The 60,948-nt window shown below is 33.3% G+C and overlaps 3 protein-coding genes, 1 non-coding gene and 1 pseudogene across 4 annotated transcripts; 4 read left to right on the forward strand and 1 right to left on the reverse strand.

Annotated features, from left to right (window-relative positions):
• Positions 1–38,923: 38,923 nt before the first annotated feature.
• Positions 38,924–43,161, forward strand: LOC139846602 (PX domain-containing protein EREL1-like). The gene is made up of 4 exons (XM_071836076.1): positions 38,924–39,376; positions 39,678–39,780; positions 41,081–41,179; positions 42,653–43,161. Exons 2-4 carry the CDS (start codon positions 39,679–39,681, stop codon positions 42,854–42,856), a joined length of 405 nt encoding a protein of 134 aa, XP_071692177.1. The 5' UTR covers positions 38,924–39,376; position 39,678; the 3' UTR covers positions 42,857–43,161.
• Positions 43,162–44,432: 1,271 nt separating this feature from the next.
• Positions 44,433–47,281, forward strand: LOC139846601 (PX domain-containing protein EREX-like; annotated as a pseudogene).
• Positions 47,151–54,187, forward strand: LOC139848823 (PX domain-containing protein EREL1-like; the record flags this gene model as incomplete). The annotated part of the gene is made up of 5 exons (XM_071838513.1): positions 47,151–47,431; positions 47,564–47,732; positions 53,378–53,620; positions 53,721–53,927; positions 54,002–54,187. Coding segments are annotated over 5 exons (1,086 nt in total), but the record flags the coding sequence as incomplete, so codon positions are not given.
• A 2,380-nt stretch (positions 54,188–56,567) lies between these two features.
• LOC139848824 (uncharacterized) lies at positions 56,568–59,724 on the forward strand. Its single transcript, XM_071838514.1, has 2 exons — positions 56,568–56,627; positions 57,490–59,724. The coding sequence occupies exons 1-2, from the start codon at positions 56,568–56,570 to the stop codon at positions 59,692–59,694; spliced, it is 2,265 nt and encodes a 754-aa protein (XP_071694615.1). The 3' UTR covers positions 59,695–59,724.
• Positions 59,725–60,493: 769 nt separating this feature from the next.
• Positions 60,494–60,565, reverse strand: TRNAG-UCC (transfer RNA glycine (anticodon UCC)). Its single transcript has one exon. It is a non-coding gene; the product is annotated as a tRNA-Gly (tRNA).
• Positions 60,566–60,948: the final 383 nt, after the last annotated feature.

Raw genomic sequence — 60,948 nt, forward strand, 5'->3', positions numbered from 1 at the left:
CGATTTAGGTGATTAGCATGCTTTTAATAGTTATTTGATTACAAATACAAGAACCATAGTGAAAAGGGAACCCTTGATCTTGTGATTGTGTTTGCGTGTTTATTCAAGAGAACTCTTAGTGAACCTATTAGATAACTTACACACATAATTATTCAATCAGGCCTTAATATCAAAACTTACATCCAATACCGAGGGTAAAATATCTAGATGAACATTTCATCTCTTTGATTTAAATCAAAACTATCTTACTTGCTTTCTTTGCATTTATTTTCATCTTATAAATTTAAAAGACCAAAAATATTGTTTTTACATTTAAACCTTCTCTGATTTGGCTAAATCGTTAAATGGCCACCAAAACATAAAACTTGTACCTTTAAGTTTCATTTACTTAGTTAATCATAATATAGTTTCTAATTCTAGTTTGGCTAATACAACTGTCCTTGAAACGATACACGGAACTAAACCAGTTACTATACCACTACACGATCGGGTACACTGCCCGTTAGTGTGTAGAAATCTTTAATCGGTATTTTTCCATATTATTTTATACGACAATTTATACGAAACTTCTTGCACATCAAGTTTTTGGCGCCGCTGCCGGGGACAGTTTTGTGTCAAAATAGAATTATTAACTGATTTGTGATTAAGTAGTTTCTTAATTATTTTAAATTTTTAATAGTCTTTGATTTTTAAACTTATAGAATCGGTATGTTTAATAATTTTTGTTAGTTGTGTGATTGACAGTTTATAGGTCGCATATGCCACATACCCGAAGTTCAGAATCTCCATTGCTTACACCACTTACAGAACCTGATAGAAAGCTTGGTAGAATTCCAAAAGAAGTACTTGAAATTTTTGAATCTTCATCAAAGCAAGAAACCTTTGATTCAGAATCAAGTACGACCAAGCCTCGATATTCAAACTTTGGTAAACCCATTCAACCCCCAAATTTTGAAATGGAAGGAGAAAGACCGTTGGTACCACGACAATCAATGGCAGCAAAGATGAAAGCAACCTGGACCGGACAAGGTAGTGCTATTACTCCACCTACCGGTGAGGTAACTTTTGAAATAAAAGGACCTATTCTTCAAATGATTAATAACAAGTGTCAATTTGGTGGTGGCCCGAATGAAGATGCAAACGAACATATTCGTCTCTTTCAAGAGATATGTCTTCTTTTTAAACTTAAACCAGAAACTGACCAGGCCATATTATTAAGACTTTTCCCTTGGACACTCCAAGGGGAAGCACGAAGTTGGTTAGATTCATTGGCCGAGGCTACGATAGAAACGTGGGATGGTATGTTGGAAAAATTTCTTAAGAAATATTTTCCAGCATCCAAGTACGCGAGACTCCAACACGAAATTACCCAATTCTGTCAAAAGCCGATGGAAACCCTGTACGAAGCATGGAATCAATTTTCCAAAATGCTAAGAGGTTGTCCAAACCATGGTTTGGATACCTTTCAAAAGGTCCAAATCTTTTACAAAGGTTGTGATGTAGCAACCCGAATTTCAATTGACCAAGCGGCCGGTGGTTCTCTTATGGACAAAACCGAGCAAGAGGCTTATGAAATAATCAAGAAGCTAGCCGATTATTCTCATGAGTGGCATCAAGAATGCCCAATTACTCGTAATGCTCAAGTCCAAAGCGCCGGCGCCTATGATGACCTTAGTTCCCTAAGTGTTAAAATAGACGGTGTTGCTCGAACCATGGATAAAATCACCAAGGAAATTCATAGTATGAAAGTAGGTTGTGAATACTGTGGTGGTCTTCATTTAGGAAAAGATTGTGATGCCGGTTTAACAATGGCTCAAAAAGAAGAAGTGGCTTTCGTAAGCCAAAGAAATAACAATCAATTTCAAGGAAGAGCCCAATTTAACCGGAACTTTAATAACCCCTACAACCCTCAAGGTCAAAATTCCAATTACCAACAAGGGTCAAGTAGTGGGTTCCAACAACAAACTCCGGGTTTTTATCAAAAACCCCAACAGGAAGAAAAAAAGTGGTTGAAAAGGAAGAACGGGAAAAACCCGTAGTGAAACCATATCAACCACCGTTCCCATACCCAAGAAAACAACAACAAGAAAGGCTAGAGGCCGAAAGGTCAAAATTCCTAGATATGTTTAAACAAATTAACATAAATATGCCTTTCATTGATGTAATCTCAGGTATGCCCAAGTATGCTAAGTTCTTAAAAGACTTACTTACTAATCGGAAGAAAATGGAGGAACTTTCATCCGTCACCATGAATGCTAATTGTTCAGCAATTTTGATGAACAAAATACCAAAGAAATTAGCAGATCCTGGAAGTTTTACCATACCATGTCTCCTGGGAGATTTGGAATGCATTAAAGCATTAGCGGATTTAGGGGCTAGCATAAATTTAATGCCTTATTCATTATATGTTAAGCTAAACCCCGGGGTACTAAAACCAACCCGAATGGCAATTCAACTAGCGGACCGCTCTGTTAAATTCCCTCGTGGAATTTTAGAGAATATGTTGGTAAAAGTAGGTACCCTAGTATTTCCAGCTGACTTTGTAATTTTGGACATGGAGGAGGACACACGTGTGCCTCTTATATTAGGTCGACCTTTCCTCAATACCGCTAGAGCTATGATAGATGTTCATGGGCAGAAATTGACCCTTAGTATTGAGGATATGAAGGTTACCTTTTCCGTTGACCATGCCCTACAATACCCCGAGTCTACTGATGATCAATGTTATTATGTGCAAACCATAGACACATATTCGGAGTTGTTGCAGGAATTTCCAGAATTGCAAGGTGCGGGAGAATGCATTTTTGCGGAAGGTGATGAAGAGAATATGTTGGAAGAAGTGGAGATATTGACCACCTTGATGGCTAACGGTTATGAGCCAAATGATGAAGAATACAGAAAGTTGAATTTAGGAAATGAGTACCGATGTAAAACATCGATTGAAGAACCTCCCGTTTTAGAACTCAAGCCACTTCCAAAACACTTGGAATATGCTTACCTACAAGAAGGTTCTACTCTCCCGGTTATCATTTCATCCGAACTCTCTGTAAGTGAGAAGTATAAACTTGTTTCCATGTTAAAAGCCCATAAAACGGCTCTAGCATGGAAAATTCATGGCATCAAGGGTATAAGTCCCTCTTATTGTACACATAAGATATTAATGGAAGATAACTATAAGCCATGTGTACAAAGACAAAGGCGACTCAACCCTAATATGCAAGAAGTTGTTAAAAATGAGATTGTCAAACTCCTAGATGCAGGTCTCATTTATCCAATTTCGGATAGCCCTTGGGTGAGTCCGGTCCAATGCGTGCCCAAAAAGGGTGGCATGACCGTTGTCACAAATGAAGACGACCAATTAATTTCTACCAGGACTATCACGGGTTGGAGGGTATGTATTGATTATAGAAAATTAAATGATGCAACCCGAAAAGACCATTTTCCTCTTCCTTACATTGATCAAATGTTGGAAAGGTTGGCAGGGAAGAACTTTTATTGTTTTCTTGACGGTTTCTCGGGATATTTCCAAATCCCTATAGCACCAGAGGACCAAGAGAAAACGACCTTTACATGCCCTTATGGTACTTTCTCCTATCGACGTATGCCCGTTGGCTTATGCAATGCTCCTGCTACCTTTCAAAGGTGTATGGTAGCTATTTTTCATGATATAATTGAAGACTTTATGGAAGTATTCATGGATGACTTTTCAGTCTTCGGTGATTCTTTTGACTCATGTCTTCATAATCTTGAGCGTATGTTGATTAGGTGTGAAGAATCAAATCTTGTGCTAAACTGGGAAAAATGCCATTTTATGGTAAAAGAGGGCATTGTATTGGGTCATAAAATTTCTTGTGCAGGTCTGGAGGTGGATAGAGCTAAAGTGGAAGTCATAGCCAAATTACCACCACCGTCAAATGTAAAAGGCGTAAGAAGTTTTCTGGGGCACGCCGGTTTTTACCGGCGGTTCATTAAAGATTTTTCCAAAATTGCAACCCCCATGAACAAACTTCTTGAGAAAGACGCTCCATTTGTCTTTACGGACGAGTGTCTTACCACCTTTAACCTACTTAAAGCAAAGCTCACACAATCACCCATTCTCATATCACCGAATTGGTCAATACCATTCGAACTTATGTGTGATGCTAGTGACTTTGCTATTGGTGCCGTCTTGGGGCAAAGAATTGAAAAACATTTCAAGCCCATTTATTATGCTAGCAAGACATTGCAAGGAGCCTAACTTAATTACACTACCACCGAGAAGGAACTCCTGGCAATCGTGTTTTCGTTTGATAAATTCCGATCCTATTTGGTACTAGCAAAGACGGTTGTCTATACAGACCACTCGGCATTGAAGTACTTGCTTGCTAAGCAAGATGCTAAACCCCGGTTAATACGTTGGGTCTTGCTTTTGGAAGAATTCGACATCGATATTAAAGACAAAAAGGGGGCCGAAAACCTAGCTGCCGATCACCTTTCTCGAGTTGAGAACCCGAATCTTGGGGTTCTCCATGAGACTGTTATCCAAGATAACTTTCCAGACGAAAATCTCATGAAGATTGAGAAAATTGATGATCCATGGTGTGTAGACATATCCAACTATCTTGCGGGTGGATTCCTAGAAACCGGTTGGTCACATCAGAAAAGAACGAAATTTTTTAGTGACCTAAAATACTATTTTTGGGAAGACCCTTATCTATTTAGGCGATGTGCGGATGGAATTATTCGTCGGTGTGTTTCGGGAAAAGAATGCACCGAAATTCTGCTTGACTGTCACCTTGGTCCAACAGGTGGGCACTTTGGTCCCCAAATCACGGGGAGGAAAGTTTACGAGGCCGGTTTCTATTGGCCTACAATATTCAAAGATGCCTACACTGTTTGTAAGGCTTGTGACGCGTGCCAACGGGCCGGTCAAATCACTAAACGGGATGAAATGCCTCAACAAAGCATCCAAGTATGCGAGGTGTTCGATGTTTGGGGAATTGACTTTATAGGACCCTTTCCAAAATCTCATTCTTACCTATACATACTTGTTGCCATAGATTATGTTTCCAAATGGGCGGAGGCAAAACCTCTACCAACAAATGATGGCCGAGTTGTGGTAAACTTTTTAATGGAACTTTTCTCTAGGTTTGGCACGCCAAAAGCTCTTATAAGTGACCGGGGCACCCACTTTTGCAATAAGCAATTGGAAAAGGTGTTGAAGAGATATGGAGTAATCCATAAAATTTCAACATCCTATCATCCCCAGACAAGTGGGCAAGTAGAAAACACCAACCGGTCATTAAAATGCATACTTGAAAAGACCGTTGGTGCAAATCCAAAAGAGTGGTCAATCAAGTTAAACGATGCATTGTGGGCCTTTTGCACGGCCTACAAAACACCAATTGGAACAACTCCTTTCCGTATGGTATACGGAAAAGCATGCCATCTCCCGTTGGAGATTGAACACAAAGCGCATTGGGCGCTAAGGGCATGCAATTTGGATTACCAAGAAGCGGGTCGGTTACGTTTGACCCAACTAAACGAATTAGACGAGTTAAGGCTCGAAGCCTATGACAACTCTCTAATTTACAAAGAAAAAACCAAACAATGGCACGACAAAAGATTGAAACATCCAAAAGAATTCATGGAGGGAGATCGTGTCCTTGTTTACAATTCCCGTTTCAAGTTATCACCAGGAAAGCTTAAGTCCCGATTGACGGGACCATTTGTGGTCAGAAAGGTGCACCCTTATGGTACAATTGAAATGATGAACTGGAAGGGTGATACTTTTAAAGTGAATGGCCACCGGGTCAAACACTATGTTGATGGTCCCCTAGAAATTGAGGATGAGGTTAGCCTCAACTTCAAGAACAAAGCATAAATCAAAATGGGGACGAGTTTGGTGAACGACTCATTAAAAAATGGTTCACAATTGTAAATAGGTTTGAAATGTGTGCACGATAAATTTTAGTTTGGTACAAAATGATTTACGTTTGGCCTTTAAACACGCGCGACTCAGAAAAACAGGTCAGTGAGTTTTAGTGCAATGAGACGCCGTCCCATTTTCCTGGACGCCGTCCCCATTTAAAGACCTGGACGCCGTCTCAATTTCCTGGACGCCGTCCCAAAATGAAGAACTGGACGCCGTCCCACTTTCCTGGACGCCGTCCCAAAATGAAGACCTGGACGCCGTCCTCCTTTCTGGACGCCGTCTAGAGTGACTGACTCAGAAAAAAAAATACGTTTTAAATTCCTATCCAACCCATTTCTTAACCACAAAAACACATTTTTATCCATTTCTCTCTGCCAAACACGAAACACTCTCCAAAAACCCTAATTTCTACCTCAATTTCACGTTTTCTTCTTCAAATCCAAACTTCAAATCATGTTTTCTAGGGTATGGATACTCCATTTTTACACTTTTCTTTATCAATTACTTGAATTGTATGTTTATATCTATAAATTGGTGAAGGATAAGTGTGGGGTGTTTGATTTGCATGATTATTGTTAAGATTAACATGACTTAGTAATTTAATTGCCCATAATGTGTTTATTTTGCAAAGATTACATGCTTTTAAGGGTTTGTTCATGATTTTAGGGTTTGTGGAATTTGAATCCGAATTTAGGGTGATTAGTTCATGATGTTGAGTTTGTGTATGATGTTAATGAATCTTGTGAAGTATTTAATTATGTTGGTGATATTGATGTCAAATTGGCCGGGTCATTTTTGAATGTTCTTGAATTTTTTAGCATATTGTTGAATTGTAATGAACTTATGAAGTATGTATGCTTGATTTTCATTTGTATGGGCCTGTTGAAGTAAATTGATGGAATGGAATGCCATAATGTATGATGTTATAATAGGTCATTTGAACTAAAATTGCAAAAAATGTGTTAGGATTTGTAATGAATATCATTAGAATGCAAATTTAAATGGTATGACCTATAACACAACATGCTTGAATCCTTGAGTCATAAGTTGATGCTACATTGTGAAGTTGTGATTTTCATTTTTGAAAAGTTATTAACGGGTTTATGTTGACTATAGTTGACTTTGGTTTAAAATTGTGAACATACGCTTTTGCTTAAATGAGTCATAATACTTATGAACTTGAAATGGAATGATTAAGTTCTCTTGCTACTCGGTTACGTTTTAGCTAACATTAACACAACGGTTTCTATGTTCTTTTGGTCTGGTGTTAATGTTTTGCAGGGACAATCAAGCCGAGGAGGACCGGCAAAGAGAGGAAGGACAGCAGGTTTGGCTCCACCACGATAACCACCACAACAGCAACATCATTCATCATCATCGTCAGGAGAAGAAGAAGAAGAGGAGGATCGAAATGATCCTCGAGTTTGGTTGACACAGGTTCAAAACGACAAAGACTACGCAGAAACATTTGAGACGATAAACCGTAGGCCTATTAATGCCACTTGGTATTTTATCTGGGGCCCATTGGAAGAGGCGGGTATGCGCCGCCATGTTTCTAACTTACTCGACATCCCCTACGGTAGAGTAGTCACCCACGCTTGGGAGCAAGTTTTCAGCATCAACGAACCAATTTATCCGGTGCTGCTTAAAGAATTCTACTCAACTGTGCGATTTAACAATGTCAGCGATTATTTGTCAAATGACTTTCTTAGATTTCGTTTAGGGGGTGAGTACAGGGGTATAAGTAGTTTTGAGCTATGCCGAGTTTTGGGTATTTTTGAGGAACTCATCGATACCCAGTTAGGTGAATACTTGCGGGCCTCTGATTATGTTGGCCGGCATGAATTTAGTGATGTTTCTTATTGGCGAAGGATTTGTAGGCCGAATGCGGCTGCACAGTTTAGATCAAGCAGGCACAGGTACAACGAAATCGCAGCCCGGGATGATAAACTGCTTCATAGACTTATCGCATGCACTTTTAATGCGAGGGTTGAGGGTCACGAGAAAGTGAAAACGTTGGATTTATGAATTATGGACCAAATAAAGCGGGGTTGCTATACCGACATTCCTGGGTTGATCGGTAATTATTTCCTGGCCATTGCTACCGAGACACGGCAACAGAAGCCACTTCTGGGAGGCCACTACATCACCCAACTTGCTCGACATTTTAACATAGATTTCAGCAGATTACAGGAGTGTACGAACGTCATGAAACCATTAAAAAAGGTTTCTTATATTAATGCTGAAATTCTTATGAAAGATAGAAATGGGCATTTGGTACCTTTTGAGGCAGGTGGCGCAAGTGGCAGTGGCGTGCAGCAAGAACAGCAGCAGGAAGAAGAGGCGGAAATGGAGGCACAGACTAACGTTGGTGATCAGGTTCCGTGGCATCCGTCCCAATCAAGTTGGGACAGTTTGGTTGGTAGTGTTAATAACATGAGGTTGAGCCCGAACGAACAAAGGACGCACAACGATCGAATGTGGGATAGTCAGCAGCGAATGGAGCAATGACAGATTGCTCAAGTGCACGATCAGGGATGGATGAGTTATGGTATTGATTGGAATAACCATAACTCAGAGTTGTTTTATTCCAACCCCGAGCAGTACTATGGGACGACACGTCTGACACCCCAATATTACACGGATCCTCAAAACCCACCTCCGCCTCACCCGATTTATGATAATACTGCTGCGTTGTAGGATGCTCGGAACAGATTTGAGCAGGAATATCCACAGGGACGCCCGTACAGAGATGGTTCGGGTAATTATTTTTGGCCGTTTGATAACTAGGCCTGCGTGCCTTTGATCATTTTGTACTTTGTTTTGAGACAATTTAATTTGTGTGGTGTGATTTTAGACAATATTTGGTTTGTAATAACTGGCTAATTGTGTGGATTTATGAACGGTTGTGGTTATAAAAACACCGTTCTTTTTATTATAAATTGTGTGGTTTGTTAATTTGTGCAGCGTGATTGAACTTCAAAGACTGGCATTAAGTTCAGCGACATTTGATATTATGATGTATGTATGATGATAATCGCGGAATGGATGATGCTCTTATGCTGGCAGTAAGTTCAGCGGCATCCGTCTACATGTTCCACGATTTGCAGGTTAAAAATTGAAAATTTCTACAATCACCCTATCGCTTTACCCTCTAAATTTAATCCTTTTTCTGATTTCATGCAATGAGGGCCTTGCATGATCTCAAGTGTGGGGTGGGGAATAGAAATTTATCGAGAACTCGTTTCACTAAAATTAAGGCGTTTATTATTAAAATTTTAAAATTTTCATTCAAGTAGCCTTAAAAACGATTAAAAGTCCAAAAACCATGTTATACGCATTATGATCTTAAAATCTAGAAAATAAATGTTGGTTTACATTTTAAATTATTAATAGTCTTTGAAGTTGCACTATCATTCAATTATTTGAATGAAAATCCTACTAAGTTTAGTAAGCTAACTTGTAGGTCACTTGTACCAAAACGAGTGTAAACCGTGAGAGAGCGGTGATTGTATAGCGTGGTCCGTAACCGGATCTCGCGCCAGATCGAAAACCCTTAGGACGGTCCTTATTGTTTCTCCTAACAAGGACAATGTTGCGTCCGACCACTTGATATGACCAATAGGATGTATCTTTTCCATCCTCAAGGAAGTAAAGTCTTCCGAATGACACACTTACTGATTCAATTCAGAAGATGTAGTCCAGACCAGTTGTAGGGTGACAAAAACTCTTGAAAAGTCATTACTGACATCGACTGGAAATCTATCAGGCCTCAACGTCAAACAGGGAAACTGGTAGTCAAAGTTTATCTCAATGAGGGAGATTAACTAGTAAAACGGGGGGCACCATGTATACACAAAATGTTAGTGGTTTATCAGATCCCCGAAAGGATAACCTCCAGAAAGGTAAAATATTAGCTTTTAAGACTGATAAACCTCAATCTTCATAATTGATTTAACGGATTAGATGATTACCTCATAATTGTCAATGATGTCCGGACGTAATGTGTATCCTCCTAAAGCACATTATTTTCTACCGACATCTCGTAATGTTAGGTACCGTGGGAGGGATTGGCTTGACCAATAGCAGGAAACCCGCACTCATTTTTAAAAATTCAGAAAATCCGATCAAAATCGGAAAACGTGCATAGTATTAAAAACTAGCATGATATTTTCAAAATCATACAACGTTTTCATAAGATCCTGATTTCCCTAGGGTCAAATTTTTCGGATACTTGGCTCTAATCTCCCAAAAATGTGTGTGTGTGTTTCCATTGTGTATATAGCGTGCGTGTGATTTCAATAAAAGTGTGCTATACTTAAAGCGTGTGTTTCCATTGTGTATATAGCGTGAGTTGTGTTTCATATCAACGTGTGTGTTTCGTGTGCTTCGAGTGATTCATGTAGTGTTTGTAATCTATATTGTGTGATTATGTTTGATATTGTTCTACTTTGTAAAGAAAGAATTGCTTGAGGACAAGCAAGGTTTAAGTGTGGGGTGTTTTGATATTGCTCAATAACATCATATATATCTATCGCAATATCGTGTAAAATGCTCTAGAATCGAGGATAATGAAGGCGTTTCTACAAGTGATAATCCAAGATGCGCAAATTTGTATCGGAAGAGTGATTTACAAAGAGTTTTGATGATTTGTGACATTGGTTGATCCCGATACGACTTAAGGTCTATTTAGTACTCTAAAATGGTAAAACAAAGCCTCCAAGGTATTAGGCTTCGTCCAAATAAAAGAGGATTGAAAAGAAAGCGAAACAGTGGATTTCAGCGTATCTGGACGCCGTCCTGGGTTATAGGACGTCGTCCAGCCTCTTGAAACAGGACGCCGTCCTGGATATGAGGACGCCGTCTAGCTCTTAAGGACGGGACGCCGTCCAGCCTTTTTGGACGCCGTCCCGTAGTAGGTTTCAGCCGACTTTTGTGCTTTTTACCTACTTTCTCCACTTTAAAACTACTGTTTTGAGGGACTGTTTCAGAACTTACGAACCAGAGAGTACAGAGACGATTTTGAGGAGCAAAATTGGAGAACTCCAAGCTCTTGGAAGAGGCTCAACATCAAGACATCAAAGATCAAAACCTTCATCATCCAAGAACTCCTTGTTCTTGTAGGTTATTCCTTGTTCTAAAAACAATGATTTCAGTTGTTAATCTGATTGTTATGTTGTCTGTTACCATGATTGTTGGCTAGTTTCTATAATGTTTGTCTAGATTAATAACCAAGGTATTGGATGTAATCTTATTGATTGAATGTATTATGTGTGATAGATTAAAGCTTGAATTAAGAACCATGCTTATTGCTGTTAAAATCATTTGTATCTAGTTAATTGATATGTTGTTGATAAAGAGAACTCTTGTTGATGTATCATATTGATTTACAATCAACTTGTCTTAGATTGATTGTTTACTAAACCGGACCAAGGGGGTAAACTAGATTAAAATGGTTAAACAAAATAGGAATGAATTGTGTAGAGCGAACGCAAAGACAATTGTTATTCAAGTCTTTGATCTAGCTAATCAACTAGTCACAAACGAAAAGGTCTAAGTAATAGGGAACCCTCACTTAGTAATTCTAGTTTGAGTACTCGCTAAAGAGAACTCTTGGCGGGTTGATTTAGGTGATTAGCATGCTTTTAATAGTTATTTGATTACAAATACAAGAACCATAGTGAAAAGGGAACCCTTGATCTTGTGATTGTGTTTGCGTGTTTATTCAAGAGAACTCTTAGTGAACCTATTAGATAACTTACACACATAATTATTCAATCAGGCCTTAATATCAAAACTTACATCCAATACCGAGGGTAAAATATCTAGATGAACATTTCATCTCTTTGATTTAAATCAAAACTATCTTACTTGCTTTCTTTGCATTTATTTTCATCTTATAAATTTAAAAGACCAAAAATATTGTTTTTACATTTAAACCTTCTCTGATTTGGCTAAATCGTTAAATGGCCACCAAAACATAAAACTTGTACCTTTAAGTTTCATTTACTTAGTTAATCATAATATAGTTTCTAATTCTAGTTTGGCTAATACAACTGTCCTTGGAACGATACACGGAACTAAACCAGTTACTATACTACTACACGATCGGGTACACTGCCCGTTAGTGTGTAGAAATCTTTAATCGGTATTTTTCCATATTATTTAATACGACAATTTATACGACACTTCTCGCACATCAATAAGCAGATGATTTCCGACTAGAAATGATAAGCAAAACTTTTGACATGCAGACACGGTCGAAGTCCAGGCTCACTAATGCATCCTAACGACTTATCAGTTAGACACACTAATGCAGACCTGGTTCGCTAAGACCACCGCTCTGATACCAACTGAAAGGACCCGTTCATATACATTATAAACGATTCACAATAGTTGATTACATCGCGAGGTATTTGACCTCTATATGATACATTTTACAAACATCGCATTTGTTTTTAAAAGACAAACTTTCTTTACATCGAAAATTGACAGGCATGCATATCATTTCATAATATCCACTATCCGACTATAACTTGACTTAATAATAATAATCTTTAATGAACTCAATGACTTGAATGCAACGTTCTTCGAAATATGCCATGAAAGACTCCAATTAATATCTTTAAAATGAGCAAATGCACAGCGGAAGATTTCTTTAATACCTGAGAATAAACATGCTTTAAAGTGTCAACCAAAAGGTTGGTGAGTTTATTAGTTTATCATAATCATTCATTTTCATCATTTTAATAGACCACAAGAATTTCATTTCCAGTTCTCATAAATATACGTCCCATGCATAGAGATAAAAATCATTCATATGGATTGAACACCTGGTAACCGACATTCACAATATGCATATAAGAATATCCCCATCATTCCGGGATCCTCCTTCGGACATGATATAAATTTCGAAGTACTAAAGCATCTGATACTTTGGATGGGGCTTGTTGGGCCCAATAGATCTATCTTTAGGATTCGCGTCAATTAGGGTGTCTGTTCCCTAATTCTTAGATTACCAGACTTAATAAAAAGGGGCATATTCGATTTTGATAATTCAACCATAGAATGTAGTTTCACGTACTTGTGTCTATTTTGTAAAACATTTATAAATATTGCGCATGTATTCTCAGCCCAAAAATATAAAGGGTAAAAAGGCAAATGAAACTCACCATACTGTATTTCGTAGTGAAAATACATATAACGTCATTGAACTAGTGCAAGGTTGACTTCGGATTCACGAACCTAAATTAATTATATATAATTATATGTTGGTCAATATTTGTCTAACAATTAGGTCAGGTCATAGTGTACCACAATCCTAATGCTCGAGACTAATATGCAAAAGTCAACAAAAGTCAGTTTGACTCAAAATGATTTCCAAAATTTATACATGATTATAATATATTTTAAATATCGTCGTTTTATATTTTTAAATATTTTTAAAAGATTTATTAGAGTAAATAATATAATTCATTTATTAATAAATAAAATTTTATATTAAAATTTATATAATAAAATATACTTTTATATATATTAAGTAATAAAATTTATAGGGTTCATTTAATATCATAAAGATAATATGATAGGCATTATTAAAGTAATTTATTACACGTAGTAAAATATGTTTGTATTACATATTTATTTGATAAAATAATATCTATAATGTTAGTATGTAAAAGTTGTATTATTTTGTAATAATAATTATTATTATAAAAATATCAATATTTATAATTACTAAGATGATATTATGATAAAACAATAATTCTAATTATGATAACTTTAATATTTACGATAATTTTTAATATTATCTTTAAAATAATAATTCTATTTAAAATGATAATAAAAATGATATTTTATAGTATCAATGACATTTCTATTAAAATGATAATTTTTGTTAAAATGATAGTTTTGATACTAACGATACTTTTAATAATAATAGTAATGATAAAAATAATAAGAACGATAATTTTATCTAAATCAATATCTTATAATATTTTAATTTTATCATGATACTCTTACTCATTATTTCCTAATCGTTTCGTTTAATAGCTTTTAATCGTCTTTTATATCGTGTTCATAATAATGATAATAATAGTAATCAAAATAATTAGGTGTTACTAATATTAGTTTTAATTACAATAATACTAATAATGATAATTACTATGACATTATTAACGATAATGATAATATAATAATAATAATAACAATAACCATTTTTAAATAATGATATATATATTAATAATGATAATAATAATAATGATAATAATAATAATAATAATTAGATAATAATAATAATTAGATAATAATAATAATAATAATAATACTAATTATAACTTTAATGATAATAACAATAGTAATAATAATAAAAATAACAATTTTTAATGATAAATCCTTTTATTGATAAAGATAATAATAATAATAAAAATAATAATAATAATAATAATAATAATAATAATAATAATAATAATAATAATAATAAGATAAAACTAGAACGACGATAATAACGACGATAATAATAATCATTTTTAATAATAATACAAACATTCGATGGACTATAACTTCAAATACGTTCATCGAAATCATTCGATATCTAAATGAAAAGTTCTTAATTTTTCGCTAGCTTTCCAATGACATGCATATCTTATACCTTATCTCAGTCGCATATATAACTAATTCAGGATTCAACATAACCTAACTAAAGGCAATATCAAAAGTACAAACATGCATAATCCTATATACTCGAGCACTAGTCAGGGATACACTATTAGTATGTAAAAGTTAAATTATGAGTACTCACGTATCAATATTGAGATTCAATATTGCAGGAAAGGTACGTAGACGCAACGGAGATGATAAACACTATATTGACCTCACGAGCATACCCATGAACCATACCCAATCACCTCCATAGCTATAACCCATAATTTCTTTAATCCAATCCCACTCGAAAAACAATTTCGAAATCACTCGGACAGCACTCCGACGTAATATTTTATGTATACTAATAATATCTTGAAATAATACGGAGTAAATATATATGTAAATCGATTGAGAGAGTTTAGAGAAAAATATTTTCAAGTTTCTATGAAATAATGAAACCTATTGAATTCTATTTATAATAGATTTTTGAATTATTAAAGTGAATTATTAAAGTATGAATTATTAAAGTGAATTATTAAAGTATGAATTATTAAAGTATGAATTATTAAAGTGAATTATTAAAGTATGAATTATTAAAGTGAATTATTAAAGTTAAAGTAAAAATAAAGTAAAGGTAAAGTTTAAGTATAGTAAAAGTATAAAACTATGTACGTATAATACGTATATAAATATATATAATATTAATTTAAATCGTTATATATATATTTAATAAAATAAAATATAAATATCTTTATCTTTATCATACTGGTTAAGTAATGAGTTGTCAAAAGTGGTTCTAGATATTTATAAAAGTTATATACGTTTTAATAATAAAGTTCTTTTTAAACTGAAAATGTTTTTGTACGTTTGAAACTAAATCAAATAAATATAATAATTTTGTTTTCCAAAACCAAATATATTTTTAAGAATCATTTTGTTTAAAGGTTAAAATAATGGAAATCGTTATATCATAAAACGTTTTAGAAAAGTAGAATCATATATATTCATAATAGGTTTCAAGTTTTTAAATTACAGTCTGTTGGTGAAGCATGGGATAAAGTTCAAAGGTTAAATAAACGTATGAAATCATCTTAATGAAAAATGTCGAGTTACTTAACTTGTCGATATCCAACATCCAAGTTAGTTACACTTCACGTTCTTACTTATAAATCACTTTACCATTTTTCGAATGTTGTCAAAAAGAATAGATTTCTTAAATCACAGTGGACCTCATAACATAGACCCGTAATCATATCACAATGTATCTGATAAATCAATCATTTGATATTATCTTCTAATTCTATCGATAAACATATTGAAACAAATACGTTCATGTAAAGTATTATACGTTTAATACTTTATTAATATTCTCAAGTTATAATATATATATATATATATATATATATATATATATATATATATATATATATATATATATATATATACATATTTATTTATATATAACGGTTCATGAATCGTCGGAATTTGGTCGAGGTTATAATGAATGTATGAACACAATTTAAAATTCTTGAGATTTAACTTAACAAACTTTGCTTATCGTGTCAGAATAATATAAAGATAAAGTTTAAATTTGGTTGGAAATTTCCGGGTTGTCACAGAGAATACATGAAATGAAATGTCTCATTCATAATGATTATAAACTTTTCATATTAATTGATTTCGTTGCGAGGTTTTGACCTCTATATGAGACGTTTTTCAAATACTGCATTCGATTTTTAAAACAACCATAACCTTTATTTTATCGTTAAAGATTTTAAAAATATTACGACGATTATCAAACAATGATAATCTAAAATATAGCGTTATCACATGACCATTACATAATAATTTACAATAATATTACACAACAATATATGTCTTCGAATGCAGTTTTTAAACAATATTATACAAGCATGCCTACTCCAACTCTTGTCCATAAATTAGCATGCAATAGCGGAAGCTCTTAATAATCACCTGAGAATAAACATGCTTAAAACGTCAACAAAAATGTTGGTGAGTTATAGGTTTAACCTATATATTTATCAATTCGTAATAATAGACCACAAGATTTCATATTTCCATTTCTCATAAACAATATGCAATTTGCATAAAAATTATTCATATGATGAACACCTGGTAGCCGACATTAACAAATGCATCTAGAATATCCCCAATATACAGGTACAATCATCTGTATATAAAATCGAAGTACTAAAGCATCCATAACATGGATGGGGTTCATTAGGCCCATAGATCTATCTTCAGGATTCGCGTCAATTTGGGGGTCTGTTCCCAAATTCTTAGGCTACCAAGCTGAAAGGGTGATATCCGGTATAATGATTCAATCGTAGAATATAGTTTCAAGTACTTGTGTCTATTTTGTAAAACATTTATAAAACTGCATGTATTCTCATCCCAGAAATATTAGATTTTAAAAGTGGGACTATAACTCACATTCACAGATTTTTCCTTCGTCGGAAATAAGACTTGGCCACGGGTCGATTCACGAACCTATAACAAATATATACATATATATTAAAGTATGATCGAAATATATTTACAATATGTTTTATTATGTTTTAACGATTTAAGTTTGTTAAGTTAGCAGTCCAACGTTAGTAATCTACAACTAGTTGTCCACAGTTAGATGTACAGAAATAAATCAATATATATTATCTCGAATCAATCCACGACCCAGTGTAAACAAGTCTCAGGCTAGATCACAACTCAAAGTATATATATTATTTTGGAATCAACCTCAACCCTGTATAGCTAACTCAAGCATTACTGCATATAGAGTGTCTATGGTTGTTCCCAAATAATATATATAGATGGGTCGATATGATATGTCAAAACATTGTATACGTGTCTATGGTATCCCAAGATTACATAATATATGTTAGAATACATGTATAATACAATATAAGTTGGTTAAGTTATGATTTGTATAGATTTGTTACAAATTTCACGTAGCTACAACAAGCAAAATTATCCAATCTTGTTTTACCCATAACTTCTTCGTTTTAAATCCGTTTTGAGTGATTCAAGTTGCTATGGTTTCATAATGAACTGAAATTTATGAAACTAAACAGAAAAAGTATAAGTTTATAGTTGGAAATATAGGTTACAAGTCAATATTGTAATAGGTAGTCATTTCAGTCGAAAGAACGACGTCTTGATGACAGTTTTGGAAAACATACTTCCACTTTGAGTTTAACCATGATTTTTGGATATAGTTACATGTTCATAAGAAAAATCATTTTCCCATAAAAACAACTTTTAAATTAAAGTTTATCATATTTTTTAATTATCTATCCCAAATCAGCCCCCGGTTTTACTACGACGGCGTATGTCCAGTTTTTACGGCGTTCTTCGGGTTTCCAGGTTTTAAATCATTAAGTTAGCATATCATATAGATATAGAACATGTGTTTAGTTGATTTTAAAAGTAAAGTTAGAAGGATTAACTTTATTTGCGAACAAGTTTAGAATTAACTAAACTATGTTCTAGTGATTACAAGTTTAAATCTTCGAATATGATAGTTATATATATATATATATATATATATATATATATATATATATATATATATATATATATATATATATATATATATATATAAATCGAATGATGTTACGAACATCATTACTACCTCAAATATAGTAGATAAACCTACTGGAAGTGACAAAAAATGATCTAGCTTCAAAGGATTCTTGGATGGCTTGAAAGTTCTTGAAGTAGAACCATGACACGAAAACAATTTTAAGTAAGATTTCTACTCGAATTAAGATTGTTATAGTTATAGAAATTGAATCAAAGTTTGAATATGAGTATTACCTTGAATTAGAATGATAACCTACTGTAAATAATAGAGGTTTCTTGATCTTAGATGATTAATTGGAATGGATTAGAAAGCTTGGAAGTAGACTTGCAAACTTGAAAGTGTTCTTGAAGTTTTCTTGAGTAGTTGTTTTGTAAGTTGTTTTAAGTATGGATTTATGAGCTAGATTGAGCTAGGTTTTGATGAAGATGATGAAGAACACTTAGAACAATGAGAGAAAACTTGAGAGAGATGAGTTTGATTCAAGAAAATTGAAAAATGAAAGTGTTAGAGTGTGAGCTAGTTCACGTGAATGTTGGTGTCAAATATAAGCTCCATTAGTTTGTAATTTAGCTAGATATTTCATGCTAATTGCCAAATGATAGTTCCCACATGTGTTGCTGACTCACAAGGGCTGCTAAGAGCTGATAATTGGAGTGTATATACCAATAGTAAATACATTTAGAAGTTGTGTATTGTACGAGTACGAATACGGGTGCATACGAGTAGAATTGTTGATGAAAATGAATGAGAATGCAATCGTAAGCATTTTTGTTAAGTAGAAGTACTTTTATATATGTCTTGAAGTCTTTCAAAAGTGTACTAATACATCTTAATATACTACATGTATATACATTTTAACGGAGTCGTTAAGTCATCGTTAGTCGTTACATGTAAGTGTTGTTTTGAAACCTTTAAGTTAACGATCTCATTTAATGTTGTTAACCCAATGTTTATTATATCTAATGAGATGTTAAATTATTACATTATCATGATATTATGATGTATGAATATATCTTAATGTGATATATATACATTAAAATGTTGTTACAACGATAATCGTAACATATATGTCTTGTTTCGAAATTCTTAAGTTAGTAGTCTTGTTTTACATATGTAGTTCATTGTTAACACACTTAATAATATATTTAATTATCATTTTATCATGTTAAACATAGTGTAACAATATCTTAATACGATACATATGTATTTAGTAAGACGTTGTTATAACGATAATCGTTATATATATCGTTTCGAGTTTCTTAACTTAGTAGTCTCATTATTATGTATATAAGTCATTGTTAATATACCTAATGAGATACTTACTTATCATAATATCATGTTAAATATATATATCCATATGTATATATCATCATATGGTTTTTACAAGTTTTTAACGTTCGTGAATCGCCGGTCAATTTGGGTGGTCAATTGTCTACACGAAACCTATTTCAAATAATCAAGTCTTAACAAGTTTGATTACTTAAAATGTTGAAAACATTTAATCATGTAAATATAGTTTTCATTTAATATATAATCATGGGATAATCATGGAAAAGTTCGGGTCACTACATGAAATGCTTTTATAAATGTTTGACAAGATAGACACAAGTAAAACATTCCTCTAATGAATTAGTTGAACGTTATAATTGCCACTAATTGACGTGAATATTTCCCCTGATTATTATAGCTTGGTAACCTAAGAATTAGTTGGACGTTATAATTGTCACTAATTGACGCGAATCCTAAAGGTAGCTACCGGGTTTAACACCCCCACCCAGAATGTTCACTAGACAGTAGAGCTAGTGGGCATGGTGTTTAGTACTTCGAGGTTTATATATTTATACAGACGAGAGGTTCTGTTTTGGGGATATTATTTATGCGCATTAAATGTTAAGGTCGGTTATCAAGCAAAGGTTATATATAGAGAGAATGATTTTATACACAGGTTATGTGTATGTTATTTTGTACACGAGATATGTGTACGGTTATTAAAAATCGCGAGGCAACCTACGTGGGAGAAAAGGATACGAACCTACTCTGCCAAGCATTATGAAAAATGGTTTCGTACAAGAGATAGGTGTACTGTATTTAAATCTTGTGGTCTATCAAAATTACTGAATCTTATGGTTTTACAATAAACTTATGAACTCACCAACCTTTTGGTTGACACTTTTAAACATGTTTATTCTCAAGTATTAAAGAAATCTTCCGCTGTGCATTTGCTCATTTTAAAGATATTACTTGGAGTCATTCAAGGCATATTTTAAAAGACGTTGCATTCGAGTCGTTGAGTTCAACAAGATTATTATTAAGTCATTTATAGTTTGGATATATTATGAAATGGTATACATACATATCAACTTTCGTTGTAATGAAAGTTTGTCTTTTAAAAATGAATGTAATGTTTGTAAAACTTATCATATAGAGGTCAAATACCTCGCAATGTAACCATATGTTATTGTATTCATCCTTATGTATTAGGACGGGTCGTCTCAGACAGTAAGGTCATTAAGTCACTAAATTAGTTGAATTGGCTAATCACAAATTAGAGGTCTTAGGTAACGAAAAATTATGTACCATGTATGTGACGACCCGGAAATTTCTGACCAAATTTACACTTTATCTTTATATGATTCTGACACGATAAGCAAAGTCTGTATGGTTGTGTCTCAAATTTTCGAACTATTTTATGAAATCATTGACTTTAACCGCTCCCGACGATTCACGAACTTTTGGGTGTAAATAAATATGTAAATATATATATAAATATAAGTATATATAGTAATTAGAAATAATAGAAAACAATTTAATCATTTGAAATGAATATGTAAAGAAATATATAAAATAATAATGATGTGATTAAAATAAATCTATATGTAAATATATATGATTTCTATACATAGTAATGTTGTAGGTATATTGTAATATATATATATATATATATATATATATATATATATATATATATATATATATATATATATATATATATAACATTTAATATATATATATATATATATATAATATATGTTATTATATACATGACATAGTTAATAACACATAATATGAAGTTCGATTACTTGTTAAAGATATAATTAAATTTAATTGTTAATAGTTACTTCCTATATTTTTATTAATATTAATATTAATATTAGTAATCTTATTATTATTATTGTTATAAATAAAATTCTAATAATTGTAAGGTATGATTATCAAAACAAAGGTTGAAATTATAATCTAATTATGATTTAAATTTAAAATTATCATTTATTATCATTACTATCATTTTATTATTTTTAAATATCATTAATATTGATACCATTCTTATTATTAGTAATATTATTATTTCTATTATTATTATTAGTAGTATGTTTATTATTATTGATAATACTAAAAGTATTGTCTTTAATAATGTAATTATAATTAATATTATTACTTATTATATTATGTATAAAATAAAACAAATAAGATATCCATAAATATTATCTTATTTTTCTGCTTTTTTATATTTAACCCGTGAAGGAAGCGACTTTTAATTATCACAAGAAAACAATCAAGCAATCGTTTTCCATCATTTGTATCGTTTATATGATGTCGTTTATCTCTGCAAATTGTGTGAAAGAAAGCCCAGAAAGAGATGAAGAACGCGTTTATTTTTATTTTTTTTTATTTTCCTCTGTTCGCGTCACATGTCATCAAGAACTCAAAATCGAATCATTCCTCCAAATCTAAAAATGCAGTAGTCTTAGGAATCATCAAGTCAATCTATCTGAAAAATATCATATTCCAATTCCTAATAACGCGTATGAATTTTTAAAGTCAAAGTTTCATCTTAAAAAGTCAAACGAAGTGTTATTTGCAAAATTTGAAACCGTTTGGATGATTTAAGTTAAATTGAAGATTTATAAAGTTTCTAGGAGTGAATTGAAAACTATTTCATGTTGGAATCGAAGCTTAAAAGTGTCTAATTCCTGGAATCAAGTTTCAAGTTCTTCGTGTTCATTATATCTGCTGCTGCTATTTTTTTTTCTTTTATTTTCGGTTGCTGTTGATTCATAACACACCCACTAAGTGTTTCTATGAGAATTCCAAGTCCTAAATTTAATTGGTTAGCTCATTGATAGCCTAATTTCGTTTTCTGGTCGATTTTAGATTAAAGAAGTTGAAGAAGATGATAAATATATAAATCGGGTTAAAAATAATTAAGTTTGAATATAAGTCAGAAATGTGATGACCCGGAGATTTCCGAACAAATTTAAACTTTAACCTTTATATATATCCGACACGATAAGCAAATCTGTAATGATTGAGTCTCGAAAGTTTTGAAATTATATTCATTTAATTAAATACCCTTTGACCATGCCAAACGATTCACGAACAATTATGTGTAAATAAAGATATATACATATTCATAGGTGTGATTATGAAATTGAAATATATTAATGAAACAGTGAGCGGATTAGTTAATATGAATATAAGCTATGAGATCTATTTAATGAAGTTGGAAATGTTATCAAGATATTGAATGAATAATACTTTATACGAACGTATTTGTTCGATGTAAGTTTATCGACGAGATTAAAAGATAATATCAAATGATTGAATTATCGGATACATTGAACTATGATTATGAGTCTCTGTTATGAGGTCCACTTTGAATTAGGAAACCCTTACTTTTAACGGTATTCGGAATAAATGGTAAAGTGATTTACAAGTAAGAACAAAGTATCACTTATTGGGAGTTAGACAAAAGTTAGTGGAGGATTGAATTTCATAACACTTGGTTGATAACTTGCAACGTATATAGAATGTGATTATGTATATTAGATATATTAGTTAGGTAAAAGATAGTAACCCTTGTTCATTGATTCGATTTATTATTAGATATATTAACTAGAGCGTTTTAGAAATTAAAGTAAATGTTGGCGCATAAATAAGTTATATCAGATTAAGTTTTTGAGCATAACCGTTAGGTGATATAACAATATCTAGTATTCACATGATTTTAATGTTATATATTTTGGTCTTTCAAATATAATTAATTTTGAAAAGTGAAATATTATATTATTAGATAAATATTTCAAACATATTTCTTATGTATAAGTTTATAAATTTTAAATGTACATATATTTTATTTTTAAAACGTTTTGATTCAAACTAATAAGATTAAATATATATTTTGTTATATAACGAGACATCGATTTATAAAATGAAATGACCAAAACACTCAAAAGATTAAGTTACACTTTGAGTGGGTTAGTTTTTAATTAATTTAAGTCTAATTAATAATAAAGGTACATGTCACAAAACGTTTAATTTAAAATAAAATATTTTGATAAACAACGAGTCACTGATTTATAAAAGTAAATGACCACAACGCTCAATTTTATAAGTTACATTTTTTATAAGGTAATTTATTGATGAGTAAGTTAAATTTTTGATAAAGGTACACGTCGCGTAACGTAAAAGGCTAGTTTTCTAAACGTACGAAAGTGCGCCCGAAAAACCGAAAGTGGTACATGAGTCGCGAGACCACGACCGTGTCATTTTTGTAAAAATTATATTTTTACCATGAACGTAAATATAATATAATATTTAATTAATTCTAAAGATTTAATATATTATATATTAATTAATTCATATTATTCACGTAAATGAAAATGAAGAGATTGAGTGTCGGCAACATTTTTTTAATGTGTATGAGCTGTTTTCCTTGTTCATGGCCACATTATAAATCTAATCAATTTCGTACGCGGTTTTCACACACACATAAACATCGAGCATATTACTCCCTCTGCTCTTATTATTATTATTATTATTATTTATATTATTATTATTATTATTATTAACCCTATGATTATTATTAGTAGTATTAGGAGTAAATATTATTAGTATTAAACATAAAATATTACGACGAGGTCATGAGCGGGTCATTTCAAGACAAGTTTTATGAGTAGGATAGAGCTAGGGAAATTATGGGTTATGGCTATGGAGGTGATGGGTATGGTTCATGGGTATGCCCGTGAGGTCAATTTAGTGTTTGTCATCTCCGTTGCGTCTACGTACCTTTTCTACAATATTGAACCTCAATATTGATACGTGAGCACTCATAACTTAACTTTTATTTATCAATAGTGTATCCCTGACTAGTGCTCGAGAAAATAGAATTATGCATGCTTGTATATTTGATATTGCCCCTAAATAGGTTATGTTGAATCTTAAAGGTTGTTATACTAGGGATGAGATAAGATATAAGATATGCATGTCGTTGGAAAGCTAGCGAAAAACTAAGAACTTTTCCTTTAGGTACCGAATGATTTTGACGGATGGATTAGAAGTTATCGTCAAATGAATTTTTGTATTATTATTAAAAATGATTATTATTATCGTCGTTATAATCGTCGTCATAACTATTATCTAATTATTATTATTATTAATATTATCATTATCTATAATAAGTAGTATCATTAAAAATTGTTATTTTATTATTATTACTATCGTTAAAGTTATACTACTATTATCATTAAAATTATTATATTTAATATTAAAAATATCATCTTTACAAAAATCATTATTTTAATAGGAGTATCATTATTAATATAGAATTTCATTAGTAATAAGAATTATCATATTGTTATAATACCATTTTCGTAAATATAAATATTGTTATTATTGTTAGTAGAATAATAATAATTATCAATACAAAATAATACAACTTGCTTATTATTATTATTATCAATGTTATTTTATCAAACAAAACTGTAATACAAATGATATAAATACCTTAATAAAACCTATCATAACGGTTTATGATATTCAATGAACTTTATAAAGTTTATTATCTAAGATATATAAAAGTATATTTTATTATATAAATTTTAATATAAATTTTATTTATTATTTACTCTATTAAATCTTTTAAAAATATTTAAAAATATAAAACGACGATATTTAAAATATATAATAATCATGTATAAATTTTGGAAATCATTTTGAGTTAATTTGACTTTTGTCGACTTTTACATATTAGTCTCGAGCATTAGGATTGTGGTACACTATGACATAACCTAAATTGTTAGACAAATATTGATCAACATATAAATATATATATAATTAATATAGGTTCGTGAATACGAGGCCAACCCTACACTTGCTCAATGATGTTATATGTATTTTTACTACAAAATACAGTATGGTGAGTTTCATTTGCCTTTTTACCCTTTATATTTTTGGGCTGAGAATACATGCGCAACTTTTATAAATATTTTACGAAATAGACACAAGTACGTGAAACTACATTCTATGGTTGAATTATCGAAATCGAATATGCCCCTTTTTATTAAGTCTGGTAATCTAAGAATTAGGGAACAGACACCCTAATTGACGCGAATCCTAAAGATAGATCTATTGGGCCTAACAAACCCCATCCAAAGTACCGGATGCTTTAGTACTTCGAAATTTATATCATGTCCGAAGGAGGATCCCGGAATGATAGGGGATATTCTTATATGTATCTAGTTAATGTCGGTTACCAGGTGTTCACCATATGAATGATTTTTATCTCTAGTACGATGCGAAATGCCTGCTATGAGAATGATATTTATGGAAATGAAAAATGAAATCTTGTGGTCTATTAAAATGATGAAAATGAAATGATTACTATAAACTGATGAACTCACCAACCTTTTGGTTGACACTTGAAAGCATGTTTATTCTCAGGTTTGAAAGAAATCTTCCGCTGTGCATTAGCTCATTTTAAGGACATTACTTGGAGTCATTCATGACATATTTTCAAAGACGTTGCATTCGAGTCGTTGAAGTTCATTAGAGATTATTATTAAATAAATGACAGATTAGGTCATTTATAGTTTGGATATTATGAAATGGTATGCATGTCTGTTAATTTTTGATGTAAATGAAAGTTTGTCTTTTGAAAAGAATGCAATGTTTGTAAAATGTATCATTTAGAGGTCAAGTACCTAGCGATGTAATCATATGTTGTTGTATTCGTCCCTATGGATTGGGTCGGGCCATCTCATGTGGTATCAGAGCGGTGGTCTTAGCGAACCAGGTCTTGCATTAGTGTGTCTAACTGATAGTTGTTAAGATGCATTAGTGAGTCTGGACTTCGGCCGTGTCTGCATGTCAAAAGTTTTGCTTATCATTTCTAGTCGGAAATCATCTATTTACCATCCTTAGGAAATTACCTGCTTATCATTCTTAAGTCTGGATGCGTTTTCCTGCATTTATTGCATAATAGTGTATAGACGAATTCTTATCTTAGCATATCTGTTACTGTGAACTTTGACTGACATCTTTCGAAGATTCCTCCGTAATCTATGGGATTTTGGTACTATATATACATATGTAAATTATGTATAGAAAGATATCAAATCTAACTCCTATAATCTATTCCATACCAAAAAAATCCATTTCCCCGATTATATAAGATGGATTCCGCATCTAGTTCGAACTCCTCAGATTCCGACAGTTATGCCGATAGGGATTTCCACACGAGCTCTGAAAGCAGTGTGACCGGAATGGATCAACCAATTTCCCATTATCTATTTTGGATGAATTGGGGGTGGGTTCGTAATATACTAAATCATTGGAGACAAGAAGAAGGTGATCCCTTCCACCAACCACAATCACCTCTTGACGATGAACCTGAAGCACTTACCGGCGAACCCGTTCGAAACACCATTTTCTCTCTCATCTCCAGAGTATCTCGTAACGATTATATACTATTCCATATTATGAATCTTATTCATCTGCTCGCTCCAACCGCCAATCATCCCGGTGTACTGGCAGAAGTTAACGAACTTCGCGCTCGTTTTACGGCTTTGGAGATTATGGTGCAAGGATTACAAACATCATCAGCAGCACCAGCAGCATAACAGTACCACCAGTAATATCCACATCGCAAGCCTCAATACCATGAGCACCAGCAGCATCACTGGCATCAACAGCAACCACTATCATTGACATCAACAGGATCATTACCACCACCAACAAATACATCCGCATCACACACCTCAATACCCCAATCTGTATATCGGATATCAACGTCACACACATCATAAATACCAAGGAGCACTAACAACAACAAATGATGAAGTATTGATTCATAACCTCATCGGAGAAACATTCTGCGATGATTATGTAATCTCTAAAGACATAGGGATTATATACTTCAGCTTTAACCATAAACCAGATGAGTGGACAGAAGCGATAAGCAGGAAGAGTAGAAACCCTGATAAGAAGAGTGCGTAAAGTACAAGCTAGACTTGTCTTACCAACAGCATCAGCAGTACCAATAGCCTCACCAACACAGTCAATGCTGTCAACATCGTTAGAATCGTCAGCACCTCCAACAAGTTTCGCCAGTTCAAGAATCACTGTGGAAACCATTACGAATTAATAACGAGTAAATTGTATCAACGAGTTATGACGTATTAACTCAGTTCCTCCGAAGAATTTATATGTATATTCTATATATATATAATAAATATTAACCATAACAAATCTTTCTGTACTAAGCTATTATGTATGGAACTTAACTATCCGGTTAATTCATATTACTAACATGCTATGATGTACATTCTTCGTTAACAATTTAATCATTGTTAACCACAATCTCTGCTTCAACTCAATGAATTTTATTTCATAATAAATCAAGTGTATCATTTAATAACATGTTTGATTTTACACTTTCATCTTCGATGCACTCGAAATTTTTTTTTTAGAAAACATCAATCGTACATTGCGAAGTTCGCAAGAATTCTTCAAGCGTCAACATCCTTCACTGAAGAATATCAATAAAAATAAATATTAAAGTATTGATTGCATTAGTGAAATACTCGGTGAAGATTATGTAATCTCTAATGTTTTAGAGATTATTCATTTCTAATTTAAGCCGAAAATCAAATGAGCTTAATATGATTTTAAACTGATTGAATCTGTATTACATCTGAAGAAAATATACTCACATATATTTTTATAAAGACTGTAATGAGAATTCTTGTTCAAAATATTGTTTGTGAAATTTTTTTAACGGGTAGGTAATACCCGAGAGATATATAAAATCACAATTAATATGTTACGTTCTTCAATTCTGATTCAACAATCATCAACTATACCAATATACATTCTTCTATAGAAATCAAAACAATCATATTCATTCGAATCTAATTACATATTCTAATTTTGGGAATTTCAGAATTCAACTCGAGATACAACCGAAATCATCACTCTTAGATCCTTATATTTTTTTTTCAAAGCTATACTTTGACTTTAAAACTGTGATAGAACATCACTTTTAATCGTAACACTCAGAGGAATATGAAAATCATTCGAGATTCAGGAAGATTTCACCATCTGGATATTGACTATGACAATCTGCATTTAAAACCCTTCTAAATTCCAGAAGACACTTCAAATAATGAACAATTGAGATGACGATCCAACCACACATTATCCGAAGTTTTGTACCTGAAAAGCTCTCGAAACCAAAGTCATAGTTTAACCCGTGCCCACGTCAAATTCTTTAGCATTTATTAGCAAAAACAACATTTCGATTCCTTTTCAAAGTAGCCGATTTTGTCACAGCTCCAGCAAGTCAACTTCGACGTTTCAGTCGGACTAGTCTTATTTTAACCCCGATAAATACATTGCCCTTTCGTCATTATTACTGGAAAACCTTTTATATTCCACCATATTACCACCAGCGTTTAATCATCTAAAACACAATTCTTCTGAATACACCTCACATTGAAAATCAGTGATTCAGATATTATAGCATTAAATAAAAATGGTAGATGATCTAAACGGTCAAAATTTTGATGATAGAAGATAGTGAGTTGGTAAAGCTCAGAAAAAGAAAGGAGTTGGTACTGAAAAACGGATTGAGCAAAGTATGAAGGAAGCCGTGGACAAATCACAGAGGCTGAATCTGCCTTCAAAGGATCCAAATGATTCAGTGCCTACTGAACCCGTTAGCAAACACCTTACTTCTTATTCTAAACCTTCACAGACAGATATTCTTCATCATCATCATATCTTAAATATTATAAGATATCTTCGTATCTCCCATTATACATATTCTCCATATTTCTGGAGATATCTTCACCACTATCCTTATCTGAGATCATTTATCTCTCGGCAATATCTGCAACATAAAAGAAACTGTGTTAGTTTCTAAATTCTGAAAAATTCAAATATGAATGTTTTGAAGTAGTGTTGGGAACTGATGCATGGGTTAGTATAATATAATGACACTTGATCAACGTCATTATATTACAGTAATTCATGCTAAGTTTCTAATGGACGTGATGATTCACAGAATATACCGTCATCATGTACCATTTACACGACTCTTACATTCTACTTAATCTCTAAACATATCAAGGAACTATTTCTTGATGACTCGGTCTTTTTCAGGGTATTCTGGTAATTTAACAAATTAGGATTTACCATTGCCCTTTCCTTCTTAGAACAATTACTATATTCCTTCTGAAATCCATACATACGAATTCCGGACCATTACGAGAGCTATTTAATCGCAAGAAGAAGAAACGAAAGGACAAAGCTCCGAAATAGAAATTCGGGGTATAAACCGCAGCAAATAGAAGAGAGCATTAACTATGGATGACGATGACTATAGAAGACAGAAGCAGGGACATCGAAATATAAGGGAAGGTGTAAAATCTAACAACAACCCGGAAATTACAACCCGTATATATCGATGCATATAGCAATGTAAAGACATGAGAGAACTAGAAACACTATAAACCCAAGAGTATAGTAGAAGTAAATAGATTCTTCTGGTGGCAGATTAAAAAGAAGAATGACAGATATGCAAGTTAAGAGGATATCAAGGATCAGGATGGGATGGAGCATATTAACGAATACTTTAAAGTAGGAATTGAGAAAGAAAGAATAGAAGGTGTGAGTTTTAAGGAAATGGAGAGGGTGGATTTATAGGAAAATTTTCGACAGAGCAATCGAAGCAGATTATCGTGTTTAATCAAAGAAGATCTGAATCTCCTTAATTACCGAAGAATCAAATCTTAATATGAAGATTTCTTCTAAATTCCTTAAATTCTGGAAATCAATCTTGACTATGACACCGGTTAAGTCAAACTTACTTTTATTCATTTTCACTCTTAAGTGATAGCTTCATTCGTGCTCTTCACAAAAACAAATCATTTTATCTATATTAATCAATGATGATAAAACCCTAATTATCAGTTCATATACGTCATGAAAACACTCTTACTGTTAGCCATGACAACCTCTATCAAATTTCGGGACGAAATTTCTTTTAACGGGTAGGTACTGTGATGACCCGGAGATTTCCGAACAAATTTAAACTTTAACCTTTATATATATCCGACACGATAAGCAAATCTGTAATGATTGAGTCTCGAAAGTTTTGAAATTATATTCATTTAATTAAATACCCTTTGACCATGCCAAACGATTCACGAACAATTATGTGTAAATAAAGATATATACATATTCATAGGTGTGATTATGAAATTGAAATATATTAATGAAACAGTGAACGGATTAGTTAATATGAATATAAGCTATGAGATCTATTTAATGAAGTTGGAAATGTTATTAAGATATTGAATGAATAATACTTTATACGAACGTATTTGTTCGATGTAAGTTTATCGACGAGATTAAAAGATAATATCAAATGATTGAATTATCGGATACATTGAACTATGATTATGAGTCTCTGTTATGAGGTCCACTTTGAATTAGGAAACCCTTACTTTTAACGGTATTCGGAATAAATGGTAAAGTGATTTACAAGTAAGAACAAAGTATCACTTATTGGGAGTTAGACAAAAGTTAGTGGAGGATTGAATTTCATAACACTTGGTTGATAACTTGCAACGTATATAGAATGTGATTATGTATATTAGATATATTAGTTAGGTAAAAGATAGTAACCCTTGTTCATTGATTCGATTTATTATTAGATATATTAACTAGAGCGTTTTAGAAATTAAAGTAAATGTTGGCGCATAAATAAGTTATATCAGATTAAGTTTTTGAGCATAACCGTTAGGTGATATAACAATATCTAGTATTCACATGATTTTAATGTTATATATTTTGGTCTTTCAAATATAATTAATTTTGAAAAGTGAAATATTATATTATTAGATAAATATTTCAAACATATTTCTTATGTATAAGTTTATAAATTTTAAATGTACATATATTTTATTTTTAAAACGTTTTGATTCAAACTAATAAGATTAAATATATATTTTGTTATATAACGAGACATCGATTTATAAAATGAAATGACCAAAACACTCAAAAGATTAAGTTACACTTTGAGTGGGTTAGTTTTTAATTAATTTAAGTCTAATTAATAATAAAGGTACATGTCACAAAACGTTTAATTTAAAATAAAATATTTTGATAAACAACGAGTCACTGATTTATAAAAGTAAATGACCACAACGCTCAATTTTATAAGTTACATTTTTTATAAGGTAATTTATTGATGAGTAAGTTAAATTTTTGATAAAGGTACACGTCGCGTAACGTAAAAGGCTAGTTTTCTAAACGTACGAAAGTGCGCCCGAAAAACCGAAAGTGGTACATGAGTCGCGAGACCACGACCGTGTCATTTTTGTAAAAATTATATTTTTACCATGAACGTAAATATAATATAATATTTAATTAATTCTAAAGATTTAATATATTATATATTAATTAATTCATATTATTCACGTAAATGAAAATGAAGAGATTGAGTGTCGGCAACATTTTTTTAATGTGTATGAGCTGTTTTCCTTGTTCATGGCCACATTATAAATCTAATCAATTTCGTACGCGGTTTTCACACACACATAAACATCGAGCATATTACTCCCTCTGCTCTTATTATTATTATTATTATTTATATTATTATTATTATTATTATTAACCCTATGATTATTATTAGTAGTATTAGGAGTAAATATTATTAGTATTAAACATAAAATATTACGACGAGGTCATGAGCGGGTCATTTCAAGACAAGTTTTATGAGTAGGATAGAGCTAGGGAAATTATGGGTTATGGCTATGGAGGTGATGGGTATGGTTCATGGGTATGCCCGTGAGGTCAATTTAGTGTTTGTCATCTCCGTTGCGTCTACGTACCTTTCCTACAATATTGAACCTCAATATTGATACGTGAGCACTCATAACTTAACTTTTATTTATCAATAGTGTATCCCTGACTAGTGCTCGAGAAAATAGAATTATGCATGCTTGTATATTTGATATTGCCCCTAAATAGGTTATGTTGAATCTTAAAGGTTGTTATACTAGGGATGAGATAAGATATAAGATATGCATGTCGTTGGAAAGCTAGCGAAAAACTAAGAACTTTTCCTTTAGGTACCGAATGATTTTGACGGATGGATTAGAAGTTATCGTCAAATGAATTTTTGTATTATTATTAAAAATGATTATTATTATCGTCGTTATAATCGTCGTCATAACTATTATCTAATTATTATTATTATTAATATTATCATTATCTATAAGAAGTAGTATCATTAAAAATTGTTATTTTATTATTATTACTATCGTTAAAGTTATACTACTATTATCATTAAAATTATTATATTTAATATTAAAAATATCATCTTTACAAAAATCATTATTTTAATAGGAGTATCATTATTAATATAGAATTTCATTAGAAATAAGAATTATTATATTGTTATAATACCATTTTCGTAAATATAAATATTGTTATTATTGTTAGTAGAATAATAATAATTATCAATACAAAATAATACAACTTGCTTATTATTATTATCAATGTTATTTTATCAAACAAAACTGTAATACAAATGATATAAATACCTTAATAAAACCTATCATAACGGTTTATGATATTCAATGAACTTTATAAAGTTTATTATCTAAGATATATAAAAGTATATTTTATTATATAAATTTTAATATAAATTTTATTTATTATTTACTCTATTAAATCTTTTAAAAATATTTAAAAATATAAAACGACGATATTTAAAATATATAATAATCATGTATAAATTTTGGAAATCATTTTGAGTTAATTTGACTTTTGTCGACTTTTACATATTAGTCTCGAGCATTAGGATTGTGGTACACTATGACATAACCTAAATTGTTAGACAAATATTGATCAACATATAAATATATATATAATTAATATAGGTTCGTGAATACGAGGACAACCCTACACTTGCTCAATGATGTTATATGTATTTTTACTACAAAATACAGTATGGTGAGTTTCATTTGCCTTTTTACCCTTTATATTTTTGGGCTGAGAATACATGCGCAACTTTTATAAATGTTTTACGAAATAGACACAAGTACGTGAAACTACATTCTATGGTTGAATTATCGAAATCGAATATGCCCCTTTTTATTAAGTCTGGTAATCTAAGAATTAGGGAACAGACACCCTAATTGACGCGAATCCTAAAGATAGATCTATTGGGCCTAACAAACCCCATCCAAAGTACCGGATGCTTTAGTACTTCGAAATTTATATCATGTCCGAAGGAGGATCCCGGAATGATAGGGGATATTCTTATATGTATCTAGTTAATGTCGGTTACCAGGTGTTCACCATATGAATGATTTTTATCTCTAGTACGATGCGAAATGCCTGCTATGAGAATGATATTTATGGAAATGAAAAATGAAATCTTGTGGTCTATTAAAATGATGAAAATGAAATGATTACTATAAACTGATGAACTCACCAACCTTTTGGTTGACACTTGAAAGCATGTTTATTCTCAGGTTTGAAAGAAATCTTCCGCTGTGCATTAGCTCATTTTAAGGACATTACTTGGAGTCATTCATGACATATTTTCAAAGACGTTGCATTCGAGTCGTTGAAGTTCATTAGAGATTATTATTAAATAAATGACAGATTAGGTCATTTATAGTTTGGATATTATGAAATGGTATGCATGTCTGTTAATTTTCGATGTAAATGAAAGTTTGTCTTTTGAAAAGAATGCAATGTTTGTAAAATGTATCATTTAGAGGTCAAGTACCTCGCGATGTAATCATATGTTGTTGTATTCGTCCCTATGGATTGGGTCGGGCCATCTCAAGAAAGACAACGAGCAGTTGAGTGGTTTATGTGTGTTTGCGGTTAGCGAGGGGTCATGGTTCGAGCCCGGGCATGGGCTGCTATTTTTTTTGGGAACTCCTTCCTTTGAGGTAGTCTTTAAATATCATTATTATTATTGCTTATTATTATTATTATTATTATTATTATTATTATTATTATTATTATTATTATTATTATTATTATTATTATTATTATTATTATTATTATTATTATTATTATTATTATTATTATTATGATTATTATTGTTATGATTATTATTGTTATTGTTATTAGTATTATAGTTATTATTATTATTATTAATATTACTCACATAAGTAGTAATTAACAATTATTAATATTATTAGGTATTAGTAATATTATGATTATTATTACTACCACCTTACTATTATGTAACATAATTATTAATGTTATTATTAGTATTATTAATAACAATAGAAGTATTATTAAAACTAAGGTTATTATTATAATTATTACTATGAAAATAATACGAACTATTATTAATATTAGTATTAGTATTGGTATAATTGTAGACTTATTAATATTATTAAACAAAAGTATTATTATTAAGATTATCATTAGTAATAAGATTGTTATAGTAATTACTATTATTAAATATTATGTATTATTATCAAAATTATTATTTTCATTATCATTATTAGTAAACTTTTCATTTTACTAAAAACTACTGTTATTATTATTATTATAAGATTTATCATTAAAATCTATCATTAATATTATTATTAATAAAATCATTATTATTATTGTCATTATTATTAACACTAGTATTATTATTAGTATTATTCTAATCACTACTAATATTATTTTGGTATTATTATAATTACTATTTTAATAAACAAATATATATATGTATTATATATATATATATATATATATATATATATATATATATATATATATATATATATATATATATATATATATATATATATAATACATATAACATAACAAAACTAATATTTTTATATACAAAATGAAAAAAAATAAAAATATAAAACATATATATATAGGTATATATATACATATATCCAATATAAAAATAATATAACTAATAAAGTTATAATATAAATAAATTGTTCGATTACGATTATGTGTATTAATATATATACCTGATATAGGTTCGTGAATCCGAGGCCAACCCTGCATTATTCAGTTGTTCAATGTAGTCATATGTATTTTTACTACAAAATACAGTATGATGAGTTTCATTTGCCTTTTTACCCTTTATATTTTTGGACTGAGAATACATGCGCAATTTTTATAAATGCTTTACGAAATAGACACAAGTAATCGAAACTACATTCTATGGTTGAATCGTTATATCGGATATCGCCCTTGTTGAACTTGGTAACCTAAGAATTGGTGTTTATTATAATTGCCACCAATTGACGCGAATCCTAAAGATAGATCTATGGGCTTTGACACGCCCCAGTCAGAGAATTTGAACTGCTTTAGTACTTTGATGTTATATGTTTGGGGATATTCTAGATGCATTTTGTTAATGTCGGTTACCAGGTGTTCAATCCATATGAATGAATTTTAAACACTTGCGAGTGTATGATTATTGAATGAAATCTTGTGGTCTATTAAAATGATGAAATGATTATTTATGATAAACTAATGAACTCACCAACCTTTTGGTTGACACTTTAAAGCATGTTTATTCTCAGGTATGAAAGAAATCTTCCGATGTGCATTTGCTCATTTTAGAGATATTACTTGGAGTCGTTCATGACATATTTCAAAAGACGTTGCATTCGAGTCATTGAGTTCATCAAGATTATTATTAAGTCAGTTATAGTTGGATATATTATGAAATGGTATGCATACCGTCAACTTTCGATGTAATGAAAGTTTGTCTTTTAAAAACGAATGCAATGTTTGTAAAATTGTATCATATAGAGGTCAAGTACCTCGCGATGTAACCAAATGTAATGTATTCGTCCTGATAGATTAGGACGGGTCGTTATAGTGTAATCTAGTTTGGGGTGCTTGTTGAGGGAAATTTCTGGTGAACCGATTAAGTAATTCACGTGAGTTGATAATTAATATGATCTTTATTATTGAACATCCGATATTGAGGATAAAAAGTCTAGATGAATATATTTCTTTGAATTGATTTCAAAACTATCTTTAATTGTTCCGTCTATTATTAATCTGAATATACAAAAACATTTGTTTTTAATTTATATTCATGTCTTGATTTGCCGATCATTAAACGGCAACCCTAAATCTGATATTTGTTTTATTTCATTTTAATAGTCCAATCACATCTTAGTTTATACAATTTTGGATTGCGTTTATACTGTATGATTAAGTACATTTGTCTAATAGTGTTTTGGCCTTTTAACTTGTATTTTTTATTAATAATTAATAAATCAGATTTTACACATCATAGTTTATGATTTTTGTATAGAGGAAGGAGAAACTAAAGTTAAGAAGAAAATGAATAAGAGTTGAAAATGGAAGAGACAATTTGACCCTTACATGTATTGTATGTGATTGAAATTATCGAGAAAAAGTGCTATACCTGGCAAACGGGTCAGGTTAGGTCGGTTGGTAACGAGTCAAAACGGTTTTAGGTTGAAATGGGTTATGGGTCAAGCGGGTAAACATTTTAAACGGGTTCCAACGGGTCAGGTTTGGTCGGTTTGGGTAACATGTCGAAACGGATAATGGGTGAAATGGGTCAAATATGTCAAACGGGTAATATGCTTTTACAATTGGTTTTTTACATTTATTATATTGTTTTAGTTATTAATATTTTTATTTATTATATATAAAAGAAATTATTAATATACATATAATAATTGATATAATCATTAATGCTTTCATAAATAATTGATGGATAAAATTTGTTATGCTCGACCCATTTGACCTGTGTCTATTTATTGAATTTTAGGATTTGATACTCATTTGATCCGTTCTTTATGTTTTGTATAAGGTTCAATAGGTTGGAAAAAAAACTCTTTGGTCCTTTTTTTATGTTTTGGTTTACATTGTCGAACTTAACTTTTTTTCAAGAGCAAATTGACTCGAAAACTTGACCCATTTAACCCAAAATTAAGAGTATGAGTCTCAATTGTCAAGTATAGAAAAAACTAACCATCTCGTTAGATCCGGGGTTCTATTCAAATAATTAAGTTAAATTAATTAAGATTAATTATTATACAAATACAATTTAGTTTCATATGCTTTTTACTTTTTAATTTTATATAAAAATCTTTCATCTTTTATGTTACAGTATTTTAGTTTGAACTAGTTGTGGAGACCTCGCTTCGCGCCGGGGGCTCGTTTTGAATGCGAGTTAAAAAAAGTCTTAATTTATTTTGTAAAAAAGAATTTTTTTCGACATCTAACATTGAAGGGTTGTTCCTTTTGTGAAAGTTGCTTCTTTTAGCGTTCCTTTGTTTTTTTGTTTTTTTTTTTTAAGTTAGTTGATCTATTTTGTAAAAAATAATGTTTTTCGACATCTTTTGGTAGCATTGAAGGGTTGTTCATTTTATGAAAGTTGTCTCTTTATCGTTGAGGAAAAAAAAAGGTAGTTGATTTTTTTTGTAAAAATGAATTTTTTTCGACATCTTTCGGTAATATTGAAGGGTTGGTTCTTTTACGAAAGTTGCTTCTTTTATCGTTGGAGACAAAAAAAAAGGTGAAATGACAAAAATACCCCTGATTACTATTGATGAATAGTGCTACAGGGTTTTGTGTTTTAGATAGTATAGTAATTTTGATAATTTTGTTACCCAAAACTTTATTAGTTAAAGGGTTAAAGCCAAAAATAGGCTACAAACTTACACAAATGTACCGATGTCGCCCACAAACTCATTTCCGTTCTACTGTCGCCTACAAACTTTCAAAAAGTGTACCGATGTAAACAAAAACTTTTAAAAAGTGTACCAATGTAAACAGAAATGACTTGCTACCGACAAAACTGGTTAAAATCAACACGCGTCGTTCGTGGATTGAATCTTAATTCTTAAAAAAAAAAAAAAAAAAAACAAAAAAAATTATTAGGTCAAAATTAATATGTAACAGGTCAAAACTATAAAATGTTGATATTAGCACATTTTTTGAAAGTTTGTAGGCGACAGTAGGACAGAAATGAGTTTGTGGGTGACATCGGTACATTTGTATAAGTTTGTAGCCTATTTTTGACTTTAACCCTTAGTTAATTATTAATTGTATCGTCGTCGTCAACAACTAAGAAAAAGAGAGAAAAAAAAAGACATTGATATCCTTGTTTTGCCTTCGTCTCTAAGCAAAAACTGTATTCTCGAGTTTATTTTTCAGCGAAAAGGAGTGGAAAAGATAGGGGATGAGAGTGTTTTACTATCATTCCTAATCCGTCCAAATATGGACGGAGAGTGTTGTTAACAAAATATAACTGTACAATCATTTTTAATCCTTTACTCTCTTCTCCTTTCCACTTAAAATAAAAAACTCGACAATCACTGTCATTCTTTAATCTATCGATTTAAAAAAAAAAAAACTCGAGAATGTAGCGTAAGCAATATATACAAAATTCCATACATCCTTTTTATTTTAGCATCAAATCTTAATTCAAGCCAGCGGTGGACTTGAATTGAATTCAACTAATGTGGAATACTGACAACAACAGTTTCAATTACACATTTTTAAAATAACAAAACTTCATTCCACTTGTCAACTTCCCACTAATTTTGTATTCTACTTACTACTTTGGTCTCTCCGATCGATCTGGTCAAAAACCCTAATTTACTTGCTTACCCACTTATTCAATACAATCAATCTAATTGTAATTGTTGAAAATATAATTGATCGGAAATGGAACGACGGAGAAGTCCTCCGAAACATAGATACGACGGGACTTCGCCGTTGCCGTTAGTCATGGATTGGAGCCCTCCCCTTAAAAAAATGGGTACTTTAATTGTTTAACCTATTTCTGTTTTATTTTCAGTTTTTTTATTCAATTTAGCTTATCTGAAGAATTGAGTTAACTGATGCTCATTGAAGTCGAATTACATAGTGAATTTTGATTGCATATGAAATTTGTAAGCCTTGGATTTTGATTTCCTTATTGTGCCTTGTGTTTTTTTCTTTCCATGTTTTCCATTTTTAATATGCATTTGTTGAATCTGCATGCGGTTGTTGAAGGTGACCAATTTGTCGTTTGAGATGCAGCATTTTTCCTCTTTCAAATATATAGAAAATTAAATTAAATTAATCTGGTTGTATAGTAAGATGCTGATTAGCAGAGTTTAAGCTTATTTAATGAAGTCATTATCAATTGCGAGTCATATGGAGATGATTGTGTTACATTTATTAATCGAATTTGAATTCCGTATTGTGCAGAATGGGCGTGACACTGTTTGGCCACATGATCCTCGTACAGTACTGCATTATGATCCCAGCCTGGGTTGTTCTTCCAAAATCTAGAGACTCAGACCCCGTTGTGGTACACTTTGATAATATCTCAATTTTTTAATTTCACACAATTAATTTCATGTATTCCTTTATTCTTGAACTGCTCGTAGTTACCTCCTGATCTGAAATTCGATGAATATTTACGTGGTCAAATAGTAAATAGATACAACTTTGGTTAATAACTTTATGTGGGTGTAATGGTGTTGCCAAAGGAATTATTAGAAAATATGCTTACTTTTTGTTTCAGTCATGGCAATTGTGAGGAATTAAGCCTTTTGCTGAAAAGATGAATGATATTTCTGAGCCGAATCAGAAGAAAACAGAAGACATAAGTTTAGTAACTCATTACCAAAGTTCATATAATTTGAATCACAATATTGGTACGATTGTTTTACGAATGGCTCGTGGTCTATCGAGGTGCCCCTCTGACCTTGAGGTCATGGGTTCATGTAAAAAATCTAGTTGGGTGTCAGGGTGTGTGTGTATGCCTTTTTTAAAAAAATATATATAAAAATCGGTACGATTGTTTCGTCTTCCAATGTGGTTACTAAACAGTTGACGTTAAACTATTCGCCACGACGGGTTCTTTGGGTTGGATAAATAGAGAAACTGGCTGTTGGAAAGGATTAGATGTGGATTGACATGCCAACATTTCACCGTTTAGTTTTAAATACAATTAGTGTCGCTAGTATGAGAACAAGAACTATATTATTGAGATAAAACTATATTTTTGTGATGCAAGTATGAAAGTATGAAACCGTGCTTGTGTTTAAGTAGTATGGATTGTAAATTGCCTTTGTATATCGCTGTCTATAACATATCATTACATTCAACATATTTATATTTACTTAGGCACTTTAACTCAGTTTTGTTATCGCACGAAAGTGGAGTTTTAACAAAACATAGCTTCTCCCGGTTTCTGATCTTGAATTTTCTGTTTATATCATAGGTTTCGATTGTTGAGTATCAGTCTGTAAATCAGAAGGAATACAATCATTGAGTCATTTTGAAATGTGTTACAATTTGGGAACCTTGTTTTTAATCTATCAATTCTTCAGACCACGGTTTTGTGCTAAATATTACGATTCTTAATATTATACTGATCCATCACATTAAGCCTTTTGATCTGTTCTGAATCTATCAAGAAACATTTTTAAAGATGACCTGTGAGTTATCAATTTGATCGTCTGTTTCTTGGCACGACTTATTCTTGTGTTTAGTTCTTAACTTGCTTCCTGTTGGAACCTGGATAATTTACATAATGCATATGTTTAATTTGCTGTTTGATTAAGGTATGTTCCATAAATTCCATATTAACATGTTTAGGACAGTTCTACAGGGTTGTGGTTGGTAAGCAATCCCCTGAAGGGGTCACAACAACACGAGCGGTATTAAGAAGATTTAACGATTTTTTAAGGTTACTTGCTGCTGTAAGTACATTAACTTTTCGCATGTCATCTGTGATTGATTAGCAATAAGTAGTTGTTTTTTTAAAAATAATAATATATATACAACAACAACAACAACAACAATACCCAATCCCACAAAAGTGGGGTATGGGAGAGGTGGGTGTAGACAATCATTCCTCGTACCCTAGATTAGAAGGAAGTCACTACTCCACCCGCGGGTATAGAACCCGCGCCTAGATAAGGTCGTCCCTCCTTCTACTCTAGAGCAAAAGAGATTGCTTCCAAACGGACCTCCGGCCAGAAGTGCTCATAAAAACGAAAAGATATGGCAAAAGATACGTACCTGTAAGAGTTACGTGCTCCTAGCAAGAAGCAACCATACACAGTAACCAAAAAAGAGAACACATAAAGCAGTAATGCACAACAGTAGGGCAAATAGCATGGATCATACAGAGCACAAAACCATTTAAAATCAAGTAAACATACAGACAAACAAAATAAATACATATATATATATACACACGCACCACACATGAGCATGGATAAAAAAACTCATGCTTAAACATATATACATATAGATACATTCGTAGATATATATACTTAGGTACAGAAACAAGACAGACAAACATACATACACCAATACATGTTACATAGATACATAGGTACATATATAGGTAACCAACATATGCAGCGGTACATATATATAGTCTAAATACATATAAATAGATACAGGTGCATATATACTATGTGGAGGGTTATATATAGTGTAGCTATAGAATAACTAGTTATAGTTATATATGTAGTTGTATAATAAATGTATAATACACATTGAAAAAAAAAAAAAAAAAAAAAAACAAACCCAATTATTCCAATTCTACTCCTCCACAGGCTCCTATCAGAAGTCATGTCCTCCGTCAGTAGAAGCTCTTTCATGTCCAGCTTCAATCTATCCTCCATCCTACGTCTAGGTCTACCCCTTCTCCTTACGCCGCCAACGGCGAGGGTCTCGACTCTCCTAACCGGGGCTAAAAGTGGGCGCCTCCTAACATGCCCAAACCATCTAAGTCGTCCTTCCCTAAGTTTGTTGATGATGTTCCCAACTTCCAATTTCTCCCTAAAAACTCCATTTGGTATCATATCTAGCATGGTCTTACCACACGTCCATCTAAGCATTCTCATTTCTGCCACCTCTATTCTCCTCTCTTGGGCCTTCGTCATTGGCCAACACTCCGATCCGTACAACATGGCTGGTCTGATTGCCACCTTGAAGAATTTCCCTTTTAGCTTAAAGGGGACCTTCTTGTCGCACAAGAAATATAATAATATATATGTGAGAAGTAATTCAGACCCTTGTCATTTTTGAGAGACGAACCCACGACCTCAGGGTTAGTGGGCTACCTTGAAACCGCTATGACAAAGCCCTGTTAATAATAAATACGTTGGTGTTCGTGTTCTTATTATGGTTCATTTTACCTCTAAACTTAATCTTTGCAGCTTAGGAAGGCATTTCCTAAAAAGAATCTCTCATCAGCACCACCAAAGGGATTATTGCGGCTAAAAAGTCGAACGTTGTTAGAAAAGGTATTACCCGTCTCTGAACTCCTCCTCAAAATTAGTGTACCGGTTAAACGTGGTTTCCCCGTTGAGGTTATCCCGGAAAGCCGAGCATTTTTTCTCCCTAACCAGGTTATCCTGTGACCGTTTTCGACTCTCTCATTGGCCACCCCAAGATGTGCTGTTAGTGAGGTTTGAACCTGAAACCTCTTCACCCATTGAGCTATCTTGTGATGGTTCTTCTTAAAGTTCTTGTGATAATTACAAATATAAGATAAAATGTCCACCCCAATTCTACCTTACTCTAAATTGCTTTCAACTGAACATCTGATTTTTATTATTTAAGGTGCAATAATTACCAACTGATCATGTGATTCTTATTATTTAAGATGCAATAATTACCAAAAAGAAAAAAGTAAAGAAAAGAAAATGCTCGTCTAAACAGATATATCAACTTAGAAATTTAATGGGACATGATTCATATGTTTCTTATTATGCAGCGACGTTGTTCTTTAGAGGAGTGGATGACAAAGTTGTTATCTGACATTGATATATCGCGAAGCATTGTTGTCGCATCATTTCTTGAATTAGAATCTACTGCTCGCGCTGGTATGTAATTACCTGCTTCACCTTGTATAACATTAACTCAAGGTGGCATTTTTGAGACACTTACTTAGGGCCGATTTCGGGTGTGCTTCATCTTGAATGCATCAATATAAAAAAAAATTGAGCTAAAAGCGGAACGTGTCAGTTGAGTTCGTTTTTACCCGTACTAAGATACAAACCTGTTACCCAACGTGCCTGACCTGTACATCTTGCCCCCTTAACATAATAACATGCAAAGGACTTAGCTAAATTTTCTCATTTTGTTCTGGTTCATCATCTGTTGTGTCAGAACTTCAATTTCTGATAGCCTTTCTGAATTCTATGGCAGCATTTCAAGATGGAAACCCACAAATTGGTCAAGTAAGCCGTTTTGTGAGTAACGCTGATTCGACGGCTTTTGGTAATTCACTACTTACACCAAATTATGGTAGTGACACCGCTTATGAGGCTTCAGAAATTGGATCTTCAAGCTTAGGACACGATAATATATCCGAAGTTGGCACAGAAGATTTATTGCTTGACGAAGATTTGACTGGTCCACTCGAAAAACTAGTAAAAAACGGTATGTCTAATATTGACGAGGGCTTAATAATGGGAAATGCTATATTAGAGCAAGTAGAAAATGGCCGGGTTATGAGAAGTGGTGACAGAAATGGGAATGGAGGGGATAATGTTTTTGCAAAAGAACATGGTAAGTTAATTGGGACCCACGAGAAACCTAAAAGTGGGGTTCACGGGATGGATACGAGTTCATTAAGAAAGAGTTCGTTGGCGGATGACTGTTTGGTCTCATCAAGTGATGTAAGCATTGCTTCAATGGTACCGCGGTTACACTTGTGTACTCGCAGGGCTAGAGGTCTCGGGTTCGAGCCTCGTCACCCGCTCTAGGAATTGAAATATATTCCTTGAAGGTGGCCCAAAGGGAAGGTTTTACCGACCCGCTCCGGGACTAAGATCCGGCCCGCCTGCCCCTCGGGATGGTTAAAGGGTCGGATCCTCAGAGTGTGGTTCGGGTTTCCTGCCCGAAAGCGCGCGTGTGTGCAAATGATGACTAGGCTTCGGTCCGGACTGATGCAAGCTTGCCTTTCAAAAAAAAAAAAAAAAAAAAAAGTGATGTAAACCTAGTTCTTCCGTCAGGGCGGGAGCAAAAAATGAATAGGGTTATTATCAGTATGCAGAGGAGACTGGGAACCGCAAAAACAGACATGGAGGATCTAATATTAAGATTGAACTTAGAAATAGCAGTCAAAGATTACCTTACTACCAAGGTATATTAAAAGTTCAATAATTTTGAGGAAATAGAGAAAACGTTCAATGATTTTTCTTGCAGAAACCGAAAGTTTATCGCATTTAACATGATTATATAATACCTCATCTGAAACTTGATGTATATATGTAGGGCAAGGATTTGGAGGAGGAACTTGAGACCACCAAATAGAGAAGTAAAGAAAACCTTCACCAAGCGATTTTGATGGAAAGAGAAAGAGTAACTCAAATGCAGTGGGATATGGAAGAACTTAGACGCAAATCACTACAAATGGAGTTCGAATTGAAGAGTCGACAGGTTTCATGACTCTGTCACTTTTTTTTTATATTTTATGAGATGAAAACGGGTCCAAAATGGATAATTCTTTCAAAATGGGTAGTTATTTGGTCAGTGTTGAATCGGAATGACCCAAATCAATTTCTATCCAACTTTTTTGCTTTTGTAGTATGTAACTCAACGCTAGTATATATATTTCTGTAGGGTTTCTTATTCATTGAAGAAAGCCTTTGGGCGACTTTTGACACATATGATCCTTTTCCTTAAAACTAAAATATTTTACTTGACCTGTCAGAATAAAAAAACACACCCGATTAGACCCATTTATAAGTAACTGGTCAAATTTTCTACATATAGATGTGACTTTCTTGTTCTATGACAACTGACTAGTGAAAATTTCCCAGGATGACAAGCAAGAAACAGAAACACCAAAATTATCTGTGATTGAAGAAAAAGATCAATTACTGCAGGAACTGGATAATACTAAAAACAAATTTGAGCAACTATCGCAAAAACATCAAGAACTAGAAGTTAAAGCTAAAGCAGATGCCAAAATGCTTGTCAAAGAGGTTAAATCCCTTAGAAATACACAAGCAGAATTGAAGCATCAGCTTAATCAGTCACTTGCCGAAAAGTTAGATTCAGAGGTATTTTATTTTATCTCTTCTATTGGACTCCATTTTGGAGTATAAAAAGATAAAGACGTTGCTTTTATTTACGTCATGTTATATACTGTAAAAATTGTATGTTTACACAATTGTGGTGTACAGAACCTACTTCAACTAGAAAAACAGAAGTTTGACAAGGAGGAAGTTGCTTGACTGAATTTGTTGCATGAATGTGATATAGTTCAACGTCGGCTTCGTGAGTGCAGCATGAATCTAGTAAATGTATGCGTGGATAAATTAGTAATTGACTCTCCATCAGTACAAGATGCTTTGGAACTTGTAAAAATATCTGATGATCAAATAGAAGCCCTTTTAGCACAGGTACATTTCGTTATATTAGTTGTGGGATTTATAATCTGGTTTGTTATACGTTAAAGGGAAATTTCTTCAGGCACAAATTTTAACTCAAGATGATAATTTGGATGCTTCAGCTGCTGGTAATATGAACGAAGATGATGATAATAATAATAACATACCATCAAATAATAAACTTGGGAAGATTCTGTCTGAGATACTTGTAGATAATATCACTCTAAGAAGGCAAGTGAGTCTTCTTGTTCATCATGCTCTCAAAACTGGCATCGTAACGGCAAAAGATGTGGAAGTCCCTTTGGAGAATTCTTTAGAAAGCGAGTCATTAGATTTAGATACAAGATGAATGCATGGGCAAAAACTGTACATACATCAATACATACATATAGCTTATGGCTATACTAACATTATGTTACCTTTGTGGGTAATATGAAGACTTAGTTTTGAAAAAGTTCTATCGGCTGGTTATTCAGGTAAGTTCTCTTTTGCGCAATATACCGGATTTTATGGGACTTGATTTGCTATGGTTCTGATGTCAAGATTTGCGCCGAGATTACTCTTAAAGCGTTCTTGATGTTACAAACATATTAAGATAACACGTTACAAACATAGCTACATGTTAACTTCTATCTGTGCATTATATAATTGTATGCTACTCTTCTAGTTTATGTTAGCCTTTAAAGGCTCTTTATATGTTTTGAATTCTAACTCTGATCTATGGGCGTTCTCAAATTCCTCTTCATCCAATAGATGCTACAGATACCGTCATTTGTCTAGTTTTTTTTTTTTTTAACTGCCACTCGCACACTCAACACAATGTTTATTCACGAATATGCCCACAACGAGGCTTGAACCCTAAAGCTCTCTAGTTAAATGGCTCCTCGAATATGCCCATCCATAGCAGCATATCGATTGGGCCCCGAATCTCTCCTCAGGGTTTTTTTTTTAATTTGGCAATAAGTGTAATTTGTCTAGTTTTCCTTTTCGAGTCTTTTGGAATTGACGAAACCATCCATAGTCTGGTGATTGGGACTCTTTCTTCCAAGAGATTTCATGTTCAAACTTCACCCGAAACATATCTTGTGATGACTAAGAAAAATGATCGGAAACTAGTTACGGGATACTCGGATTTCACGAGAAACATATCTTGTCATTTGTCTTGTCCTTTTTGAGTCTTTTAGAATTGACGAAAACCATCTATATCCGAAGCATACAATTCATGCCCGCGAGATTAACCATGTTACGAGAAGCGGTGACAGAAATGGAAATGGACGGGATTACGTTTTTGCGAAAGAACATGGTAAGTTAATTTGGGACCCACGAGAAACCTAAAAATGGGAGTCTCGGGATTGGGACGAGTTCATTAAGAAAGAGTGTGTCATTGGATGTGGAGAATTCTGGTTCGTTGGTGGATGATCGTTTGGTTTCTTCGTGTGATGTAAACTTAGTTCTTCCGTTAGGGGAACAGAAGAAGATGAATAGGGTTCTTATCGGTATGCAAAGGAGACTGGGAACCGCAAAAACAGACATGCAAGATCTAATATCAAGATTGAACCAAGAAATTGCAGTCAAAGATTACCTTACTGCCAAAGTACATTAAAAGTTCAATAATTTTGAGAAAATAGAGAAAAAGTTAAATAATTTTTCTTGCGGGAACTGAAAGTTTATTGCTTTAAACTTGTTTATATGATACTTCACTTGAAACTTTCATGTATATATGTTGGTCAAGGATTTGGAGGAGGAACTTGAGACGACCAAACTGAGAAGTAAAGAAAACCTTCACCAAGCGATTTTGATGGAAAGGGAAAGAGTTAATCAAATGCAGTGGGATATGGAAGAACGTAGGCGCCTAGGCGCACTACAAATGGAGTTCAAATTGAAGTCTCAACAGGTTTCATGACACTCTCACTTTCTTTTATATTTTATGAACTGGGTAATGGGTCCAAAATGGGTAATTCTTTCAAAAAGGGTAGTTTTTTGGTGAGTGTTTATTAGACATATATAAGCCCATGGGCTTTAGGGTTTAGTATTGACTTAGGCTCCAAGTTGTATTAGCCTATATATATTTGATGTAATCTATTGATTGAGATATAATAACACAATACAATTATCCTGGAATTATATGGTATCGAGCTAGGTTAAAACCCGACACAATTCGGGACTCGTATTCCGGCACAATTCCGGCAAGCAAATCCCGGCAATTTCAACTGCCGTGTTTTAACTTTTAAGATCTGCTTCGTTTCACTCAAAATTAAACAACACCACCTATACCACTACAACCTCAACGATAAACCGAACAAAACCCTGAAATTTCATCTCCGCCACGCGCCACCACGCGCCGCCACAGCCGTCGCCGGATTTTGACTGTTTCGTCGATTTTTGCGATTTTTCCTGTGCGTTTCTGTTCACCGCCACCACAGTTAGAATCATTGTTAAATTCCGACCAAAACCCCTTTTTCAATTTACGTTTTTACCGGAAATTTACTGTAGCTCCGCCCTCCGCCGCCGCTACAGTCGCCGGAACCCTAATTTTTTATTATTTTTTTTTTTTTCCTTCTTCCAGATTAAAAAAAAAGAAGAAGAAGGCATCTAGTTTATTTTTCTATTGCAGGATAATAATTCAAATGGCTATGATTGCAGCATTTACAACCGCCGAGAAAACCTCTCATAATTCACACAAGTTTGGTTTTACTCTTTCACCAACTAATTATGGCTATTGGAAGACAATGATTACTCCATTCCTTGTTACAAATAATATGTTCGGTTATGTAGACGGCACAATTCCTTGTCCTTCAAAAGAATTAAAATCAACCGAACCTAATGTAGCTCAAAAGGATAATCCCAATTATCCAATATGGATTGCTAATGATGCGCACGTCCGTATGTTGATAATATCGACGATTTCTGAAGCTTCTTTTCGACATGTACATGGAGAAACTTCTCGTGATGTTTGGCTTTCTCTAGAGAAAGCATATGCACCCAATACTTCCTCTCGAGAATACACATTGAAAACACAACTTTTCAATATTAAGATGAAAGGAGATGAAACCATTGATGCTTATATCAATCGTGTACAGGAGTATGCAGATGCCCTTGCAGCTATTCCCAATTATCCAATATGGATTGCTAATGATGCGCACGTCCGTATGTTGATAATATCGACGATTTCTGAAGCTTCTTTTCGACATGTACATGGAGAAACTTCTCGTGATGTTTGGCTTTCTCTAGAGAAAGCATATGCACCCAATACTTCCTCTCGAGAATACACATTGAAAACACAACTTTTCAATATTAAGATGAAAGGAGATGAAACCATTGATGCTTATATCAATCGTGTACAGGAGTATGCAGATGCCCTTGCAGCTATTGGTGCAACCATGAAAGATAAAGACCTCACCTTGCTTGCAGTTTCTGGTCTCAGAGAGGAGTACAATGGTCTTAAGTCTAACATCGCTACACGTCAGTCTGAGACTACGTTTAGTGAATCTGTTCCATCTGTTACTCAAGCTTTTACCGCCAACACTGGATCCGGAAATTTACTTAACCATTCTTCGTTACCACAATCTCAACTATTGGCCATACAACAACAATTAGCCGCTCTTGGACTTCAAGTCACCCCCACCACACCATCAGATTCTCAGGCTTTCTACGGTGCTCGTCAGCTTAATAACAACAACAACAACAACAACAATCGTGGTAATCGTCGTCGTGGAGCTTCTCGAGGTTATAACAATCGTGGTCGAGGTGACAGTCGTAACTTTAGTTGGGCATCCAACCAAAACACTGTTTACGGTACTTGTTATCGATGTGGGATTGGGCACATTCCATCACAGTGTCCAAATCGTGACCCGTCTACTATTCGTGCTAGGCCAACGGCTAACTTTGCAGATAGTCGCGGCTTTTCTACAGGAGCATCTAACGCTTGGTTTCCAGACACGGGTGCAAACAGCCATGTCACGCCAGATTTAGCAAGCATGGACAGTTCTGAGGCATATCATGGCAATGACGCGCTCCATGTTGGTAATGGTATGGGACTTCCTATCCTTCATATTGGTTCATCTAAAATTTACTCACCGCGTAAAACTTTTTCTATATCCAACATTCTTCATGTTCCTGAAATCAAAAAGAATCTTCTTTCTGTTCAAAAATTTTGTGATGATAATCATGTCTTTTTTAAATTTCACTCTAATTATTTTGTTGTGAAGGACGAGTCTACACGCACTACCCTTCTCACGGGCCCCAGTGAACATGGTCTTTACTCGCTCCACCTTCCACAATTTCAGCCACTCAATAAAGTTGCTTTTTCCGTTGCTCGTACGTCTTCTACAATTTGGTATAGGCGGCTTGGGCATCCACATCAGCGTCTTTTACAGTTTATGCTTTCTAAATTTTGTCTTCCAGTTACAAATAGATCTTTATCAACTTTGTGTAGTTCTTGTCAAATGGGAAAATCATCAAAATTATCTTTACCTGTTTCTACATTTCGAAGTAATAAAATTTTAGATTTGATTTATTGTGATGTTTGGGGTCCTGCACCAGTTTTGTCTTTTGATGGACATCGATATTTCATGTTGTGTGTAGATCATCACTCTCGTTACATGTGGATTTATCCTTTAACTCAAAAATCTGATGTTTATGATACTTTCAAACGTTTTGTAATCATGGTTGAAAGACAATTCAATACTAAAATAAAAAATGTTCAAACTGACTGGGGTGGTGAATTTCGCAATTTGACTTCATTTTTCTCATCTCTTGGCATCATCCATCGTCGTTCTTGTCCTCATACGAGTGAGCAAAACGGATTTGTTGAGCGTCGCAATCGTCATGTTGTTGAAACTGGTCTTACTCTTCTTGCTCAAGGCAATGTTCCTCGCCGTTTTTGGCACTTTGCTTTTGACACAGCTGTTTATCTTATTAATCGCATGCCAACTCGAGTATCCCCAAACAAGTCACCTTTCGAGTTTCTATTCAAGCGTTCCCCTGATTACTCATTCCTTCGTGTTTTCGGATGCCCGTGCTTTCCACATCTTCGTGCATATAATCGTCACAAAATGGATTTTAGATCAACTTCATGTGTCTTTCTTGGTTACAGTCCCATTCATCATGGTTATAGATGCCTTGATCTATCAAGTGAGCGACTCTATATTGCTCGTCATGTCCGCTTTGATGAGGATCACTTTCCATTTGCGGTTGTCTCAAAACCTTCTTCATTACCAAATACATCATGCCCATACACTTCATCGGCACCACCGCACGTGGTTGCTGATACAATTCCATCACAAGAACTATCTGAGCCACCTTGTCCTACTACATCGTCTTCAGAACCTTCACCCACGCCTACACCTACTAATACTCAACACACAACTCCTGAACCAACTCCTACAACAACATCTGGTACCTACCAATCTACTTCCCAATTACAATCACCACCACCACCACCACCTCGTCCACGTCCTTCCAATCTACGTCAAAATCCAAAACAACGTGTACCATACAATCCCTCAGCCAATCATGTCATCACTTCAAAAACTCCAATTACGGAACCCACCTCTTTTACCGTTGCCAACAAATATCCCGAGTGGCGTCAAGCAATGGCCGAAGAATATTCTGCTCTTGTTAAAAATGGCACTTGGACTTTAGTTCCTCGTGTTCCTAATACTAATGTTGTTGATTGTAAGTGGGATTACAGGTTAAAACGGGATCAACATGGCGCTACTACTCGTTACAAAGCGAGATTTGTTGCTAAAGGCTTCCGGCAACAACCAGGGATTGATTTTCAAGAGACATTTAGTCCTGTTGTCAAATCAACAACTATAAGGGTTGTCCTATCCCTTGCAATTACAAATAATTGGCCGCTCAGACAACTTGATGTACAAAATGCGTTTCTCCATGGCAATCTGAAGGAAACGGTTTATATGAAACAACCGCCAGGCTTTATTGACCCACAACGGCCGAATCACGTGTGTCTACTGCATAAGTCGATTTATGGTCTAAAGCAGGCCCCGCGAGCATGGTTTCACCGACTCTCCAAGTCACTTCACGATCTCGGTTTTACAAGCTCAAAAACGGATTCATCTCTTTTTATCTATTCTCGTGATGGCAATGTCATGTACATTCTTGTTTATGTGGATGATATCATTGTTACAGGAAACAACCCTGATGTTATTGAGAGACTTGTTCGACAGCTTGGCTCTACTTTTGCTTTAAAGGATATTGGCCCCCTCAACTATTTTTTAGGTGTTGAAATTGTGCCATTTGGTTCTGACATTATTCTTTCTCAACGGAAGTACATATTGGAGATTTTACAACGAGCTAGCTTCTCTGACTGTAAATCTATGCCAAAATCTATGCCTACTCCTATGGCTACATCTAGCCCGCTTGATCTAGCTGATAGTGCCACTTTCTCGGATCCGGTCAAATATCGACAAGTTGTTGGTGCACTCCAATATGTTACTCTTTCTCGGCCAGATATTGCATATGCAGTCAACAAAGTCTGTCAATTTATGCATGCCCCAACTCAAAACCATTGGTGTGCGGTTAAACGAATATTGAGATATCTTCATGGTACTATAAATCATGGTATGCTTATTCGTCGAGCCTCCGACACTACTCTTCAGGCATTTACAGATAGTCATTGGCAAGGTACTTCATCCACGAAACCATCCTCTCTTGAAGCATTTTCTGATGCTGATTGGGCTAGATGTCCAGATGATAGGAGATCCACGGGGGGGATTTGCTATCTATTTAGGCTCTAATCTCATCTCATGGACTGCCCGTAAACAACGCACTGTTTCTCGTTCTTCTACTGAATCAGAATACAAAGCCATTGCTGACACAGTTGTTGAGCTTACATGGCTTCAAGCTCTTCTTCGTGAACTTGGCATTCGCACATCTTCAACACCTATACTATGGTGCGATAATCTAGGTGCAACCTACTTATCAGCCAATCCTATCTTTCATGCACGGACAAAACACATAGAAGTCGACTTTCACTTTGTTCGTGAAAAGGTTGCTCAAGGAGATTTGAGAGTACAATTCATATCTACGGATGACCAGATTGCAGATATCTTTACAAAGCCATTACCTACCAATCGGTTTCTATTTCTGAGATCCAAGCTACAGGTCGTTCCCCGCCCTTAGCTTGCGGGGGCGTATTAGACATATATAAGCCCATGGGCTTTAGGGTTTAGTATTGACTTAGGCTCCAAGTTGTATTAGCCTATATATATTTGATGTAATCTATTGATTAAGATACAATAACACAATACAATTATCCTGGAATTATAGTGTTGAATGGGTCGGACTGACCTGAAACACTTTCCCATCCAACTTTTTTGATTTTTGTAGTATGTAACTCGACTATAGTATATATATTTCTGTATAATGATCCAGGGTGCTTCATGCATTAAACACAGACTTTGGGGACTTTTGAGCTTTGACCCATATGATCCTTTCTATAAGTAACTGGGTCAAAATTATCTACTTATTGATGTAACTTCCATGTTCTATGACAATTGACTAGTGAAAATTTTCCAGGATGACAAGCAAGAAACAGAAACACCAAAAATATCTATGATTGAAGAAAAAGATCAATTACTACAGGAACTGGATAATACTAAAAGCAAGTTTGAGCAACTATCGCAAAAACATCAAGAACTAGAAGTTAAATCAAAAGCAGATGTCAAAATTCTTGTTAAAGAAGTTAAATCCCTTAGAAGTTCACAAGCTGAATTGAAGCAGCAGCTTAATCAGTCACTTGACGAAAAGTTAGATGCAGAGGTATTTATCTCTTTTTACATTATCATAATTGTTTAATTATTTATATGTAATGTATAAAAATGTACGTTTACAAAATTGTGGTGTACAGAACTGACTCCAACTAGAAAAACGGAAGTTTGAGAAGGAGGAAGTGGCTAGACTGAACTTGTTGCATGAATGTGATATTCTTCAACATCGGCTTCATGAGTGCAGCATGAATCTAGTAAATATAAGTGAGGATAAATTAGTAATTGACTCTTCATCAGTACAAGATGCTTTGGAACTTGTAAAAATATCCGATGGTCGGATAGAAGCTTTATTAGCACAGGTACATTTCAATACCTGATTCACTGTATTAAAAAAAGCTATAGATTAATAATTCAATTTTGTTAATTTCTCCAGGCACAAATATTAGCTCAAGGTGATAATTTGGATACTTCAAATGCTGGTGATATGAACGATGATGATGATAATAACATCCCAACAAATAAAAAACTTAGGAAGATTTTGTCACAGATTCTTGTAGATAACATCACTCTAAGAAGGCGAGTCTTCTTGTTCATCATGCTCTCAAAACAGGCATTGTAACAGCCAACGATTTGGAAGTTCCTTTGAAAAATTCTCTAGAAACTGAGTAATTAGATACAACATGAATGCATAGGTGAAAACTGTACATACATAGATACATAAATATAGCGTATGATGTTCTACTAATATTATGTTACCTTTGTGGGTAATATATGAAGACTTAGTTTTGAAAAAGTTGTATCGGCTGGTTATTCAAGTAAGTTCTTTTTTTTTTTTTTCTCATGAACACCGGATTCTATGGGACTTTGATTTCCTATGGTCCCGATATCAAGATTTTGCACTGAGTTTACTAATCTCGACGTGTTACAAACATAGCTACATGTTAGCTTCTATATGTGCATTTTACAATTATATGCCACTTTTTCTAGTTTATGTTAGCCTTTAAAGGCTCTTTATATGTTTCGAATTTTAACCTCAGATTAATGGGTGTTGTGACTGTTGTAAAATTGTCTTCGTCTAATAGATGCTACAAATAACGTCATTTGTCTAGTTGTCCTTTTTGAGTCTTTTGAAATTGACGAAAACCATCCATAGCCAGCCTAGTGATTGAGGCCCGGAATTTATTCTTAGATTCAAACATTAGTAAAGCATATTTTGAGATGATCAATGGTTGGAAACAATTATGGGATACTTGGATTTCATCCAATAGATGTTGCAATAATTGTAAATCTTTAATCTATCTAGTCTTTTTCGAGTCTTTTGGAAATTACGAAACCATCCATAGTCGGGTGATTGGGGCTCTTTCCTCTCAAGAGATCTCATGTTCAAACTTTACTAGAAACATTTCTTGGTATAACTAAGAAAAATGGTCGGAAAACTTGTTTTGGGATACTATGATTTCATCCAATAGATAATGCAATAAATGTCATTTTTCTCGTCCTTTTTAAGTCTTTTAGAATTGACAAAACTGTCCGGTGATTGGGGCCCTGAATTCAAGCATTACTAAAAGCATATCTTGGGATAATCAGAAAAAAAATCTCGAAAACAGTTATATATGAGATACGTGGATATGTCGCTTATATCTGAGTCCGCTCTTTTACCGGATAGTATGTAGGCAAAAAACCTTATTTGTTCGAATTGACAAGTAACTACATTTTCATCCACTACCATTATTTAGTTTCATGTCGATACCGGTTATTTTCAAACATTATGTAGTCGACTTTCTTTTGAAACAATATTTTATCCATCAACATCTTTCAATATCATGACTACCTTTTTATACGTACTATGTTTTAGTTATCGACATCCATTTTTATTACAGCACGTAACATCCAACAGGAAAATCTTGTAATCGGTTTCCATCCAGTCCACATTTCCATTTAACAATGAACAAATTCTTCATTTTAAAGTCATATTCAACTCACAACTTTCTTAAATTTACACAATCAGCCCCTGTATTAAATCTAACAACAAATGTTCGAAATTTTTTCGTTTTCTACTCCATATATATATATATATATATGATTATGAACCAGGTAAATACATGCGCGATGCAGAGTTGCATAATTTACTACCGACATTCGCTATACATATGTGGAACATACGAGTGATTTTATAAAACTATATAATATTGTAACTTCTTAAAATCTATTTCTACAACTTAATAATTCAATATCACAAAGATTTGGTAAGTTTATGATTTTAATTTTATTACTCCGTATCAAGGTTGGAGATCTCGGATCTCGGGGAGATCTTGTTTGGACATTTTTTGGGAGATCTCGGCATCTCGGAAAAATTTCGAGGAGATCTCGGACGTTAACTTACGTTGACTTTTTAGTTTTTATAATATAAATATATACAAATAAATCAATATATGTATATTTATATACATTTTATAAGATTTTACAAGAAAATCCAAGAAATGGGCGAGAAAATCCGAAAAGTTGTGTGATTTTATAAGAAAATTCGAGAAATGAGCGAGAAAATTTCGAGAAATCATGGCTTTGACCAAGTTTGACCTCGTTGACCGAGAAATCTCAGGAGATGGACATCTAGTCTCGGTGGCATTCCAAAAACGAGATCTCGGGGAGAAATAAGGAGATTTACAACACTGCTCCGTATCTTATTTTGAATCAGACAAAAATATAAAAGGACTTGATATGCGCTAATATGAAAATATAAGGGTGTAAAGTAACAATATTACTTTTAACAACGAGTCAGCTGCAGATAAACGTCGGAAGGCAGTTGATAGGTACACGCAGGACAAACCTTAGCGTACTTTAGCAAATGCAAATACACCTCTGCTAAACTACGCACCTTCCTTCCCCCACCTTCAAGTCTCTTTTTCTTCTCTTATTAGCATATAAAACAGTGATAATAGTTGCACATATATAAGTTTATGCGAGTTTTACATAGGGCGAATGTGCTCAGAAGTTGAAAAATGGCGGTGTCTTCAGCTTCCCTACAGTCAAGTTTATATTCATCCTCTTCTTCTTCCAAGGTGATTTGAATTTATTAAATTTGTTTAATCTGTATCTATATATGTACATACTCGTAGTATAGTCGTATTGTAGTTGTAGTGCTAATTGTGAGATAATAAATTAGGGAAGAGGTTTATTAAGTATTGTTTAAGGCATTGTTAATTTTAATTTACATATTTTTGTTTTGTGATTTTACTTTGAATACAAGCGTTAATTTGTGATTTTGTGGTTTTAAGTTTCAAGTCGTTCGGTTAGTTTGCATTTCAAATACTTTAGCTGAATATGAATTCTTATTTGCTCTCTGAACTGATTTAGGTTAAACCAATTTCATCTAATTTGATTTTAATTTAAGCATTATCTGTATAAAGCCTGAAAATTATATTTATTTGTTTACATAAATGTAATATTTTATTGATTTCGGAATTCAAGTCGGTTTTGATTAATCATCAACAATTCATAACTCAATTCGAAAGCCGATTCATGTCGGCTATAATGAAAATTTTTCACCGGAGGCGAAATTTTTTTAAAACGTAGAGATTTTTTTGGCAAAATATAGAGGTTTTGGGGCAATATATAGAGTTTTATGAGCAAAATTTGGAGGTTCTTGGGCAAATCACGAAGGTTTTGTGGTAAAATATGGAGGTTTTGGGGCAAAATATGAAAGGTTTGGGGCAAAAAAAGATCCACTAGGGGCAAAATCGAAAAAGCAAAAAAAATTGCACTAGAAATTGCAAATTCACTGGGGCGGGCGCTCCACCCTGCCCCTTCATAAGTCCGCCCCTGGCTATAAGAATGTAAATACTATAGGTAGCATTATGGTGTTTGATACGTTTTGAGTTTTTTTTTCGATCGTCTAAAATTTGGTAAATTGCCTTCTTGCAGTTTTGCTTTGTGAGATCTGATAAGTTTAACCAAAGGAATTTAGTTAGCAAAACGAAGGGTCGTTCTCAATCTGCATGCGTAATTAAATCAGTCATAAACAATAACAAATCAAGTATTAATGATGATGAGGCAGTAGAACCCGCACGAATTCTTCTGGAACGACTTTTCGTGCAATCACAAAAACTCGAAGAAAAGATTGGTAAAGATTCAAATGGACATCATGATATTGAGTTAGTACTTAATCTTGGAAAGCTAGAATCAGATCTTCAATCTGCCCTAACCGTTTTAAGAAAGAAAGAAGAAGATCTTGAAGCTGCAGAAAATGACATATTATCAGAATATATTGAATTAAATCAAGCAAAAGAAGAGTTAAGTAAACGAGAAGAAGTTGTTAAGTCTAATCTTTTGAAGCTGGAGGAACTCGAAAATGGGCTAAAACAAGCTAATCTTGATTTAGCTTCTCAAGCAGCCGAAATAAAAAATTTGAAGCTTCAACTTGAAAAGCAAGATAAGGAGGTGACTACAGCCCAGTCAGCAATTCTATTGAAAGAAATCGAACTGAATGTTATGGTTGAAGAATTGCGGATGAAGTCGGAAGTAGCCGAGAATACCGAATCTGAACTTAGGTCAAAGTCAAAGCTTTTGAATGAGACCAAAGAAATTTTGAGTAAACAAACTGTCGAGATTCAAGAATTGAGAGAAACCCTTCAGCAAAAAGACGAAAAGCTGCAAACATTGATGACACGTCTTGGATTTGAAGAAGAAAAAGTAAAAGATTTTGAGTCGAATTTGGAGAAACAGACTATGGATTGGCTTGTGGCACAAGAAGAAATGAAAACGTTAACAGAAGAGGCATCTAAACACACGGTTGAAGTTAATGTGTTTTTGGAAGAATTTACTAATGTGAAGAAGTTACTTGATGACGTAAGGTCAGAGTTAATATCGTCACAAAAATCTCTCACTTTATCCAGGAAAAAAATGGAAGATCAACAAGAGATTTTAGAAAAAGATCTATCGAAACTTGAACAGCATCGGGAAAGCGTCTTTTTGTACGCAAAAAGTCTTAAAAATGCAGAAGTCGAAGTTGAAAGTGAAAGAATTAAACTCGGACTCGCAGAGGCACGTAATCAAGAGCTTGAACGGGACTTGTCTATGGACAAAGACCTAATTTCGGAGTTACAAAACTGCTTAAATGAGGAAAAACTTTCTTTAAAACAGGCAACTGAAGAACTTTTGGTTGTGAGAGATGAATTAGACCGGAAAACATTAGAATACGGGTCGATGCAAAATGTTCTAGAGTCGAAAGAGTCTGAACTAGTGGAAGCAAAATTGGAGATTCAGCGTTTAAAATCTGAGCAGTCGTTTCTTGACGTTATGTTGAAGGAGAAAGAATCTGAACTATTTGATGCACAAAAAATGTTAAGTGAAGTGAATCAAGAAATATTGAATCTTAAAACGATTTTGATTAATCGAGAAAGTGAGCTTACTGAAGCAACTATGATGTTAAATGAGAGAGATGAACAGGTTGAAACGATCCAACACGACCTAAACGAGACAAATTTGAAGTATTCTGAAACCACGAGTGTTGTAGAAAGTATCGTTGAGCTTACAAACAAAATTGTGAGTTCTATTAAAAAGGATGACTACATTTCATCAAAAGAGAAACAGCTCGAAACCGAATTAGATGTGATCAGGGAAACGTTACGGTCACGGGAGAGGGAAGTTTTGCAGACTCAAAGAGCTCTTACAATCAAAGAAAACGAGCTTAAAATAGTTTCGGAAAAACTAAACGAACAAGAAAAGGAGATGAACGAAATGAAGTACGAATTAACTCACGATGCGGATGATTTAAAGAAGCTTTATGCAGCGGCACAAGATCAAATCAGTGAGGAAAATATCGGCGAATTGGCAATTGAAAAACTGGAACTAGAAGCTGCTCAACTTGAAGTACAAGCAGCGACGAGCGCTCTTCAGACAATTACGGATATGAGTAGAGAGCTTTTACGTACGACTAGTTTAGTTGTGGATGTTGTTAATGATCTCGATGTTCCTTCGACAGTTGACGTGCATGAAAATGAGATGACTGTTTCTGAAGATCGGTGTTTTGATGAACTGAAAGCTGAAGTTTCCAGGCTGTCGGAGTTCACACAAAAGCTCATCCAAGAAGCCGGAATCAATGGGGATTTGGGTGTTATCGACAGGTAATTTATTGTTGTGTTGAAGATAAGTGTGTACAATCTGTATTTTGGTGGTTGTATTTATTACTGTGACATAGAGGAGGGTCATGGTAGACCCAAAGAAACACAAATCCTTTTGTTATTTTGGGCAGCTAACTAGTGACTTAATGTGCGGGTCAAATAGGTCGTATTGACCCGTAATCACTTTGTTCAGTTCGCTGTCCATCTTTTTTTGTATTTGAGTATATATCGATGATCAAACGAATATTATGATTACAGAAGTTTCTTTTATATAGAACGATTTTAAGGACACTATCATCGTTTATGTACGTGTTTCGTGACTTCTAATCTGTTTGGCTGACCCAACCGAATCTGTCTTTACGATACTAAACAGATGACTAATGCAAGGGAGATCAGTGGATACACTTGTATGGCTTTGGTTCTAAAAAGCACACAGAAGGCGTTACATTTAGTCACGTTTAAGTTCATTTTCTGATGCAACGCATGAAATTATTAATATTTTTTATTTGACAAAAATAACGTAAATTTATATAAAATACGTACGGAAAATATTTCCGAATAGAACGTCTTCAACAAAGATACAAAGGAGAAACCGATGGAACTTATGACATGGTTTTGATAATCTGCTTTTAAGAAGCTGTGAAAAAAAAAAAAAAAAATGCTTTTAAGAAACATTTTCTTAAGAACATAAGTTAGTGCATTGATTGATGTTAAATTTTATCGTGTACGGGAGAATAAGAAAAAACTAGAACAGAAAAAAATTATGTGCGTGAAATAACTAGAACAGAAAAAAATTACTCCATATGTGCGTTTGCCGGGAGTCGAACCCGGGTCTATTGCTTGGAAGGCAATTATCCTAACCGTTGGACTACAAACGCTGGTTATTTTTAGCTTAAACAATTTACTCCAAACTCTACGGTGCTTAATTTCAATACTAGTACGGAGTAGTAGTTAATTAATATAAGAAACAAATAAATACTCCGTAATAAAGTAGTTATAATGATGAAAAACTCAACTAGAATCTAATGGTCAATTTGATTAAAGTTTTAGATGATGATAGAATAAGGACACGCATTGTTAAAACAAATAAATAGATAATTTTTTTCAGTTCAAGTTATTCGGGAAGTATGAGTTTCTTTACTCTGACATCTATAAGCGATCTAACCAGACTTTTCTGCAATCATTTCCAACATTTTCTCTATAGTCTGATGTAAACAGATATTACTATAAAAAGAAATATTGAAGGTAATGAATATCAAAG

The sequence above is a fragment of the Rutidosis leptorrhynchoides genome, chromosome 5 (assembly GCF_046630445.1).
Source record: "Rutidosis leptorrhynchoides isolate AG116_Rl617_1_P2 chromosome 5, CSIRO_AGI_Rlap_v1, whole genome shotgun sequence".
NCBI lineage: Eukaryota > Viridiplantae > Streptophyta > Magnoliopsida > Asterales > Asteraceae > Rutidosis > Rutidosis leptorrhynchoides.

Bases quoted from the DNA above. Each gene is read 5' to 3' on its own strand.
- LOC139848824 (XM_071838514.1), top strand. From the start codon at position 56,568: ATGGCGGTGTCTTCAGCTTCCCTACAGTCAAGTTTATATTCATCCTCT. The intron at 56,628-57,489 runs GTGATTTGAATT...GCCTTCTTGCAG, and splicing joins CATCCTCTTCTTCTTCCAAG to TTTTGCTTTGTGAGATCTGA.
- LOC139846602 (XM_071836076.1), top strand. From the start codon at position 39,679: ATGGGCGTGACACTGTTTGGCCACATGATCCTCGTACAGTACTGCATT. The intron at 39,781-41,080 runs GTACACTTTGAT...TGTTTAGGACAG, and splicing joins GAGACTCAGACCCCGTTGTG to TTCTACAGGGTTGTGGTTGG. The intron at 41,180-42,652 runs GTAAGTACATTA...TAATCTTTGCAG, and splicing joins TTTTAAGGTTACTTGCTGCT to CTTAGGAAGGCATTTCCTAA.